The sequence below is a fragment of the Gossypium hirsutum genome, chromosome A06 (genome assembly GCF_007990345.1).
Source record: "Gossypium hirsutum isolate 1008001.06 chromosome A06, Gossypium_hirsutum_v2.1, whole genome shotgun sequence".
NCBI classification, from domain to species: Eukaryota; Viridiplantae; Streptophyta; class Magnoliopsida; order Malvales; family Malvaceae; genus Gossypium; species Gossypium hirsutum.
The window spans coordinates 4,149,053-4,210,000 of NC_053429.1; the positions used below are offsets into that span (position 1 = coordinate 4,149,053).

Below are 60,948 nucleotides of genomic sequence, written 5' to 3' on the forward strand. Positions count from 1 at the left end.
CCAAGCTCAGCCCGAATAACAATGCTAAAACCTGAGCTTGGCTCGACCTAACCGTATTAATTTTTTTAATTTTTATTATTTTATAAAAACAAATTTATAAAATATAATACATCAAATACACTAAAAACATTAAAAAAATATTTCTCACCAAATTGAAAATAAATTAAAAAAAATATTTATACTTAAAAGCACTAAAATAAGTGCAATTTAGTAAGCAAATACTTCTAGATAGTAGTAAGATTAACAATAAAATAAAAGTTATACAATAAACAATAAAATATTAGCAATATAAAAAATGAAATGACCCCAAAATAGTGACAAAACAATAGCAAAAATAGTAATGTTAAAAAAAAAAGCAAAAATAGTAGCAAAAAGCATTTTTTTTCTTCTTCTTCTTTTTTTTTAACAAATTCGAGCCAAGCCTCGAGCCAAAAAAAGCTTACTCGAGGCCTAGCCTGTTTAGAAAACATGCCTCTTTTTTTACCTAAACCTATTTTTTGGACCTATATTTTATTCAAATTCTCACTTTTTAAACAAGTCTTCAAGCCAAACTGAATAGTCCAATCTATAAACAAGTCTATTTATATATCACCGTTCAATTAAAATATTATTTATTATATAATATTTATATTTATATTTATTTTTATTTTTCACTTAAATCGTAAGTATGGTATAATCTAATAAGTAATAATCTTGATGTCATGATAACTTTGATTAACTAATGTCATGTCAAACGTTCCAAATGAGAGAAATGAATGGTGTGACTATGTACCAAATTTTTTGGCTTTGAGATAAGTATAAAACTTATGTTCAACATCATACCATCATACATGTCACATTGAAACGAATATATTCCATTTCCCATATCACGCTTTGTAGGGTCGTTGGGATGCTTTATATATATACTTTTTTTTCAATGACCTTATATTTCTTGCTATTGTAATTTTCTTCATTGGTGCAGGAACAATAAAAAAATTTACGGATTAAGTCTTAATTAGATTATTATGGATATTATTATTAATGTAAGAAGATATGGGTTTGAGTATGTTGAATAGCATTATTCTCCTATTTATGAATTAAAGAAAAATTATGGGTAATTCTAAATTTTGTGTCAAAATAATAAAAATGATCGAAATTTATAATAAAATTATTAAAAATATATTTTTTTTAAAAATAATGGTGCGGTGCATGAAACTGGATTTTCACCTAAAAGCCATTGGTCCCTTATGTATGTATATGTCATCCTCTCCTGTATTTAATGCGCTTGGTGAGGTAATTTCATCAGCTCAGATTCCAAGTTTTTTCTTTTTTATACAAAAAAAACATATACTATTTTCGATGTCACTTTCATTTTTAATATAAATAAAAAATGAGATTTTTTTTTCTTAACATGACATTTGATGTTTAAAGTTGATAATTTTTCTTAATTTTGGTATTTAAAATTTTTTAGGCGAAATTTGGTACATGAATTTAACATATTTTTTTAATTTGGTACCTAAGCTTTTTTAGGTTCAATTTGATACCTGGATTTATTAAATGTTATACAAATTATATAAAACACTAACGGTATTAAAAAAATTTGTTATGCTATAAAAATATTGTCAGTATTAGAGAAAATCCATTTTAAAAAAATAGGTTTTGAGCTATGTTTAACGAATTAATATTAAACAATTTTTTTTTAAAAACCCCAAATTAAAAGAAATTTATTATTTTCAATTGATAAAAAAAATAAAACTAAAAATAATTAAATATATAAGATACAAAAAAATCATATCATTTGTCACATGTGGGTCATACATTGATTATTTTTGCTAACTCATAAAAAAATAACATTGTTAGTATATTGGAGTAATTTGTAAAATGTTTGATAAGTACCAAATCAAAAAAAAAAAGATTAGGTACCAATTTAGAAAAAATAGTCAAGTTTAAGTACTAAATTGGATACCCAAAAAGTTTAAGTACCACTTAAGAAAAAGTGTCAAGTTTAGATACCAAATTAAAAAAAATCAAATTCAAAAACCAAATGTTATATTAAACTCTCTTTTTTGAAGTTTAGACGAAATTAAAGGTTATAAAATGTCAAAGAGAATTTGAATCTATCTTGAATTGTGATGCTAAAACATTGCATCTTTGTCACCTTCGGTGTTCTTTTTGTTTTTCGGTAGACAAAAACATCATTAAGCGAATACAATAACAATCAACTTGTTATACTTGCAATCCTATCAACATGCAAAGTTTCTTGTAAGGAATTTGGCAGATCCATGAACAACAAAAGCTTTGACACTTTGTTACTTGCGAATTTAGTCATAAGATCAACAATCGTATTTTGCATCATTTGAATATGGCAAATTATGATTCTCCAATTAAGTTTGAGGAGGCAGCTAATTAATTGCAATTCAACTAACTTACTGGAATCAATCCCACCAACTAACAAGGTCTCCACCAACATTATCACATATCAGCTCTACTTGCCTGGAATCCTTTCTCCCTTGTTATGTTTAGACCTTCATATATTTAATTTAGTATTTAATTTTAATTTTAATATTCACTTTTATATTTGCTTCTTCTTCTTTTTTTTTTTGTCTCTACAATGTTGAATTTGGCGGTTGAGTTTTATTTATTTTTATCTTAATTAAGTACCTCTGTTTTTTTTAGAGTATACATGTCAAATATTTATTGAGTTTTTTTTTTGGGTCCCAAATTAAACATTAAAGGTAAACTCATATATCAAATTGGGATATTAAAGTTAAATTCAGGCACTAAATAGTATATTAACCCTTTTTTGAATATAAGGTGTGATATGGTTAAAAACATAAATTTCCATGGGCTTCCTAGGTTTTAGATTTTCATTTTTTATGGGCTGCTTTCATTTTCGCTCCGTGCAATGTAAACAGGCTCCAAAATATGGAGCCTGCGGCCATGTTGTTTGGAGCCTAAATGTCAACTGATTCAAGGTGAAGTGGGAAAAGGCTCGTGTTTGGATTTTTAGTTTTAAAATTTCAGGTTTAATCCATAGATATTTAAGATTAGAGATGTTTATGGGTTAGTTTGTGTTTGGCCTAAATACGATATTAAGATATTTTATATTTTTCTAAACTCGACTCGAATATAAGCTTAAAATTTTGCTAAAACCTACTCATATTTGCAAAATATTAATCCAAGCCTTTTTTTTTTGAAATCTTTTATATAGTTATATTAATATTATTTTAATATTTACATTAGATTAGTGTTATATATTTAGTATATATTTATTTTTTAATATGTTCTAAATTACATAATATATATAAAAATAACATAATATAGAGTATTATAAACTTAAAAATGGGCCAAGCTAGGTCTGAATCAAGCCTTGAATGTTTAAGTTCGAGCTCAGACCATATTTTAAACATGCCTAAATATTTTTTGCCAATGCCTAATATTTTTCCCTAAACTCTCCCAAATTTTGGGCAGACTTTCGGGTCTGAACAATAACTTAGCCCATGAATAGGTAAGGGTGTTTAAATGTTTAACCGAACCGAACTAGTATTAATTGAATTAACTGAACATTTTAATTATTTAACCGTTAACCAAACCAAAATATTTCGGTTAATTCAGTCGGTTAACCGAATTATATATATATTTTTTGTGAAAGCAAATATAAAACATATCAAAAAAAATTTTAATAATATTTTATTTGACTGAATTAACCAATTTAGTAATAGCCTAATGCATATAATATATAATATATAATATATAATATTATTTATTAAGTTCGATTAATTCAGTTAATTAATCAATTTTGAACTGAATTAATCATTAACCGAAATTTCAAAAAGTTTTTAACCAACCTCCAATTAAACTAAATCGATTCGATTATCGATTCGATCAGTTAACTCGCTTTTAGCTAAAGTTTAAACCCAACAAGTATATAATTAAGACAATATTTTTCAAAAAAAAAAAAATCTATATGATGCAACCCAATTATGATTTCATTGTTGAATGAGCTTCTCCTACTATAGTTGGATTTGACTAAAACGTCACGAGACAAATTTCTTTTTATAAAAGCAACTTATTAATTTATTATTTCCATGTTGAGTTTCTTATGGATCTTTTCTATTAATTGTAAGCCCATCTTTAGAATTATAAATACCAAAATAGTTGAATTGGTGTTTAAAATTTTTAAATAAGAATTTAAGAAAATTGAAATAAAAATAGACATAAATATTTATAATGATTTTGGTCTTGATTGTCAACCTCTACTACTTAAATAAGGATTTTTTGGATTCATTTTATTTTAATTGATAGGATAAGGTATAATTTTTATTTAAAATTTTTGAAAGCAAATATATAACTTCTAAAATCAGACTTCCTACTTAAAAAAAAATCTTAAATTATTTCGTAACTAATAGAAAGAGTAAAGCAAATAATTAAAGACCTTTCAAAGGTGCGGGTTTGCAAGTTTAAGCATTATCAATTAATACACTTGGACAAAGGATGCAAACATGATCTAACAAGCGTTTATAAATGAAATATGAATACGAGAATAATGAAAGATGAAATCTTTGAATATTTGCTCTTTGACCTCTTGAACTTGTTTCTAGTATTTTCTTGAGTGTTATAAGATTCTACTTATACTTTCTCAATGATGTCTATCAGATTGGGGTGGTTAATGGGAGAAAATAGCTATTTGGAGCATTAAATCTGTGCATTAAAGTGTCAGATCGATCCCTTTAAGACAAAATAGCAGTCACTAAGGGTGCGTTTGGTTCGCTGTATTGGATTAGAGGTGTATTGGATTAAAGGTGTATTGGGATTAGAGGTGTATTGGATTAGAGGTGTAATAGCTAATCCACTGTTTGGTTGAATGTAATGGAATAGAGGCGTAATAGTAATCTTGTGTTTGGTTGAATGGAATAGAGGTGTAATAGCATAATGGAAAAAACTAAAATGACTAGAATACCCTTAGCATAAAATTGTTTTGGTAAATGATTATTGTTATTGTTATTTAAATTTTAATAAGATTATTATTATCAGTAATAAATAATTTAATCATATTTTAACATAATTATTATTAAATATATTTTAATTAAAATATATAATTTATAATAAAATTCTTAATAATCAATATTCTTATATGAATTTACTCAAATCATAATATATGATACTATAAAATATAATTTGAAATAATTAATATTAAATATATTTTAATTAAAATATATGATTTAATAAAATTCTTAATATTAAATATTCTTATATGAATTTACTCAAATCATAATATATGATACTATAAAATATAATTTGAAATAATTAATATTAAATATATTTTAATTAAAATATATGATTTAATAAAATTCTTAATATTAAATATTCTTATATGAATTTTCTAAAATCATAATATATAATACTATAAAATATAATTTAACATAATTATTATTAAATATAAGTTAATAAAAATATATAATTTATCATCATGCTATAGATAAATATTGAAATTTGTCACTGTACTTTATTTTTATTTATATTTGCCGTTATTTTTTTAAAAAATGAGTAAATTTGTAACTTAATTTTTATGTTATTGAATTTTACCACTAAAATTTAAATTTTATTAATTTTTGCCACTAACTCTTATTTTTTAGTTAAACTCTTATTTTAAATTTATATTGAATTTTTATTTTTTTAAATTACAAATATCTTCATTTAACTTAACGAATAAATATAATTCTTGACTTTCCTTTCTCATCATCTAAACAAAAGCACAATAAACAAATTGTCAAAAAGAAACCCAAATCCAATAGTTGGGAGATTCAAAAGCTTTCTCCAATAATGTGTTTCTTCTATAAGAAACAATGCTTACAAGCAGCTTGTCAAAGCTCAAAATCTATTTAGTCCTATGTCATACATCCAATGTCATTTGTATATATGCTCCCTCACATCAGCACAAAACACAAGACTCAATATGAAGCATACATGAGAAGAAAACAGTTGGATTGAGTTAATAAAGTACATGCATCTTATGTGTTTTTCTTTCTCAGGGAAAACCTTTCGAGAAAAAAGAAAGTAGAAAAGGAATTAAAAAAATGTTGGTGAAACATTTGAGGAACATGCAAACAAGGTATCCTACAGCTAGTAGTGGTGATGAAATACTCTGCAACAAAATCAGCGCATCTTATAGAATTGAACTCTCGAAACCACACAACGTCGTCCGCTCAATGAATATTTAACCATTATATCAACGTCTCGGGGATTCTTCTTGTTTGGTGCAACAGTCATGCTCCCAATTATTGTCTCCCCTTCACAGAAGGTTAACACATCCTCTAGATATAGGACTGTTTGCTTCCAATGGGTAGCTCGCGATCTTGGTCCTGCATTTTGTATTTGCCATTAGCCAAGGCAAAGTTCTTCTAGGCTGGCTTGCTGATTTCTATTCGTAGATAAAATGGAAAGGACAAAGGATAGAGAATTTGATGTAGATACAAACCTGTAGAGAAACCCATCAATTTGTGGCATTTGGTAAACGAAACATCAAAATATGCAACGAAAGCATGGATGTAATCATCACGCTCTGCAATAAGCTTGAAAGGTGCAGTGAAAGAAGCATCCCAAGAACCATCTTAGAAATATCCATTGTCTGAAACCAGAAAACCAAAATAAATAATTCAGTTGTACTCCAAACACATTATTTTGTAAAATAATTTCCAATAAGTGTTCATATATATAGATACCCAATGATATATACATACATACAGGAATATGCTTGTGTATTTTCATTGGCTATTTCATCGTAGGATATTAAACATTGTTTAAAAAGCTAGAATCATTACCTGGCATGAAACTTATAAACAAATTTGTTTTGGTATTGCAGTGTCGAGTTGCATTGGCCTGGCAACAAGCATGTGTTTCAGCTTATTATGTCGCTTATGCTGAGAACCCTCAAAGCCTCCAGTTCGATGCAACGATCCCAGTTCGCATTCAAGAGCTTCTTCAAAGATATAATGTTTAGTGGTTAATTGGAAGCCATAGAAAGAGCAGCTGAGAAATTAATCAAAGGAATTCATTGTTCAGAATACAGAAAGTACACTGCTGAAAATACCAACATATGAGAAAACTTACAATTTTGGCGAGCCTGTCTGGTTTTGAGAATTCCGCTTCTCTGCAAATTATACGCATTACTGTTGTATATTTGTAGCATCATTTAAGATGAACTAAATTTCAAATAAAATATCTTTCTCGTTTGTTTGCTTCAGCAAAAGATCATTTTCAATACAGTTCCAAAACAATCAACAAACCAGAGGGATTTTAAAATGAAGGCAAATGCCATTAGAAATTGCAGGAGTCAAATACATCAATTTAATGTAAAAGAATTACACAGCTAGAAACAAAATGAAATTACAATGTGTAAATGCTACATATAGAAGGCTGCCAACCACAAGTTACTTGGGTCCTCGATGACCACGGCCACCGCATTCTGAGCACATGACATTGCCGGTTCCTCCACAACCTGAACTGTATAAACAAAAACTTAGAACACACAAATCTTTTAAGTTAAGAAAACTTACGAGGCCCTCAATGGCAGAAAATATAGTAGCAATGACAAAACCTTAAAATTCTATGAATGTCCATAGTGATCAGACAAAATGACAAGGGCCTTAATGTTTATGGGTAGAGTAGTCAAGTCAATCCACGTGTATCAACTAAAATCAAGGTCATTTTGGCAATGAAAGCACACAATGCAGCAAAGTCGATTCCTATTTCACAATGTTTAAAGCAAAGGATGCACAAGCCTTACAGCAAAAAATACCCTATAATGACGTTTGACGCATCAATGTAAAACCTTACTTTAATCACTTCAAGACTTCTCCACAGAACAGACCCGTTTTAAGGATACTAGTTAGAATTTTATCCATCTGTTACGCAGAACCAGACTTTTGGAATCGAATATAGTTTGCCTTCTATAACAATATGAAATAGAAACATAACAAATGTAGAGCATGACTGCATAAACATCCATGACACCTATTTACAAATTAAAGAAGAGAAAATTTTCACACCTAGGCAGCGGACTTTGACAATGATACCCAACCAAATATGGTGTAAGAGAGACAATCGGTCCCTTACTCTTTTAAAAATTGCTATTAGATATTGACTCGGGGATCAATCCTACCATGAAGAGAATGAACCTAAGCCTAAAAAATACTATTAGAAATTAATATAATGATTAATTGTCATTAATTATTTACTTTCAAATTAGATAGAAATTAAATTGCTACAATTTAAAAAAAAAACCATTTTACTCAATATCAATATTGAGAAGAAAAACCATTTTTATAATTTATAAAATCTTGGCTTAATAAAAAATTTGGTCACTAATATTTACATGTTTTGTCAAAATGGCCCTAATTGTATTTTGAGCCTTTTTTGGCCATCAAAAATTTTTTCCTAATAAATTTGATGGAAGTACCGTTAAAAAAATTAATGGGGATTACGTGGAATATTTTTAACGAGGCAACCCAATAAGATAATTACATTTATTTTCTTCAAATTAAGAGCTCTTTTTTTAACTTCATGAATTGTTTATTTATTTTATTATTTTCCATATTTAATTATTTTATTGGGTTATCTAAGTAATAAATTACATCTTATTAAAAAATTCAACTTATGAAATTCCATATCATCCTGTTAACTTTTTTAACTGTACTTTCCTCAAATCTGTTAAAAAAAGTAATTTGAAAAATTAACAGAGGCTTATGGCTAAAAAAGGCTAAAAGAATACAATTAGGGCCATTTTGATAAAACATGTAAACATTAGTGGTCAAATTTGTCATTAAGCCTAAAAGTTTAATAAAATAATAAGCGGAACAATTGGGTTAGTGGTGTGGGCCTTAGTTCAGTTTGAGAGTTAAAGCCCAAGTACCTCGCCCTCAATATATGGGCATGCTACTCTACATCGCACGCAATAATCCCAACATAAGCACTAATCTCAAATCAACCGTTAAATCCTGATTCAACAGTGCTTAAATCTCACGCAACAGTGGTAATGGGCACCATTTTCCACTGAATAAAACCCCCTCTCCTCAGCTCTTTTCTAATAGTACTAATTATTCATTTTTTATTATCGTAGAGGAGTGTAGAAATTGTAAGAAACGCACACGAGGCAAATTCATTTCATCACCTGCCTTCGTGTCTCAATGAAAAGCCATATTGCGTATAAATTTTGATTGATTGGCTTAATTTCATTTGTTTATTTTTGCTTTGGTGTGGCGAACCAAAAGAAACCCCGTGCTTAAACCGTAGGCTAGCTTTTCTTAAAAACCGCTTTTTATCATCGCCGGTTGCCGGCGTCACTGCCGATCGGAGCTAGATTTCGTTAGCTTTTTTTAAGTAACACTCGATGGAGGAGTGGCCTTTCCACGACGGTAACATACACAATCTACTCGACGGGAGGCAATTCGACATTCGCCAGAACTGCCGCGTATTTGATCGCTCTTTCATTTTTATAAAGCAATTTGTTTTATTTTGTTTAAATTCTCATTTTTCTTTGATATTGCGTTACCTTTTGTTGTTGCGGTTTACAGTTCTGAGGATTGCTGATTTAATATTTTTTTATTTGGAATTTATATATATGATTGAGAATTTGAGTAAATGCTTCAGAGTTGCCAAATTTAAGATATAGATATGCTTATTTTTGAAAATTTGATCAAGAATTGAAGTGCTGAGCCTAGTTGTTGTTGTTCTTTTTACCTGAGTATTGCTGGCTCAGTGGCTCTCTTAATTTATTGTTATTAATTCTACGTACTTATTTTTGTGTGTGGAATTTAGATAATATATAATTGAGAATTTGAGTAAATGCTTTGGAGTTGCTGAATTTAATGTGCGCAAGCGCGCGCACTTATTATTGAAATTTCGATTAAGAATTGAAGTGCTGAGCCTAGTTGTTGTTGTCCTTTTCACATGAGTATTGCTGGCTCAGTGGCTCTCTTAATTTCTTGTTATTAATTCTATATATTTATTTTGTGGAAAAGGAAATTTGAGTTGAAACAATACTAAATTACCTTCCTTGTTGACTTACAATGGTGACTGTGCTTTATCTAAGAGATTTTTATGTGTTTACGTAGGATGTTGATCATAGTTTGCAGATGCATTCTTCTGTGATTCGGAGGTTTGCACTGGAAGAAGAATTGGAGGTGATTTCAATTTTCTTATAGCGATAATGTCCCTTTTTGTTTTTTTCTCTTTGTACTCTTTGATGCATACAAAGTTAAAAAGAAAAGGAACACTTTGATCTCATGATGCATCACAGGCCACAATAGTAATGACATTTTAGTATAGGTGGTTATTTGAGCTTCTGCATTTAGTGGCTTCCTAGATTACATTGCAAGTTATGTATTGGTTACTTTGCTACATTTAAAGTTCCATTTGTCTTTTGTTTTAGTCACTTCTAGTAGCCGTATATGCCTTGAAGGCTTTGACATGGTAATCTTTTGCTTTACTTATTTTTTTCTCTTTTCTTTTCCTTCTGAAATCCTCCTTTGTACATTGTATACCAGGGACATCAAGGTTGTGTAAATGCTATAGCTTGGAACTCAAGTGGTACACTTTTGATTTCTGGTTCTGATGATGCACGGGTATAAGTCATCTTTATTTTTCTACAATTGTGAACTTCAGTTCAATATAATAGGTAACATGAAAATGGATAAAATGTAATAATAAAAATTTGACCTAACCTATTCTTGATCATTATAGCATTAAGATGATCCCGTTATTGGATTTTACTATTTATATAGAGTGGACTCAAAACGTTTGTGAAGTCTAGTATGTGATGCTGTTTTCTATAAATATTATATATATTATCTGATAGGCTTTCAAGTTCAATTTTTTAGAATATAAAAACTTCAGCTTTTTGCCTAAGGAACGGTCAGCCTTGTCATTCAACTTATTTTGGTTACACAGTAATGAGGGGAGTGATTTTTATGCTTTTTCATATGAAATATGGATTTAATTACAAGAAAGAGGAAATTAAGTATTGGTTTAGGGGCCTCTAGTAGGCTATAATTGTTGGCCCATGTCATCTGTTGATAAAGGTGGTAGGTGCGTGAAGAATGGTTTTGGAGTGGTATTGTTTTTATGAAGATATGTCAAATTTTTTAATCAATTATATTTTGCAGATTAATATTTGGGGCTACTCTGGTCGGAAGCTTTTGCATTCTATAGAGACAGGACATTCTGCTAACATATTCTGTACAAAATTCATTCCTGAAACTTCTGATGAACTTGTGGTCTCTGGTGCTGGTGATGCTGAGGTAAAATTTTGGACTTTGTTAAACAAGGTTTCTATGTTGGAGTCTTATTGTATTTCTATTAGGTATTGATATCATTAATCACTTGGACAACTAATTTTTTGCAGGTTCGATTATTCAATTTATCTCGCTTGAATGGGAGAGGTCTCCATGATGGTGCTACTGCTCCATCTGCACTCTATCAGTGTCACACAAGAAGAGTTAAAAAACTAGCGGTGAGGTTTATTGCATAAATGACTGACAAATATAGTAATAATTTAACTGGACCAAGAACATGGGGAGTGGTGAACTTTTTGAAATTAATGTTGCTTTACATGGTGAATAATGTTCTTTTGATTGCTTCACCTTCTTATAGGTTTTACTTCTCCCATTTTAGGTTGAAGTTGGAAACCCCAATGTGGTCTGGAGTGCAAGTGAAGATGGAACTCTCAGACAGCATGATTTTCGGGAGGGCACTTCTTGTCCTCCAGCAGGATCTTCTCAGCAAGAGTGTCGCAATGTTCTTGTGAGACTTGCATTACATGATAATACATACCTTTTCATTCATTTCAATCTTTTATATTCATCTATGGGATCTTTGTTTGTTGACGTTATTGTACTACTTATTAAGTGTGAGTTTTGGTTGCAACTAACACGATATCCCTGAAATGCATGTTCTGAAGGTTGGCGAGTTTTTACTTGTTGTCTTCATTTGAGTAAAATTGTTGCCTTGTTTGTCATATGACTTCGGTTTCGTTCTTTGTAAGTTCTCTGTGGCATTAAAGTTTCTTTGATGTGGACTAAATAGCTCTTCCTCTCCCTGCTCTTTCCAATCAGGATATGTGGCTGAAGGAAATCTTTGTTTTTTGTGGGATTGAGAATCCCCAACCATTCAGCTGGCCTTTTGAATAGCTATAGCCCTAAAGAATACAGGATGCTTTTGGACCTAAATTAAAAGATGTCTTACCATGTAGATCTGGTCCTGATGGCATTGCTCATCATGTTATTTTACCATCACTGTAGACTGCGTGATAGGATTTTAAGCAGTGGACAAAATGACATCCCTTGATTCTGAAGTTAATGGATTATCACCTCAAAGTCATTTGGTTATTGGTGTAGCTTGAAAAATTTTCCCACCAATCTCTATCTTCATTTGAAATTCTCTAGCTTTGCATTGTAGAATTGACAAATTTAACTGGTATTTTACATTCATTTATCCTAGTTGTCCTATATTCGAGCATATCCCCTCAAACTGTATATCATTTGAAATCTTTTTTTCCTTTAATTATTTTTGCAGCTTGACTTGCGTTGTGGGGCAAAGAGGTCACTAGCTGATCCTCCTAAACAGACTCTGGCCTTAAAATCTTGTGATATCAGTTCTACTAGACCTCACTTGCTCCTTGTTGGTGGGAAGTATGTGGCTAATCTTTATTTTCTTTTATATATATACACACATACTTTATTTTTACCATTAATCTTGTCTTTGAATATTTGCAGTGATGCCTTTGCTCGGCTATATGATAGAAGGATGCTGCCACCGCTGACCTCCTGCCGCAAAAGGATGTCACCACCTACTTGTGTTAATTATTTCTGCCCAATGCATCTGTCTGACCGTGTTAGTCTTGAATTTATTTGTTAGTCCTTACTCTTGTTTATTTAAATTTGGAAATGACTTGGCAAGTTTTAGGATTTCTACTTATAAGGACCAAATTTTATTAATTTGTTTGGTTTTATGAAGAGATTGTCTGAAATGATGTAACAGGTCATTTTGCAAATGATAATTAATCTCTTCTTCTTTTCTCTTTGGTAAATGAGTGAACTTATATAGTTTTTTCCGCTTCATTAGGTCACTATTCAATAGTTTGCTCATAGAAAATAGTTTTTTGTGAATATTTTAAGTTAACAGTGTTAATCGGAGTCATTTAGCTATAACCTGCTAATTGTTATCAATTGGCATTAGCATCACTAACATTATATTTTTTGTGAATACTTGAGGTGTTGCTAAACTAAACAACTGCTGGTTCTAACTGAAATATTGTTATATTAATTCAGAATTATTTTTTGTTTTGTTTTTTTAGGGACGTTCTAGTTTGCACTTAACTCATGTTACATTTAGCCCTAATGGAGAAGAGGTTTTACTCAGCTATAGCGGGGAGCATGTCTATCTAATGGACATAAACCATGGTAAGCATAGTCAAAATTCTCTAATTCTAGTTTAGTTAGATGGTTTTGTTTATTTATGGTCCTTTTGATGTTTTATCTTCTCTAAGGAGCATCCCGTTGCCTGACTTGATATTATATAGTTTAAATTCCCTTTTGTGTTTTAAGTTCCAGTTTTGCAGAAAGTGAAACTAGTGGGGGCTCCATAGAAATGGGATTAGAATTTGAAGCAGAAGGATGAGCTTTTATTTTGTTCTTTTTAGGTGTTGTGCTGCATACAGCTGCTGTGTCTAAACTGCAAACCTATATGTTGAGAGAACTAACCTGTACAGTTTATATTCACCTTAAAAAATGCAACTTGGCTTAGTGCTCCCCTTGTTTCCTTTCCTCCCCGGTTCTTCCAGGTTGCATTTTCATGAAGAAGTGCTTTTCAGCTTGCAGTATAAAGGTTAAGCATGAATTGTGTCAGCATATATATGATAGCTTAGATTCAGTGGAATGTTCTTTGAATTGGTTATCTTTTAGATATTTCCTTTATTTGCAATTAGTGGGATGCAATATATAACTCATTCCTTTAAATGAACATTTGTTAGTTATTTCCATGATTGGCAGCTAGTGGGAGTGTAATGCAATATACCTCGGGGGACGTTTCAGAGTTGATGACCTTCACTCCTGTACCAAATAGACAAGAGCATCAACCATCTGTTTCTAGTTTCTTTCAAAATGGTCTCCGGAAAAGAAGTAACACCGCTGCAAGAGTATGCATCTTTTATGTTCTTGTTTTAGTTGTCTGGGAATTTTGGTGATGTATCATGTAACGTATTTGTTCTTCGTATGTATTTCAGCTACAACCTAACATGTCAGTTACAGGTTGAAAAATGCAGGATGTTGGTTGAAATTGCTAAAAGATCCTTAGAGGAGAGGACAAATATTTTCCATGCAATTGAGGCATGCAATGAAGTCTTGGATGGAAATAATGGTGATATTGACCCCTCGCTAAGGCATGAATGTCTTTGTACTCGTGCTGCCTTGTTGCTGCAGGTTCATTGATTACTTCTTTGGGATTAACTTGATGGATCCTTTCTATTTGATGTGCAATTAATATTGAGTTGTTGCCTTTTGCAGCGGAAGTGGAAAAATGATGCCCATATGGCTGTTCGGGATTGCCATGATGCTCGAAGAATAGACAATTCTTCCTTTAGAGCTCATTATTGTATGGCTGAGGCTTTAGAGCAGGTAATCTGCAGTATCAGTTGCCGTGGAGTTTATATAAACTTGGTGGTTTACCTGAACAATTTGATTGACTTATTGGGTTGCCAAGAACATTTTAGATCATGAAGCTTAAAGCTAAGTTGGGTTTCTGCCTCACAGTGACTTTTTTAATCTTTCCAATATTGTTAAATCTACTGGTTTGGTGTGGTTCAGGGGAGAAAACAGCCCTAAATAAACTAATTAGGCTGAACAAACGAATTGGAAAGATGGAACTCTAGAAAACTAAGGGTTATAGAAAACCTCTAGTTTTTCTATTAATTCAAAGAAAATAATCAGAATAATAATTCTGGCTATAAAGCCTACAACTTATTTATATAGGCCTTCTCTCTTGCAAGTGAATTTATTAGGTTTTCTTTCAAATAAATTTTATTCTAGACCTAGATTTAAACCCTAAAAATACTTAATAACCCTGGCTGTCTATAATATATCTAATACTTAAAGCAAATACTATAAGATAAAACTGACATAATAAAATATTATAAAAAAATAAAAGCTCTTGCATCATGGTTGAAACAAAATTTAAGTTTGTTAAACTCTTTCATGGGAAGATTAAAAATATAATCAAGAAATATTTGATTTTACATTTGTCACCGAGTTGCGAGTTTTATATTCTGGGAGGTGAATAAAGTAAAGCCAGTGGTTATGGCTTGGTTTTCTCTCACATGATAGCCAACTGTTTTTTGATTACCAATTGAAGATGAATTGTGCTGTTGTAAATAAAGAATCAGAGGTCCTTTAATGCCTTGCTTTTTTCAAAAGGAAAAAAATTGGGCTATTGGAAGCTCAATAGGTAACTGTTTAAGACAGTGTCATTGTCGTCTCTTCTTGTAAAGTTGCTGAAACCAAGTCTATTGTTGTCATTTGGTTTCTTATTGTCTGCAGTTGGGAAAACACAAAGAAGCTTTAAACTTTGCTGTTGCAGCACAATGTTTCTCTCCATTTGATACTATGGCGGCTGAGAAAGTGGAGAACCTAAAAAAACAACTTGCAGTAGGTTTGTGTCTTGTACACGTGCATCTTAAACCTTAGTGAAGTATCTCATTTCTTACCCCCAAATTTAATTGTCCTGCCTGTATTTATGTGTGTGTGCAATTCTCTCATGGTTTTTTCATGTTACTCTTATTGAAAGGCAGTGTTAGAAGTATTGACTGAAATATCTTGGCTAGTCAATGTTAAATTAGTGTGATGTACCTTTTCTTATATGTTCAGTTCATTTGATGGTAGATGCCATGTTCTTAAAACTGGAAGTCCTGACCTGAATTTTCTCTTTTCCATTAACTCTTTGACCTTTTTCCTAATCCTTTTGCTCTGTTCTTTGATTAACTTTAGTTTGCTGTTAGGCTTGGGACTCCTCAAGATTCAAGTGTATGTATATCATGCTTATTGTTCATGTTTTTTAAGTTGATAACACTGAATCACTGTGGTAAGTGGTTATGCTCATTTCTTCTGCTGTTATGCATTTGGAATGAATTAGTAGTGGTGAAAGCATCTCTCTCCCTTGCTATTCATTTCCATCCCTTACTTTTCTCTGGGTGGCACTGATCTCCTTGAATAATGTCAAAGATGATTTTCTCTAGGATTTGTCGACTTTTTGCTAATTTTTATCTTTTCTTTTGTCTTACTTTTTTCTAATTTTTATCTTTTCTTTTGTCTTACTTTTTTTTCTAATTTTTATCTTTTCTTTTGTCTTACTTTTTCTTTTTTAAATAATTAAGCTGAAGCTGAAAAAAATAATAAGGCTAGTGATGGGTCACCTAAGTCTGAACCTCGAGCTGGAAGGGTATTGTCTTTAAGTGACATACTCTATCGCACAGAAGGTAACAGTGATGCTTCACAAGATGGGCCAAGATCCGATAGGGAAGATTCTGATTATGATGAAGAGCTGGAATTAGATTTTGAAACTTCAATATCTGGCGATGAAGGCCATGATGTTGAATCCAATATGCTACATGGAAGTTTAAATCTTAGAATTCATCGAAGAGGTGATGCAATAAGGGAAACTGGTCCAAACGGTTCATGTGGGTCTCCATCCTTATCATCACAAAATAAGAAATCAGCTTATCAGGTTCACATCTGCATCTTCTGTATAATTTTTCAGATGAATCAACTTTTGATAAGCAGATGTCTCCTATTTAGTTATGTCATTATCAAAATATCATCTTGAAAAGTGATTGCAGTTGAGTATTAATTATCTGGGCATGGGTATGTGTGTCACTGGTATGTTGCTAGATTTTCTTGTCTTCTTGGCAAGTTATTGACTTGCCTATTGCTTCAACTTGTCATGTGCATTAATGCATTAATTTCTGATAAATGGCCTGAGAGGACTGGCCTATAATAACAATAGCTTGCAAGAGAATTTTGTTTACCACTGCATGTTTACTTCCAGCTGGCCACAGTTTAATCATATTTCTTGTGATGCATTCTTTATTGATCTTGCTCGAGATTTTCATGTCTTGCATTCATATCTTTTCTAGCACGAGGCAGTTATTGATATGAAGCAGAGATACATTGGCCATTGCAACGTTGGAACTGACATCAAACAGGCGAGTTTCCTTGGTCAGAGAGGTACATTTCTTGCGTTATCTCATATATAATTTTATCTGCCATTGAAATTATTTTGCTTTTTTTCCTCTCTCTTAAAACCTCCTTAGAGTTTTCTTTATGGTGTTGAATTTGTGCTTTTTCATTAGCATTCATGATACAAGAAAATTCTGGTGCTAGAGTATATTCAAGAATATAGGGTAATTGGGCTGAAGTAGGAGAGTTGATAATGGAGAATTACCCTCAAAGAAAGAAACCAAAACAAGGAAAGGGAAATAGGAATTAAAGAGATGAAGAGAGAATGGGAGTGTTGTACTTTCTTGAAAAATTCATTTGATGGCCACTGGAATGGCTTACACTTATTATTTATACACTGAATACAAGTGCTGTTAACTGATCTTGCAGCCCATTCCTAACTGCTATTAACAACTTTGCCAACGCCTTGAACTAGTAATGGCTTTTACCGCCAGTTACTGTCACTAACAGATTTCTGAACTGCCAACTGACAGTAATAACTAATTCCTAGCTGATTAGTTCTCATATTGTTTCACAGCCCCCCCCCCCTTTTTATATTTTGTTTGTTTGTCACACACCATTAAACCCTTGGTCAAGTTTGCTTATATTATCTGTGGATCATCATTTTAGTTTTATGGTTGAGCTTAACACCATTTCGAGAACGAAATTAAAGTTGTAATGACATTCTATCTATTGATGATTCAATTGAAAAGAGTTATGGCGTTCTTTGGTAACGAAATTAAAGTTGTAATGACATTCTATCTATTGATGATTCAATTGAAAAGAGTTATGGCGTTCTTTGGTTGATTTATGAATACTGAAATGAAACAAGTATTTTTTTCTGCAACAAAGTTTTTAATGGAAGCCACTTATCTCAAAGGAATCGTTGAATATGGATGAGCTCTGTAAGTCATTTATCGGAATCCACAACATTTTTTGCTTCTTGGACATTTGATTTGTAACTAATAAATTGTTATCAAGTCCATTTCAATTGCTTCTGCTGCCTACCGATAGGGGCTTCTGGGTGAAGTGTCTTATAGTTCCAGGACACCTGATTTGCTTTTATCCGCTTGATCCAATTTCATTGTGGCGTTGTTAATATCTTGTTTTTCAAACATGTGCCAATTTTCGTAGCAGAAAAACTGTTTCTCATTGCTAGTGGAATTCGGTCTGCATGCAATTTTAGCAGCAAAACAATTAGGATGACATCCTCTGATTGATTTGTAGGTGAATATGTTGCTAGTGGGAGTGATGATGGGAGATGGTTTATTTGGGAAAAGCGGACTGGTAGATTGATCAAAATGCTTCTTGGAGATGGCGCTGGTAATATTTCTCCTCTCCAGTCTGATCTTCTTTTCAGATTATCGACTGTACTATCATCCTAGTGTTTCTTATTCACTGTAAAATCTCATTTTCCTCCACAGTTGTAAATTGTGTACAGTGCCATCCATTTGATTGCTTTGTTGCGACCAGTGGGATTGATAGCACAATAAAGGTGAGCATTACCATGGAAAGAGTATTATATGCAGTGTTCAAGATCACTTTTCTAATTTAAGCTGGAACGTGGTGTAGCTTTGGTGTCCAACTGCTGCTGTTCCATCAATGGTTGCTGGTGGATCAACAGGGCCAGAAACTTCTGACGTGTTAGAGGCCATGGAAAGTAATCAACGCAAATTATGTCGTAATCGTGAAGCTATCCTGTAAGCACTATGAATAGTATCTCTTGTGTTTTTCAAATGGAACATGCATCAGATGAGAAAAAAAATAATCGTGGATGCCTGCCCTTCCTTTCCCTCTTTCTCTTTCGTGTTTTGTTCTGGTTGATCATTCCGGTAGTTGATGCTTATTATTCTAGTAGATGAACTTCTCTAATCGTTTTTTATAGGCTTAAGAGTATAAAAAGCCCTTGAACTTTTTCAAAAACAGCAATTAAGCTCTTGCTTTTTTTTCTTTTTTTGCGCTCACTTGGGCACTTGAACTTTCAAAATGCATAAAAAAAGCTTTCAAACTTTTAAAAAAAAAGCAATTAAGTCCTTGCTTTTCTTTTTACACTTAATTGGGTACTTAAATTTTCAAAATGCACCAAAATAGTCCTCAAACTTTTTCAAAAAAAGCAATTAAGCCCTTACTTTTTTTTTTGCACTCAATTGGGTACTTGAACCTCCCTAATTTTTTCCAGTTAAAGTCACCACGTGTCACAACTACAGCGTGACATGTTGCAAAAAAATGAAAAAATAAAAAGCTATAAAGATATTTAATATTTATTAAAAACTAGGAAAAAAATTATAAAAATGGTAAAAAAAATGTAAAATTTTATAAAAATCATAAAAAAATTACAAAATATATAGAAATATAGAAAAAAATTATAAAACTTTATAAATTCAGTAAGAAAATTATAAAAAATGTAAAGAAATATAAAATTATCATACTAAAAAAAGAATTTTATAATTTTTCTATAACTTTTATTTATTTTATTATTTTTCGCCACATGTCGTGTTGTGAGACATGATGACTTTAACTGTAAAAAAATTAGGGGTCATTAACTTTAACGGTTAGTGGTAAAAAATAAATTGTTAAAGGGCTTTTTTTGATGCATTTTATAATTTTTATGATTTTTATTAAATTTTACAGTTTTTATAATTTTTGTTGATTTTTATTTTTTTCCCATGTCACTTTGCAGTTGTGGTACTGGAAAAATTTAGTGACAGTTAACTTTGTCAACTATTAAAGTTAACCGCCAACTATTAAAGTTAACGGCCAAAGGGTCTTTTTGATGCATTGACAGTTTAAGTATCCAATTCAGTGAAGAAAAAAGTAGGGGCTTATTTGTTTATTTATTTTTGAAAAAGTTTGAGGGTTATTTTTATGCATTTTGAAAGTTCAAGTACCCAATTGAGTGAAAAAAGAAAATAGTGGTTTAATTGTTTTTTTTTAAAAGATTTGAGGGCCGTTTTGATGCATTTTGAAAGTTCAATTACTCAACCGATTGCAAAAATAGCAAGGGCTTAATTGCTTTTTCTGAAAAAGTTGAGGGCTTGTTACACCCTTAAAGCTTTTTTTGTATGATGAAATTTGTATGGCAAAAAATTTACCATCTGATTATGTACAATAATGTGGTCGTTTTATTTGGCATGTTAGGTTTTAAACCTCTTATTTCAGGGCATTTCTGCCAAAATGTAAATTTTGTGATCTTTATCTTGTCTTTACAAATTTCCCATCCTATCAAAATATTATTTCATGAGAATGTCATTCCAATAATGTACCTGCTTACCATCAGAAGTTGTTTCCAAAAGAGATGGTCAAGCAAGATGAAACTAAGTTATTTGACTTCAAATAAGATATAGTTTGGGACTTCTAAGTTAGTTATTCCTTACACTGATTGCTGTCTGAGAACATTGTGCTTTTTAGTGCTTGGTTCAGATTTCGTTATTGGAATTACATGCAAGGTTGGTAAATGTTATTTGCAGGCCCTTTGAACTTTTGGAGCGGTTACGGATGCATGAATTTTCTGAAGGATCCTTGCATCCATTTGAGTGTGCCCAGAGCTAGTTTGCTTCACATCTTTATAAAAGGCATGCAGGTAGCTAAGCTAAGCTCTCTTTTGTGGAATAGGTTTTATTTTCAAGTATTTTACCTCTGGATATTTTGCAAAAATTAGTAAATTACAGTTGCATTTACTGGAAATACCGGTGCACAGCTTTGTAATTTCATGATGGTTGATAATCAGAAACCATATATTGGGTCTTTTCTTTAAACAGTAGTTGCTAGTTTAACGTCTGGCATTAGTAGTATTCATTCATTATGGAGGTTTACAGCTCATCTCTGTGTAGCTAACTTTGACTTTGTAAATCATATAACTATTTTTCATATTTGATTTCTTAAAGTGAATGACATCTTGAAACTACCTAGCATAAAAATGAAATCTCATCCAGGGCCTGCGTATGTTCGTATGATGTTAGTCATTTATTGCTGCCAGATTATTACTGGGAATTTCGGGCCTTATTCTATATTTTGCTTAAGACCCTCTGTTGATGGTTTTTGGTCTTAGAGTTTTATCTGTAGCACTTATTATTATTTGTTTGTTTTCAGATTTTTGGTATGATGGTGTCACTAAGCAAAACGGAAAGGAAAGGAGTGGCCTTGGGCACAGAAAATATCCAGGATGAGGAGGAGGAGGAGGAGGAGGAGGAGGTTAGTTGACCTTTGTAAAGCGTTTTAGTATTGTCAGAATAAAGCTTAAATATCAAATAAGGTATCCGATTAATTGTTAAAGCATGTCAATCAGTTTTCATGTAGATATCCTTTAGTTTTCCAAATATCTTTGGCCTCTCTATGTACGTTGTTTGACATGTTTTTGCATATAGTTGAGGAATGAGGATGCTTGTCGTTTTGGTATATATGTTAATTTTATATCTCTATATAATAATTGATTTTGTCGTTGTTTCCTGTCTCGACCTTAAAACAGTTTCGAAGGAAACTGTGCCCCATGGCCATCTTGATAATTAAATTTATGTACACTCCGGCACTTGCTTAGTCAACGGATTATCGGTTCTCCTAATTAAATAACCTGCTTATGATACCCAGAAGTACTTGGGAATCGGCACTACATTAAATACTGTAGAAAGTAGTCCATAAAAAAACAAATTAAAACAAATAATAGCAGTCATATGTACATTTAGGTTAAACCAAGGGACACAAGTCTCACCTCTTAACCCTTATATTATTTTGGCAAAAGGGTCTATTCAAAATTTGACTTTATAATGCTCACCATTATGTTACAGTGACTGTTTTTAGATTATATTTTCCATCATTGATCGGTAATCATTTTCATGAGTAATAATTACGGGAAGCTTTGGCTAATCATTGTCATGTCATACTAGGTAAAGCATGTTTTGTAGTTTCAAATGGATTTGGTATTTACATTTCATCTAAATATATAGAATCTTAAAGTTAGGGAAATACTTGAATTGGTTTTTCATGAGATATAGTAAAATTAGGGTGTTTATGATTTTAGAAAATTATTGTCGTTTTTATTTTCTTTTCCTAGAAAATGAAATATTTTCTTTTTAACAATAAATGGGCATTATTTTACTTTTTCGGCATGACTATTTTAGCCTTCAGTTTTAACTTTTGGTCTTAATTTTTCTTAACCACTTTGGACCTCAACTTTAAAATTATTGTTGATTTTGATAATCTGTTTTTAATTTTTTATGAATTATTTTGAAACTTGTTGATTTTTTTAAAAAATATGTTTTATTATTACTTTAGCATATGGGAATTGCAACCTAATGTTAAATGTTGTTAAAATATTAACAGATAAATTAATTTTTTGGGAGAAAATTTAATTTGATATTTTGGGTACAGTTTTGTTAAATTTTAAAGGTTATCAAAGTGATGAAAAATTAAGATAAAATTCTTTTAACTTTTTAAATAATAAAAATGCAATATTTTTATTCATTTATGTTGCTTATATTTCTAGAATTACTACTCATTTAATTTAATTACAAGTAGTAAGAGTTTCCGTTCGGTTATTTTTATATAAATTAAATTTGTTTGATTATATTGGTGAAATTGTTATTGATCATACTTTTTTATGGAAAGTAATTCTAAACTTAAGCTGTAGTTTAAGTTTTGTGTAATCTAATTAGTGTTCTTAATTATTTCTCAAAGATCCTTATTTCTCTTTTTGGAAATGAATTTGGCTTGAATCACGAAATGGTAGTTAAATTATGCATTTTTATTCAAGTTTATACTTAAATATTTTCGGGTTAGAAGTGATATGAAAAGTGTACTTGCTTAAATTATATTTCGATATTTTTTAAAATTAGCTAATAATTTATGAAACGTGGCAATTTTAATTTAATTTAATTTAATTTAATTTAATTTAACTAATAAAAATTAAATTTAATAAAATTAAGTTATCATTATTTTACATTTCCTCTCTTCGTATGATGATCCCTTCTTTTGCATCTTTTTAACTGTTAGATAATTTTTATTTGTAATTCTTTTACCTGTTTTTACTTAATTTTTTTCAAGTATTTTAATTTAATTTGTGTTATCTAATTTTTTTTGTTATAGATGTTTATTTATTATTAATTATTTTATACAAAGTATATAGAAAAGAATAAAAAAATTATTTTAAAAAAATTAATAAATGAATTTTGAATTTGGATGAGAAATGAGTCGAAATTGAGATTTACAAACAAAAAAGAAGCTTGCCGAAGTTGAGGTTTTGTTATCAAAAAGTAGGTTTGGATGAACTTGAATTTTCTATGACTAAACTGTTGGGTGGAGAAAAAAAGAGAGATATATTTATAAGTTTTTTTTTTGGAAAGAAGTTTAAGAAAATAAAATTTATTTTTTTAGTTAAATATCATCATGTATCACAAAATTATTAGAGAAGTAATGTATCACAAAATGATTAGAGAAGTAATTTTTTTAACAGATTGGGTAATTTGAGTAATGAAGTTTAGCTTAGGTATCAATTATGACAAAAAAAAAAGTTCAGTTATTTTTTTTAGTTTAAGCCAATGGATTTCAATTTTCATTTTAATAAAAAATTTTCAATTTTCAAATTACAAAATAAAAGTAAAATTTTGTTATTATGAAAACAAGAAAGAAAATACTCTCCTAGACCATTAACTGATTTTTTTTATAAGAATGACAAGTTAATTAAAATTAATTATCAAATTTAATAATATAGTTTTTTCTTTCAAATTGGGGTGGGGATGGATCACAAGGTTTGAAATTGACAAATAATTGTTTGATAAGTATTTTAGTTATTATTTCATACAAGTTAAGATGATTTGATACCAATAAAAAATATTTTTATTTTTATAAATAAATATATATTTAATTTATTCAAAATGATGGATGATCCATATTTTAGTAAGATTTGTTGGGTTTGGGGTGTAAAATATTTTGATAGAAATTTGGATTAAACAAATGTGAGTTCTGTTTTTACTTTCTTTCAAAAGGAACATTTGAACAATATATTTGAAGAGAGGCGAAGCTAAAGTCAAAAAAAGAAACATAGAAAACCTAATAATTCAAGTTGATTTTTTGACAAAAACAGCGAAAGGAGGGTGAATAAATTGGGTAACCCCATTTTCCACTTCCGTTTGAATTTTCCGTAAAAATAAGTAGGTGTTGGTTGGAAGAAGCGACCCCACTCTTATAACTACTACTATTATAATATTTTCTTTTCAATTGACCTAACTCTTTTAAATAAGGTTATAGTATTACCTATAAAAAAAATTGGTTTACCACTAGAGTTATACGAGATTATAAGCGTGTTTTTTACTTTAATTAGTGATTTAGGGTTCGATTCTCGTATTAGGTATGAAGCAGTTTTAAAACTTGTGGCTAACATTTACTTCTATCCCTTAATGGACCTGCAGAATGTGAAAAATTAATTATTAAGCTCGTTTCAGTAGATATATCGAGAAAAAAAATGATTTATCATGTAAAATAACACATGATATATTTTATTTTAATTTTCTAAATCATTTTGATTTTGGTTTTTACACATGGAAATAGTTAATATTTACTCGATGTGAAATAATAAAATTTATATTTTTAAAATATATAAAATTGATTTAAAATCATTCTTTTGTATAATTGTATAAGAAATGCATAAAATTAGAGTTCATGGGTGATTCTTAATTTTATTTTTAAACAATAAAAAAAATTATCTTCAAGTTTTACTATTACTTTGTAAGTTTAAAATTTATATATACTATATATATATTTAAAGGAGTTTACTAGTACAATTATATGTGCATGTATAAATTAAAAATAATAAATGTATAATCAACTAGAATTAAAATTATTTAATATTAATTACGATTACTAAAAGCTAAAATATATTCAATCAAAATTTCCACACAATCAAGCTTGAATTCAGAATATTTGGAAGAAATTTGGGATAGATTGATGTTGATTCTACATCAAAGCAAAATACATTTAAAATAAACTTTCGTTTTAATATACTATTATAATTAACATTCTTTGTTTTTTTTTTTTGAAAATTTAGTTATTATTTTAAAAAAAATTACATAGTTTAAGTTTGTATTTATATATTTAATTAATAGTCTGCTGTCCAGAATTACTAGATCATGTTCCATCATTTATTTAAGGACATAGCATAGCCGATTAAATTTTAGCTTGATTGGTATGGGTATTGTTGCTAATGCAGGAGGACATGGGTTCAAGAGCGTTGAAGCGCATTATCCTCCTATTTATCCGTTGGGGATGGGCTATTTATAGTTTTAAGCATTGTGTCAAAAAGAACAGATATGATCAGAATTTATAATAAAATTGTTAAAAAAAATCACATAATATGTGATATGCGTCAACAACTAATGACAAACAATAGAAATTGAATCTTTTAATTATTATTAAATGGTGTATATATTTAAAAACCCTTTTTTAATATAGAAAGTTGTTATAACACTAAAGTTATACAAGATTTAAATAGTACAATGGTTTAGTTCTCATCATATTCGATATTTGGTATGGAGACACTACATAAAAATAGGGCTATAGCGGCATTTTTTGTGGAGTTTTATAAAAAAACGTTTCAAAAATTATAAAACACAGAGCAATAGCGGTGTTTTTTACTAAAACGCCGCTAAAAATAGAACATTAACGGCGCTTTTGGTAAAACGCCGCTAAAGACAGAGCATTAGTGACGCTTTCGGTAAAACGCCGCTAAAGACCAGAGCATTAGCGGCGCTTTCGGTAAAACGCCGCTAAAGACCATAGCATTCGGTAAAACGCCGTTAAAGACCAAAGCATTAGCGGCGCTTTCGGTAAAACGCCGCTAAAGACCAGAGCATTAGCGGCGCTTTTGGTAAAATGCTGCTAAAAGTCATATAACCCCTAAACCCCAAAAAATCATAAACTAATTTATAACCCCTAAAACAATAATTATTAAATTTTATGGTTATACAATATATTAAATATTTTCTTATATAATCGTACAAGTGATAGTATTGAATTTAAAATATTAAATTAATTATCATTATAGTTTAAAGTTTATGAGTTAACTATGGTTTAAGATATGTGGTTTAGGGTTTAAGGTTTAAGAGTTAACTAGTATTTGAAGGTTTATGATGAATTATAGGTTTAGGGATTATGTTTTAAGGTTTAGGGGTTAGGGTTGGAGTTTAAGGTGTAAGGGTTTGGGGTTAAAGGTTTAGTGTTTATGGGATAGGGGTTAACAAGTTTAGAGTTTAGATAAGCAATAAAATTCCTTTTTAATTATCTTTGTCCCTTGTAATATATATATATATATATTTAGGGTTTAAGGTAATGTTGTCTAAGATCTAGGGTTTATGATTTGGGGTTTGTGGTTTGGGGTGTGGGGTTTATGATTTAATTTTTAGGGTTTGGGGATAAATATGGTGAACTACATAACTTGTGTATCTTGGATTTTTTTATAATATAAATCTAAATAAGATAAATATAAATTATTATTTTAAAAATAAATATATCAAGATAGGTTAAATCCCAAAAGCATACATGAACAACGGTTTAGTGTACAATTGTATACATGAACTTTAATTTGATCCAGTTATTGTAAATTATTAACACAATTATTGATATAACATCATTTTATATTTAGGGTTAAGGATTTAGGCTTTAGGCTTTATAATTTAGAGTGCCTTAAAGTTTAGTGTTTATGGGATAGGGGTTAAAGGTTTAAGGTTATGATTAAGAAGTATGAATTAATTTATATATTAAACGATTTCTTATATAATTGTAAAAGAGATAATATTAATTTGAATATTATATTAAAATTATAATTACAGTTTAAATTATTTAAGAGATAATAGATAAACTTTATATAAATAAAATGGTTTAAGATTTAATCTAAAAATATTTTGATATATTAAAATAATTCAATTCAAATTAATTCCTCTACACTTAATTTATTTAAGTGAAATTTAAACTTAAAATTGTCATAGAATATAACAAATAAAAATGAAATATAAAAACTAAGAAATTAGTGGCGTTTATTTAAAAAACGCCGCAAAAAACATAGCAGTTTAACGAAAACGGCGTCGTTTTAATTGGATATTTAGGAGAGTAGCGGCGCTTTTTGAAAAAACGCCGCAAAGAAAAAACAGTTTAACGAAAACGGCATCATTTTTAAGGGAGTACCGGCATTTTTTTCAAAAACGCCACAAAAAGCAAAAAAAAAGTATAACGTAAACGGCGTCGTTTTATATGAAGATTTAGGGGATTAGCAGCGTTTTAAAAAAAACGTCACAAAAAACATAGTACTTTAAAGTAAACGTCGTCGTTTTCATATGTACTCTAGAGTAATATGGGTTTGAATCATTGTTGTATTAATTAAAAAAAAAGAGGCAAATTATGCTATTATCCCATGTACTATATGTAAAATGTGTCTTTAGTCCTTATATTTTAATTTGATTAATTTTAGTCCCTGTATTTTTCAAATCGATCAATTTTATCGTTTGTACTTTTCAAAATTTAAAATTTTAATCATGGTGACTCAAATGATAGCAATTATATATGTTTGGTTAAATTATGCTATTAGTCTTGGTATTGTGCGTAAAGTTGTAGGTTGAGTTAATGTTATCCAATTAGATTATTATTGGTCCCTATATATACTTTTCGAATTTTAAAATATTAATTTTGACACAAATGACAACCGTTAAATTCGTAACTGGCTTTTTGTGAGTAATATGTTTGTTACATTAAATTTTAGAAATAGCAAAACTTAATGAATTTAATAGCTACCATTTAATTAAAACTACAATTTTAAATTTTGAAAATTAAAATGACTAAAAATAACAAAATGAAAGTAAAAGGACTAAATCCACAACTTACATATAATTAAACAACTAATAGAAAAAAAATATAATTAAAAATATTCAACTTGTTTATATTTAAAAAATTAATAAATATCAAACGAAAATAACATGTATATATTTATTAAAAAAAATTAAAACAATATCATTAGGTTTAAATAAATTTACTTTTAAGTATTAACAAAGATTTAAGGGATTTAAGTAAAATTAAATTGGAGATTTAAGGGATTAGCGGTGTTTTTAAAAAAAACACTGCAAAAAATTAAAATAGTAAACGGCATCGTTTTTAATGGATATTTAGGAGATTAGCGCAAAAAATTAAAATAATAAACGACATCGCTTTTAATGGATATTTAGGGGATTAGCGGCGTTTTTTTTTAAAACGCCGCAAAAAAAATCATAATTGTTTACCTTGAACAGTGTTGTTTTCCTGCTATGTTTGCTTCTTTCTCATGCCCGACGCCTCCCCCCAACCCAAAATAGATTTCCCAATTCTCTAATTTCTTCTAATCCCTAAATTTCCCCCAAAAGAATCAGCACCCAAGAAACCTAAGACCAGACCCCTTTCATGCAAACGGAAACTGTCTCTACAATTCCAATTCATGCGTTTTTAAGCAAGGGTATGCATATAAATCTCCTTTTTTGCAAACTCCATTAAAGTTTCTTATCCTCTTTATAACTTTTGAAAACTGCAGATATATAAGTTGATAAGCTTTGGAAGCCATTTGAGCAACGCCTGCCATGAACAAGCATGTAATGGAATCTTCATGTTCATAGGGTAAGCTTTTCTTATTTTGCTTTTAAAAACAGCTGTGGGTCATTTTCGTATTATTTTGCTTTGGAAGCACATATTTCCAGATTCGCTGATAAAAATAGGCTTCTTATTGGATTAATTAATGTTTTGTTAGCTTTATGATTATTGCGTGTTAGCTTCGTGATTATTGCTTGATCTAGGACATACATACATACAAATATATCTCTCACATGCTCCACTGCATTTAACCCATACAGACTTCATACATTTCTCATTGCAAACTCTAAGACCCATCACAAGTATATTTCCTTCATGTTTTTGACTGACCTGAAACTTGAACAAGAAATGATCAGTCTTAAGTTTTCCTAATTTGCAATTTTCTCGTTCCAGTTCCTTCTCCAGACTCTTTAACTTTTCCTCTATTTCTTAAGTTGTTCTTTCAGACCCCCCCTTTTTTTTTGTTTAGTAAGCCCAAAGTGTAGTATGTTGAATTAGTGGAGCCGAGTGTGGAACCTTTAAATCGGAAAAATGAGTAAAAACGAAGAGGTTTATAAACTTGACAAATAAAAAAAATAGAAGTAAGCTGGTGTTGTGCATAGGAGTCTGAAAGTTGCTAAGTCTGGTGTCAAGAACAGGAACAAACCTTGAAGATCTATGTCAATAAGTAAGCTAGACAATTTAAGTTGTCTGTGCTGCGATTTTCGTTGTACTAGACCCCTTTCGTTTTATCCATTTTGTGTCTAGATTTTTAAAGCAAAGATTCATGGTCCTTTCCAGTTTGATTTCCAAATTATAGTATGGTAATTTTGAGGAGAAAAAAAAGGTCTCACTCTCTTTCAATTTATTTTTAAAGTTCTGATGCAACATTACTCATTTAGAACTTGGGTTTCTTCTCTCTTCTAAAACAAATATTATTTTTCCTGGAAAATTTCGTTGTTCCAAATTTTTTTTTTACTTTGATTATGTATAGTGTCAATTATGAACTTAGGTTAAAACCAAAGCACAAATGCTCTATATTAAGTTTGTAGATTGTCTTGTGATGATAATTTATTTCTAAGAGTGCTTAAACTTGTGAATGGTTTGTATTTTAACCATTATTGTATTTGATAGAATGGTTTCTAAATTTCTTTTCAACGTCAATTGAATTTTTTTTCAAAAACATTTTTTTGACAGCTATAATGAATATTACCAAACTCTTCAAAAACAATTTTCCATAAACTAACTCTTAGAGACTACAGTGGCCAACTGCTTTGTTTCCTTCATCGGAAGTGAATGATGTTGCGAATGTATCATCTGATACATTTGAACAGGGTACCTTCTAATAAAACCCTTTGAATCTTAGGAACAATCAACTACCTAAGGAAGTCTCTTTAAAAGGTAACTCATGTCTCTTTAAAAGGTAACTCATTTACTCAATCCACAATCAAACAAAGGCCTATTCAATTCCAGGAACAATCTATCACATATCAAGTCTGTCATTTACTATTTAGCATACTAACTCCACTTTAGAAATAACCATACATTCTAACAAAAACAGAGGTATCACACTAAAGTAATCCACTTTTTATGTTAAAATATGACTAATGATTACATATCTTGATGAGAGAAATATTTTTTAATTTAAAATATAAATTCTAATGAAGAGTATTTTTATCACAAAAATACGAGAAAATCGGGTTCTGTACATTTTATACAATAATTTTTGGTACGAAAAAAATTTCCCAATAGGAAATTATAAGAGTAAAATATTGATAATGTTGAGTGATACAAAATAATCAAATTTAAATTTATGAGACAAACATGCCAGATAGCATGTTGCCCATCAACTACGAATCATGGCATAACATGCCTGATAGCAATAAAAATCAAGCTCTCTCTAATATTAAGGTAACAAAACGTTATGTAATTTATAATACTTTGGTTTAAGTTTCATTTATATTTACTTCATAAACTTGTATTTTTTAGGAGAGGTTTGCTTTAGAGGTCTTTGATGCCTATATCAAGAAGGCATTGGGTAAAAAATAGAGAGACCACAAAAGCATTTTGAAAAAAGAATATTTTAAAAAACCCATAAGCCTCGAAGAAAAATTGCAAAATGTCCCACCGGGAATGCTGAGGTACCAATGGGAAGATGCGGTTCGATTTTGGAATTCGAAGAAAGGAGAGGTATTATGTACTTGCAAACTCTTATAAATTTTTCGGTTTATAGTATTTACTATATACATAATAATAATTTCATTATGTAGGACCGTGAGCGAGTTGGAACAAGCAACAGGCAAAAACAAAATTTACGCACACGGCAGGATCGAGAAGTTTTGCTTGTGTAGCTCAGGCCGCGGCACTATGGATTTATTAATTCTATCAAGTCTTAATGACTTTTTACTATTAAATAATATTTACTACTATATTGTAGGAAGTCTCGTCTGGTCAAAAAGTTGGACGCCTTCAGCTTTTTGACATTACGCACAGGAAAAAAGATGGAACTCCGATGACATCTGAGGCTGCAGAAATTATGGTATATTTACTTAATAAAATTTGATTCATTATAAATCTTTATAATATTTAATTATAATGTTTTAATTCGTCGTTTTTATTAGTTTAATTTAAATAATGGTATGTTGTATTCCTTTTTATTGTATAACTCTTTAACTGATTTATTAGGAGAAACTAAAAGGTAAGAAGGCAGAGTATGAAGCGACTGCTTCGACTGATAGTTTTGTTAATTTTGAGGATATTGATAACAGAATTATTAATGAAGTTTTGGGTCCTGAAAGGTATGGTCGGGTTAGATTTCAAGGATCTGGTGTTAACCCGACCCAATATTTTGGATCTACCTCACACCAATACATGCCTTCCGGGAGTCAAAGTCAAGCTGAAGTTCAGAGGCTAAAAGATCAGATAGTTCAGATACAAGCTAGCACAGATGAGCAAATTTCTCAACTTAGAGCAGAGGCAGCAGCGCGGGAGGCGGGGGCAGCAGTGAGGGAGGCAGAGCAGAACAGAAAATACAATGAACTTCAGCTACAGCTTCAGTCTATGATGACTATGTTCCAGCAATTTCAAAATCCGCCATCTTAGACATTTATTTTCTTGTAACTTTTAACACTATTGTAAGAATATTTTGAATATTCATTTACAATTTATATAATATATTTTTCGTATAATTTTGTATTATTTAAATTTGCGGGTTTTGGTTGGATTTCATGGTATATTTGCTGTTTTTGGTTGGATTTCTTGCAGGAGGGTTGGATATAGGTGCAAAAATATATATTGCAAAACTGGGCAAATTAGCGGCGTTTTTTTAAAAAAAGCGCCGCTAAAAGTCCTGGTCTTTAACGGCGTTGTTTTTAAAAGCGGCGCTAAAAATCCTAGTCTTCTACGACGTTTTTCTAAAAAGCGCCGCTAAATACCAAGACTTTTAGCGGCGCTTTTCTCAAAAAAACGCCGCGAATTTTACCGGCGTTACATATAGAGACGTTTTTTGCCCCAAGCGCCGCTAAAAGTCTGTTTTCCTGTAGTGAGAGTCACTAAAGAAGAGAGTTCGGAGTGAGTTTTGGCGGGATGTAGACAATGAGGTTTGCCACCTCCCCTTGTTGTGATTTTGAGCGGATATTTATAGAGGAAGGGTGGTTACTTATGAGTCTCGACCATTGAGTTCTCCATTCTATAGTCGGTGATAGGACGGTAAAGGGATAGCCTTGTTCAAGATGTGATGGATTGGTGAATATCATCAAAGACTCTTCCTCGTATCTCTTTTGAGAATTGTGTAGGCCCACTATATATGACTTGATGTTTAAGCGAGGCATATTGTTTTGCCTTGCATAAAGTTGAGCTTCGCCAAGTTTTTGTAGATGTTGAATGACCCCTTAAGGGGGTCTAGGTGTGAGTATAAAAATTGGGCCTCTAGACAAAATACAAGTTTTAAAGTAGTCAGTCGATTCATTGGCAAGGCTTGTTGCTCCTCCTTTTAATAGATCCTTCACCTTAGGATTACGAGAGTTACATTTGTTGAGATTTGAACTCTAAATAATTTCTAAAGATTCTACTTTAACGAGCATAGTCCCAATGACACAACCCCAAATTATCACAAAAATTTATAATTACATTTAAAAAGTAAAATTTATTCACTAAATTGAATTCTCAAATGTAATTAATAATTTTAAAATATATATTTACATACAAATATATTTATATGTTTTATAAAAATAAACTATAAATATATGAGGAAAAAAAATCAAAATATCGAAAAACACATTGATTCTAGTAGGTATTAGTATCAAAATAATACAAAACGTTCATCAATACGACACCGATTATTATAAGGAACATAAACATTTAAAAATAATTATAATATTTAATTTAAATTATTAGTTAAAAATTAAAATAAAATAGAAGTTGGGATAATTATACATTTAAAAATAATTATAATTTTTAAAAAAATATAATTTAATAAAAGTATTGATAACAACACATTTAAAATTAATAAGAATTTAAATTACAATCATTAGTTAAAAAAATTGTGCTAATTTTAAAATAAAAGTATTAACTAAAAGATTTTAAAAAATTTTATGTAAAGAAGTTGTGCTAAATTTATTCTTGTAAAATAGAATTACGACTTGAATAAAATTTTAAGTTAATTACCACTTAATTAATATTAGAGTTAATTATGTTAATAATTTATTATTTTAAATAATATTATTTTACATTAATTAAATTAAGTAAAACTATATTGTATGTTAAAAATGTTTTAATAATTATTTTAAAAAAATAATTATAATATGTGAATTAATAAATTAATAAAATTTATATTAATTACTTTAATTAAAAATATAATATTTAAAAAACTAATTAAATATTAGAATATATTTCGTTTTTTAGAATGTTAGCTGTCAAAGGCCCCATTAAACCATTACAGAACAAAAATAGAAAGAAAAGCCTCAAAAGAGCTAATTGGCAAATGTTTATGTTGCCTTTATCATTATCTTTACTTTTAAAATTTATATTCCTATTTTTTTAATTTTAAAGTTTTAATTTTTTATCCTTTTAATTTATAAATTAAAAATCTCAATTTTTATAACATTTAAATGTGTTATGAATTTAATTTTTAAATTAGAAGTTAATTAAATTTTTTGATAAATTTTTTAATAAAATGTTTAAAATTATTTATATTCTCTTCTCAATTTCTAAATCGAAGGATAAAATGTGTTTGAGTACGCTTAAATCCATATTTTTTTTGCAATTAATAGAATACTTTTATAAAAAAATTATACGATTCATGGTTAATAAAATTTTTAGATTTTAATAAATAAATAAAATATATATATACGTAAAATTAAATCAATATAATGCATAATAGACGAAAAACGAATAAAAGCAGAATTAATATAAAAAATAGACAAAATTCATATAAAACATATACAGTATAAAACAATATTGCAATTATAAATGATGAGGGACGTTCAAGATCCAAAACCTCAACATTTCCTTATAAGATATTAAAATATAAAAATTATAAAAATAAGAATAAAATTCAAAATGAAAAAAGTGTAAAGAAAAAAAAAGTATGGTAAAATTATTGATGGAGCCCACTTTGCCCCACTTCTTTAAACCTTCCCCGAGAAATTCCCCTTCAAAGTCTCCAACTTTTGCATGGCGAAAATCAATACTCAATAAAAAATATATTATAAAAATTTTCAAAAACTTGAAGCTTTGATTGTTTTCACATCTCCAAAGCTGTAAAATCAGTACTCACTTTAAAATACTTTGGATAGCCAGCCAAAGCCGACCCCTTTCGTCTTCCCCAATACCCATTTCTTTTTTCATATTTAAAAGGGTTAGTTTAAAACCTTTATTTTCAAGTTTAATGGTGGTGTTTAATAGTGGTTGCTATGATCAGCTCAAAACCATCCATTTTTTTTGATTAATCTCTAGCTTTACTCATTTCATGGGTTACCTCTCTTGCAATGAGGAGTCCACCATTAAAGTTTGTGATCCTTGCAACTGGGATTATTATAGAAAAAAACCCAAGAGAAACAAGCCCAGAAGAACCAGAAACGACGCCGGGATCCGGCAGTTTCTTTACACCGATCTTCTTACCGCCACCAATGGCTTCTCTTCCGATAGCTTCCTCGGTAAAGGTAGTCACGGTTCCGTCTACAAAGCCGTACTTGAAGACGGCAAGTTAATCACCGCCGTTAAGAAAACGTCAAAGAACTGTAACAGTCCCGCCGACAACGAGATCGAGATTCTTTCCCGAGTTTATCATCCTCGGCTCGTTAATCTCATCGGTTACTGCTCCGATTCACTTTGTAAGAATAAATTAATCGTCGTGGAATATATGCCCAACGGTTCATTGTACGATCTTTTACATTCTTCTTCTTGTAAACCGCCGGGTTGGTCCAGCCGGGTTCGATTCGCTTTACAGGTAGCAAAAGCGGTTCAAACTTTACATTCGGGTAACCCGCCGGTGATCCACAGGGATATAAAATCGTCCAATGTTTTGATTGATCAAAGGTGGAACGCTCGATTGGGTGATTTCGGGCTTGCATTGATAGGACACGTGGAGGATGTACGGATTAAGTGCACCCCACCGGCGGGGACGTTAGGATATCTCGACCCGAGTTATTTAGCCCCGAGTGACGTCAGCACGAAAAGTGACGTGTTCAGTTACGGCATTTTGTTATTGGAGATTATTAGCGGGAGGCATGCTATTGATTTGAAGTATAGTCCGCCGTCAGTTGTTGACTGGGCGGTTCCGTTGATTAAAGGAGGAGATTTCGCCGCCATTTGCGACGGTCGTGTTGGGCCACCAGTGGGTGAGGAAGTGATCCGGAGTTTGGCGGTGTTGGCGGCTAGGTGCGTTAGGTCCGCGGCGGAGAAACGTCCCGGGATGGAAGAAGTGGTGGAATGTCTGACAGTGGTGAGCAAAAGAGTTCACGCTGGACCCGTTTGGAGCAATCTAAGGCGGTGCGTGAGATGCGTGCATAAACCGATGGCTATAAACCACCCGGTTTTTGAAGGGAGCGAGGAGGCGGCAAGGAGCTCGAGATGTGGAAGCAGGAGAAACAGCCGAAAAGTGACGAGCGTGGCTGATCGCGGCTGCGAAGCGAATGTGATCGGAGAAGGTGTGGTGAGATCGAAATCGATCGGTTCGTTAACGGAGGCGGTGGCTGCATCGATGATGAAGGTAGGCCCCACAGAGATTGATATGGACGGCGAGCACGTGGCGTTGGTAAGAAAAAGACCAGCAAAAACGCCGACGGTGAAGCTGAGCAAGTCGAGGTCAATGGGAGTGCTGCAAAGTCCAAGACTAATGAATCTAAACGGCAAACAATACGTATTCGAAATCGGGAAAAGAAGGAATTCAAGTGAATTCGATATATCGAAGCTGGTTATCAATTTCGATGATGACAAATCCCAAAGAAAAATATTGGAAAAGCCCTTGGTTTTTGTTTAAAAAGATTTGATTTTTTAAAAATGTTTTTAATGTGTTTATTTGTATCTCAAATTATTTGTGAATTTAAAGTTTAAAACTTTTATTATTATTATTATTTTTACATTTTGTTACTTCCATTAAATCCTCAAAATTTAAGAAAATCACATATAATTAATTAAAAACTTTTCAACTTTTCTATTCAGGCCTGATTATGGGTCGGGCTGGTCTATCTAAAAATCGGGAGAGTTTGGATAAATATATAAACTAAAATAATAGATTTAGAAAAAAATAAGACCTTTGGGCCGAACCTCGAATAAGAATTTTTTAACCCAAATTTGACATGAATAAATTAATTATTTTTAATAAAATATTATATTGCTGTTTTTTTGTTGTTCTTGGTGTTTTGGTGTTATTCTTGCTGTTATTTTTGTTGTTGTTTGGGTGTTGTTTTTGTGCGTTTTTAATATTATTTGAATATTGTAGAATTTATATTTTATTGTTAATTTTGCTGCTATTTTAGTTGTAACTATATTAGTATAAAAAATTTTTAATGTATTTTCAATTTTTTTGTTTAATATTTGTTTTAATGTTTTTAATTGTATTTCATATATTTTATTTTTTTAAATTTTGTTGTATATAATAAAATAATCTAAAAAAATTAATACGAATCAGGCTGGACCTGGACCTAGAAAATAAGCCTAAAATTTTGTTAAGGTCTAGCCCGACCCAACCCGACCCATTATCAGCTTTAATTCTGATCAATTTGAATGAAAATTTCATTATAATTTAACATAAATTATTTCTTTTTAAATTATTTAAAACTCTAAATAATTTTACTCTTAAACTTGATAAACTTTAACCTAAAATATCCAATATTCTTAAAATTTGGATTATGATAGGATCCAAAAACAGTACCATCTAAGGGTAAATGGGTGTTTATTTGTATCCACAACAGTATGGAAGAAGAGAATGTGAATGGTGAGTTGTGGGAACTAATAACTTGGGATCACACTTGTGATATCAGTTAAAAAAGAAAATGTAAAAAATAAAAGTAAATTAATCTCTTTAAAAAAAACTGAAGTAATTTAATTTTTGTTAATTTTGAAATTGAGTAATTAAAGACAATTAATTATGGTAATAATGTCTTTGTCAACTATACATAATTTTAATTAGTATCATAACAAAATTTAACATATTTTGTCAATTTGGTCTTCATTCTAAAAACTTTAACATTTACATAAATACACAAAATGTTGTGGGTTAAATTTATTAAACAGGACCAAATTAATAAAATGCATAAAAATTTGGAAATAAAATTATTATTATATCAATTACAATTACAATTACATGCATTTAATAGAAAAATATTAATATCGTGATTAATTATTTATTATAAAAATTAATAATAATTTTAAAAAATAGGAAAAAAATATTTTTATTAAAAGAAAACAAAGAAATTGGTAAGAGGCAGTGATGAGTGGTAGAGGCAAACAACTTTTACAATAAATTCCATTGAGAATGGAAGGAGACTGTCATTTAATGTATTCTGGATTTAGTGTCTGCTTCTTTGGTTGCATTTGTTTCATTGTCTAACTAAGCTTAGCCACCTGCTCAATTTCAATCACATATCCTGTCTCTCACCTTACAAGTCAAAGAATGAAGTTCATCCATGGATTCTTTTTCTTTTCTTTTCTTCCTGGATCTTTCTTTCTCTTGATAGATATCCTTCACTTTGATTATACTATGTTGATTTATGAAGCGTTATGATAAGCTACTTATTTTTTAGAAGAAGATATGAATTTTGAAAAAAATTATTGTTGGAAGAGATAATAATAAATTATTGAAAAGATTTAATTTTTATATATCATATTATATAAAAGATACTTTGATTATTCAAAATAAAAACTCACACTGTGAAAGGCTCGAATTTTTGCTTAAATTTTGTAATCGAATCCAAGTTTGATTAACCATAAGCTTTTCACTACTCAAAATTCACAATGTGGAAGTGAACCTTTCCCTCGAGTCTTGAATTAAATTTGAATTTCAAAGTCGATATTATTGGAAGAGTTTTACTTGAATACTACCCCTGGCACGAACAAGACTTAGCTCAAATAGCAAAATTGATGAGGCATGTGGTTATACCAAACAAAAGTTCAAGCTTACCTTATTTTCTAGATTCGAGTTAGAGTTACTCTTGTCATATACAAAATTTTAAAATTAAACTCTAGTATTTGGTCATTGGTCATGGGTAGATTTGTTCATAGGCTAGGTTGCTTATCCAGGCCCGAAGACTTCCGCAAATTTTAGGAGGGTTTGGACAAAAATATTAGGCCCGAAAAATAGACTTGGGTAAAAACTTAAGACCATTTAAAATACGGGTTGGGCTCGAGCTTGAATATTTAAGGCCCGAGCTCGACCCCTTTTTAACTTTGCAGTGCTTTATATTAAGTTATTTTTATATATTATGTAATTTATAACATATAAAAATAAATCTATACTAAATATATAATATTATTATAATGTAAATGTTAAAAAAATGTTAAGACGAAATTATAAAAAAATTTAATAAATAAAAAATATTAAATATTAAAATAATATAAATATATTTAAAAATAATAATATCGGTAGACCTAAAATGGGTTTTGATTAGCCATTTACAAATATGGGCATTGAGAAAAATTTTAGGCTCATGTTTCAGGCCGAGTTGGGCTTGAGCAAGTATAAAGTGTATTAATATCATGCTTAGGTTTGGCTCGAACTCGACCGAGCCCATGACCACCTCTAGTCATGCGCGTTCACCCACAACCTACGTCATAAGTTTGAGTCATGTTGTGTGTTGGATCTGGTGCCAAAAGTGTAGTACATTCATTTTGTATATTTGTATTTTTTTGAATAAAATTAGTTTAATAATATTCATTAATTACATTAATATACTTTGTATATTATCCTTAATATTTTTGCACGTAAAGCAAAATGGAAGCAAATATTTGCTCACTGATTATCTAATGTTTAACTAATATTAAGTTATATTACGTGGTCGAATCGTAATATAGAAAGACAACTTGTATTAGTAGATTAACCTAAGTGTCCTTAGTCTAATTGGAAATAAGCGAATTGATTGAAAGATTAATATGTCATCTATTAAGTCCAATTGGGGAAATGTTTTTTCTTGAGTATCGGAGTGGAGGATTCTCATAAAATAGAGATGTAGATGTGACTAACCAAACTGATAGTGCATTGGACAATTAGGTCCACTTTGGTACATGTACTTTTTTTTGTTCAATTTGGTATCTAAACTTGAAAACTAAATCTATTTTGGTACCTAAGCTTGAATCTCATCAAGATTTGATGACGTGACTAGTGTTCTTGGAACATGACTAGATTGGTTGGTTGAAAATGATTTGAATATACAACCTATACATAATAGTAGAAGTTACTTTTTTAAAAGAAACTAGAAATCTTATCACACGCAGCAGTGGAAATCACAAATTTATAAAATATATAGTTTGAAACTAATTAGTAATAATATCACATGAAATATGTACAATGTTAAAAAAATAGATTAAGATTATTTATCCTAGTGTTGTTATCAATTTTGAGTCAATATTAACTCAGTCAATTACATTAATATATGTACACACATAATTGATAGAGATAATAAAGTATGTATAATAAAAATTGAAATGTACAGAAACATTAAAATAAAACTTTAATTAAATGGTAAATAAAAAATCTTTCTAATCTAATTAGTTTAAGTTCAAATCTCAATATATACAATTTTTATCAATTTTTTAAATAAAAAATTATTTTAATATAAAAAATATTTTTATAATTTTTCGAACTAAATTAATAATCCAATTAAAGGTGATATTTTAATAAATAATCTCTGGAGTACCTCTACTTTTCCCATGTGGTGTTGGAAGGTAGATGTAGTTTAATGGCCCACACTATTAAATGATATGTTCCATTCACCTATGGTTAGAAGGTTCTTTTCAGTGTCATATGCTGAACCAGAAGGTTCTTTCTTTATATTTCCATCAACCTTGTAGGTTAGGACAATTGAGTGAAAAAAAAGTACTGCCATTGTCCAACCATGTCAATTACTTTGTTAAATGTGTTTGATTTAACTTGAAAGGACAGTGGCTAGCTATGTCTTTATAGCCTTCTTTCACCCACTTTTTTTCTTTCTAATCCCTCATTAAAGTATGTAGGTATATAGGTAAATTGATGAATTGACATAGTATTGTCGTAGAGAATATGGGTTAGATAGTGACATAACATGTTATCCACGTTGAGTTTAGGTTGAAAAATACTTACCAAGGCAATATTCGATGTCACTGCCACCTTCACCCTCCTCATATCTTTGATTAAAGCTTCACTCTCATTCAATGCTGGTTTGATAGGATCTTAACTCAACTTCCAGTCCCATTACAAACACAGCAAAATGAATACAAAAGTAGGGGCTAAAGCAAACTTTTTTTTACTTGCTGAATCATCTCCCAAGTTTTTTGTTCCATCATTGGCATGAATAAGAACAGTACCAAAAACACGAGAAGGGAATTACCAACTTATCCGATTTTACATACACTGGCAAATTGCTTTGTGGGAAAAGGCTACCCCCCATGCAAAACTTACATAAACACAACAACTCATTACAGCTTTGCTATATTTTTTCCCCTTATTATTAATTATCATTATAGGCCTGAACTTCTATTGGGAACTGCCTTCCAAATGGGTTAGATAAAACATCTACTGTTGCCTGGAACCAAAAACAAAGGTTGGTGGAATAGAATCTCCAAAATCAGCTGCTTTCAGGTTATTCAAACGACACCCATTGTTACTGTTTTCCTTTCTGCATCGCTACAATGGAGATTTCAGCAACTTCTTTAGTGTTAATGTCTATGAAGCATGGACACGGACACGCAATACGGGTACAACACAATACGGAAACGGTGACATTTTTCATTAATATATAATCAATTTATTTCCATTAGGCTCTCTTATCATTACATAAAATATGACAAAATATAGTAATACATTTTTTAAGTTCATTGCACAAAATATGTCATATTAAATCTAAATTTGAAGTTCTAACCTATATCCTTAAATAGGCTTGCACAAAAAAAAAGTAAAAAAAGAACAAATTTCTAGTTCAATTCATAGCATTAGCATTTTCCATATCTTCTTCTTCATTGATAAAAATTACCATCTCCATATCCGGTTCATCAAGAGATAATGAGTCAAATACATCACTTCCAATATCCCACATCTTGTTCTCTCCTTCTTTATAATGAAGAGTTTTTCTTGAAAGTAATCTACACAAATACTATATAGCAACTATCAATAGGAATTTTTAGTATTCTCAAATATAACTCCATCAAATCCAAGAAATACTTGGCACCTATGTTAGTCGGGATAGGTGTGACCGTGAAGTTCAAGTATGTTTAGTTAGTGAAACTTGGGGTGGTTTTTATTTCATTTCTCTTTTACTTAGAGAGTAAGCTACTGCTAATCTCTCTCCTTATTGGCCGTGACTACAATAATAAACTGTCAAGGAAACATCTACAACAAGCTGCTCCTTGGTCCTAGCCGGACCGATGCATTCAGAGAAAAGATAGCTATAGAGACTTCCCAGTCTAACTCATCATCATATAAAATTAAGTGCAGTGAATATATCTAGGACAAAGTATAGACTTACTCGGCCCAACAAGATTCCATGAGGGAAACCAACTTTGGGGAGGTGTTAGGAGGAATGGCAAGCTTCCTATTCTGGAAAGCTACAGCACCAACCACCTACAATTTGCAGCACCACAAGAAAGGGGGTGACGGAATTAAAAAATAGAGCATTGAAATTCATCAACGGTTGGTCAATTACATTGATATTTATGAATGCACTTGTTAAGAATAAGAAAAGAACCATAATGAAAAATAAGAAAACCAAATTTATCAACCTGGGCAGGACTGAGTCCATTCCATGGTTGTTGCATGGTAATAAGTTCCCATAGGATTACTCCGAAACTGTAAACATCAGATTTTGCTCTCCGCGAAGGAATTCTGGAGCCATCCACTCAGGCTGAAAATGAAAACAAGAGATTTAGATGCTGATTGATGCAATAGGAAGAAAAGTGTTCAAGGTACATGAGATTGAAAGAAACATCCAACTTCATATAGAATGCAAGTCTGCAATGATTGTATCTGTTCATCATTGTACAAAACTGAACTAGGATTGGTTTTATGATAATGATTGTGATTGTTGTCTTTAATACAGGTTTAATGTCATGATAGATCATCAATACGTCAATGGAGTTCAACATTGTTCCTATGGCTTATTATCACTCTACACCATTAATTTCCTATATAACTAGTCTGCCATGCCAAATGCAAGTCATCATAGGTTTGTAGGTTCCCGACCTTTATAATAAATTTATAGGCCTTGGCAACCGTGGCCTTACCGTTGCTCGACCACCAAAGCCAATCAAGTCTGGACCATCTCCATTTGGCGGGCAGGTACCTGCGATACGTAGGTTGGTAGTCCAGCTAAAATAGCTGTCGAAAATCTTCCATTTCCAGTTGTTGCATTCATCCACCATCTCACTAAAATTGAAGTTTTTACCAATCTCATCCACATGCAGTTTGTGATACTTAGGGATGTTAAAATTTAAATCGCTCCATAAATTTTAAATCGATTTGCTTTGATTGGAGTAGATTTTATTTTTCTTTTTGAAAAGTAGATGCTAGGCAAAGGTAGGGTAGATTTTTTCTTCTTCTTTTGAACAGTTAGTATAGAGAGGTAAGGATAATTGTTTGCCCTACTGCATTATATATTATTACAAATGTAAACTTGTAATAATGTATTGTAGAAAAAATGTGTTTTATGTTTAAATATATAAATTTAAATATTTATTTGACTTTAAAAAGATTAAAAATATTAGAAATAACTAACAAAAATAAAATTAAAATGAAGTGGGATGAGGTGAGAATAGATGCATCCAAAATTCATAGAGATGGTAGTGACTTTTAAGATCAAATATTCGTAAGGGAAGGAGACGGGTGGTGGAGCAAAACATACCAACTATGAAGCGGTAGTAAATTTGGCAACATCCATCATCGTCTCGCTCCATTGTCATCCCTAATAGTACCACAAAGGACCCAACAAACATCTATCCAAAATTTCACCTCTTATCCTCTCTTACCATCCAATACACATTATTGTAAACACAAATATCTCATTTATACTCCTAATTAACATCTTTTGATATGACCAATATATTTTTTTATACCCATTTTATAATCTATAAATTTTTTTGACAAAATACAATATACCTTTAATTTGAAAATATTTGATCAAGAGCCTATACTTGGTTTATTAGGACAAGTAAAGGTGACTAGAACTATCCATGAGTCGAGTCGAGTTTTTGATAAAATTTTGGGTGCGTCTGATAGGTTCGGGTCGAAAATGGGCTTAAAATTTTGTCCAAGTAAATATTAAAACCTCGGTCCGATCTCGCCTATATTAAATTTAAAAAATATAATACATCAAAAACACTAAAAATATTAAAATAAATGTTTCCCAACAAATTTATACTTAAATAACACTAACATAAGTGCAACTTAAGCAACAAAATGAACAATAAAATAATAACTATACAATGTTCAAATAATAATAATAATAATAATATAACAATAATATAATACTAAAATGACAAAAAAAATGAGAAAACAACAACAAATCAACATGTTTTTTCTTTTTACAAATTCGGGCCAAGTCAGACAAAAATAAAATTATTTGAGGCTCAGGGCTCCTTTGGTTTGGCTTTTAACATCAGTGAGGTGCAGTTGAGGTAGCAACCTCACTGATATGTTGTTTGGTTCAGCAACACAGTGCAGTGAAAGTTGATTTCAACCACACTACTATGATGAAAAGGAGCGGGAGGTTTCAGTAGCAATTGAAGGCAGTGGGATAGTAGGTATTTTTAACAGACAAAAATACCCTTACTTTTATTTATTATTTTACCATTTTATCCTTGAAAATTAAACTAATTTCTTTCCCAACCTTATTTGTATCACATTACAAAAACAAAAATTTAAATACTTATACCTAATAAAACGTGTATCTCATTACAATAATAGTTATTTTCCAAATAACATTTTTTTATAATTTTATTTCTTATTTAACATTTTAATTTAATTTTAATAATGCATATTTTACCCGGATGAAGTATGCATTTTTAATAACACATGAAAAATAACGTTACTATTTGTGAAAATAATATTTATCATTGTTATAAAAGAATATTTAACTATAAAAAATTAAAACTAATTATCATTTTATCTAAAAAATAAATTAAATTGATTATATAATTAATTAAAATATTTATAATAAAATATTAGAAAATACATTTTAATATTTATTAAACGAATTTATAAATTAACATATTTTAATAATTTTAAAAAAGTAAAATAAATTAAAAAACTTTTATTATATATCAATTCTAATATGATGTCCTTAATAGTCATTTTTTATTCTCACATCATCTCTACAGCTGCGTTTGAATCTAAACACACACTCTACCATTGTTTCTAATCTCACCGCTATAGTAACTAATCTCACCACCACCGCTATTTTTGACCTCACCAGAAGTAAACACACCGCCCATCTAAACTAAGCCTCAACCCATTTCTTATTTTCTGTCTAAACTTATTTTTTAAATTTATAATTTTTTTTAATTCTCTCACTTTTTAAACGGACTCACGGCGAGTAAAAGTGACAAAACAAAGCATGGGAATGGAAACTAATCAAACAATTGTCAGCAATGCAATGTCTGCTTCTTCTTTTTTTCTTTTCAATTATTTTCTCTCACTAACTACAACATTGATAGATTGATTGACAGCTTTATATATTTTATTTAAAATGATTCCTCCGAAATGGACAAGCTTTTCAATTTCATTCTTTAAAACGGAACGGAAAAAGAAATAAAGCATCACAACGTACGGGGTTCCTCTCCTGACTGTACGTTCGGAACTGAAATATAAACCTACAATTAAATTAGGTATAATGATAAATATGTCTCATAGTATTTATATTTTATGTCAATTTAATTCTAATTATTTTAGTTAATTTATCATCATTAAATCTTTAAAAATATTTGAATTACTATCTTTTAATGAAACCCGCATAACAATTTACATTTAATTTATGCTAATTTTCTAAAATTTATATTTTTTAATGTTTTATAATTTTTTAATTATTTGTTAACGTGACATATAAGATAAAAAATATCGTGTCAACATCAATTACACTTAAATTTTCATGCAAACATCATTAAAAATTTAACATTTTAATTAATATTTTTATATAAAAATAATTTGACTCTTTTTAAGAGGTCAAATTTTTTTTAAAAAAAAGTAAGTATTAAATGTTAAATTCTTCATTATACCATAAATTTAAAATAAAACTTTGTTTTTTTATTAAATCTGAAATTATGGAAAAATTAAAATAATACTTACTAAAAGGGTTTTAACTTTTAAGCTAAAGTTACATAGGAGATTAAGTTATTTAGTTACTACAAATTTGTAGTTAAAATTAGAGAGGCTAAAATTCGCTTATAGTTCCTATACTTTTCAAAAATTAGGAATTTAGTCTCTTTGTATTTTTAGGAAATTTAGCTCTCTATTTTTCATATTTCAAAATTCAAGTCATATAGTTAACACTATTAATTTTTTGTTAAATTTACTGTTGTGATATTTTGATAGCCATATAAATAAAAAAATATTGTAATTAACTTAAATTTAACAAAAATACTTAAAAATATAAGTACTAAATTCCTAATTTTTAAAAAACACAGTGACTATAGGCAGATTTTAACCTATTAGAAAATAAGTGGGTTGGTTTCCCGCCAGCTGACACGACAGTGACACGCGTACAGAGCGCCAGAGTCACGTCTGATGTATAATTACCCAAACACATAAGATAGTTTTATATTGAACACTAAATAATTACATAAATACAAAACTAATTATTGTACGTAAAAACACCACATCCACCCCCTTCAAAGGATTTAATTTTTATTAAATTTGAAAGTGAGTGAATCAAGATAATCAATTAAATTTTTTTATTAATTATATGTATTTTTTATCAGTATAATATTAAATTTAATTTTCAAAATCTGTATATTTTATTAATTTAATTTTAATTTAATAAATTTCGTCTGTAATATTTATATATTTTATTAATTTGGTCTTAATTAAATAAATTTATCTCATATTATTTATACAAAATATATAAAAATTGATGGCTAAATTTATTATTATGTCAATCATATTTATGTACAATTGACGAAAAATATAGGAGTAAAGTTAGAAATTTTTTTTAAGAGAGACCGAAATTAAATTGTAATTTTTACGATAGTAAAAATATAATTTCATCATTTTTAATAGCAAACATCTTTATAATTTTTAAAAAATTAAATTATTTTTTATTATTTTAAGGGAATCAAAGTATAATTTTACCAATATATTTCAAAATCTAGATATTGATTTTTATATATAATATATTAGTGTAACAAAATAAAACATATTAAGTTGGTACAATAATTGTGAGATATATAGATATAGATAATGATGGTTGATGATGGACATTGGATATTGGATGGTATCACAGGACACTCACCATACCACCTGCTGACATTTGTGTGGAATATTTTTATTCAATTTTTGGACTGTTTTGTTACGTCCCTATCTTTTCCCACCTACATTATCTCTTTAATTTTAATTCATAAGTAAAAAGGATCTCTTTTGTCATTCAAAAATCATATAATATTCTCATGTCAATCCACCCCATAAAATCATTTTCTAAAATAAAATTGATCAGAAAAATGAAAAGTTAGTCCTTGTATTTTGACGAAAATTTGAGATTTTTTTTCATTTTAAAAGTTAGAAATTATGTCTTTTAATTGTTTCAATAGAATTCAAATTCAATTATTTAAATCGTAAATTATTTTTATTAAAATTTGTTAATTTTACATGTTGAGTAAATTACCCTCATGTTGGGTATAATCAAGCCGAGTCAAGTTCAAATATTGTCAAGTTCAAGCTTGACTCAAAATTTAGAGCTCAATACTCGGCTTGAGCTTGATCGAACGTTTATTTTTAAACTCGAGTTCGACTTGATAATTAAGCTTAAGATTAATAATATATATTAAGGATAATAATGTAATTTAATAATATAAAAAATTGAAAAGCTGAATAAGATTTGTTAACCATTCAAGTAAATTATTATGAAGCTCAAATTAGATTTGATGAATAGCTTTAGCTTGAGTTTAGCTCGATAATCACTGAATCCAATTTAAATTTTTTCGAGTTAAACTTGAGCACCCATGTCTCAATTACATCCCTACGTATCATATGATTAATGGAAAATAAATATTTTAAGTCAACAAATTTTAATAGAAACTACTAACAAAAACAATGATCAAAATAAAAAATTTAAATTAAAAAAATAAGAAGATTGAATTTTAAAATTTTAAAATATATAAAATTATTTTTTGAATAATCTCCATAGGTTTTGATTTTTAGACAATGTCTGGAACTATTCATAGTCCCTCCCCAACTCATAAATAGGAGGATAATTTAGGGGTGAGCAAAATCTAATTCGATTCAAAAAACTCGATAAAAAAATTAAATTTTGAATTAAATAGTTCGAGTTATTTGAGTTAATCAAGTTATTCAGATCAACTCGAATAAAAAATTAAGTTTTTTGGTTTAACTCGAACATGAATTACACAATTCAAGTTATCTAAAAATCTAAATAAGAAAAGGCAAAACTACGTCGTTTTGATAAATGTTTACTTTTTCTAAAGTTAAAAGTCAAAACTATTAAGTTAAAAGGCAAAATTACGTTATTTTGATAAATATTTACTTATTAAGTTGAAATGTAAAATAATTATATTGTTTATGTAGTTAAATAATCTTTTACTTCGTCTACTAGTTAAATAATCGGTCCATGTAAACGCAACATTGAGTATAAATAATATGATTTGTTAACTCGACTAGACTTAACTCGAAATTTTTTCACTTGATTCAATTCGATTTGAAAAAAAAAATCAAATTGAGTTCAGTTGCTAAAATATGATTCGTCAACTTAACTAACTCAAATTTTTTTGACTCGACTCGACTCTATCGAATACTCATCCCTAGGATAACGCTCTTCCGCGAACTCGAACCCACATCTTTCTGCATTGACAACAATACCAATATCGATCGAGCTAAGACTCAATCAACTATATAAAAGTATTTTTAACTTAAAAAAAAAAAAAGAAAGCTTACCCAACATTTCTTGAATTCTTCAAGTCCCAAGGTTCCAAAGTCTACTCTTAAATAATAATATAATAAATCAAAAAAAATTAGCCTTATAATATTATTTTGGTTTCATGCATGCACTTAGGACATGAGCAAACAAACCAAGAATAAAAAATTATATCTCCATAACTATTGCCTGTTTTCAAATGCTAATTTGCTTGACAACAACGTGGTGTGATTTTTCATTGATATTCTTCACGTTTTTTATCATTGCTTCTCAAAATTAATTTGAAATGTATTCAAGATTAGTTCATGCACATATATATAGTCCATAAAAAAGAACAAAGTTCATGCATATATATCTCTTATAGTAGACCTAATAAATGATAATAATAATAATAAAACTTTAACTAGTCAATTAAGTTTATTATTGTCAATATAGGAGGACGTGGGTTTAAGTGCGCTGAAGTGCATTATCCTCCTATTTATGGGTTGGGGAGAGGCTATGGATAATTTTAAGCATTGTGTCAAAAAAGAACAGATATGATCAGAACTTGTTATTAGATTATTTAAAAATAATAATTTAGAAGACAAATTTTATTGAAACTTTGAAAGTGTTATAATCTCTGGACATTTTCAACAATGAAAAATTCTTTTGATTTTTTTTAGTTAGGCTTCGATCCAAAGGTTGTTTAGATTTGATTTTAGATGGATGCGAGTTGTTTCAAGTGTCATGTTGACTTTACTTTTGAAATGGGTTTGGACCTCCTTTCTTCAGTTGAACTAGCTTTTCTTCAGAAGGGTATGGTGTTCATCATAGTTTCTTCAAGTTCTTTAGTTTCTTTAGAGATTTCTACAAAGGTCCTCTAAACTTCTTGAACTTGTGAATATGTAAAAAGGCTTGGAGGTAGCCCTTTTTTATAGAGCGGTTACTTGGATAAAAGATAGTTCTTGTAGAATTTAATTTATTTCATTGAGTGTTCTACAATAATTTAAACTCTTTTATTTAGTATTTATTTTATATTAATTTAATTAATTAGTGAAAAATAATCATTTATAATTTCTTATTAATTATCTCTTAATTAATTTAAATTAATTAGAGAAAAATAATTATGACATAAATACGATGTCATCATTTTTACTATGGTAATCTTAACTTGACCTACGATAAGTTCAGAATGACACCTGACTAAAAATTTCCTCAACTAAAAATAAAAAAGAAGAAGAAGAGAAAGATTTAATGCATTGGAAATGGTCAATGGTGGTTTTAACTTCGCTTGAAACTCTTTTTTTTGAAGTATAATTACAATAGTCTTTATTCGTTTTGTGGTCTAAGACCAATCCTGTTCAGGTTGAGGGTATTATTTAAGGAAAACCCTCCCAACAATGATGACTTCAATATTCAAACTTGATCCAAATACATAAGAATAAATTCACATTCACTTCTTCCAACCACTTGTTGATGTCGTGTAAAACTCTTTGAATAGAAAAAGAAAAAGTATTATATATCAATGTTACATATAACTGAACTAATAAACATTGAATGTAAAAATAAAATATATTTCACTTTTAAAGAGGGAATGCATCTTCAAATAAAGAAACCATAAATTTTGAATATAGACAATGAAATAAAAATAAAATATTAAAAAAATAACCTTACATGTAGCTGAGGGAGATGGGTTGCACTTGGGCACCTGTGGACATTTTATGTCCATAGCCATAGCCATCAATTAATTAATTATACAGTGTAAAATCCAAGTACTAAGTTTTAAGCTGATCTGCTACCCAATGTTGAAGCAGCTGTCTCCCTTTTGGGTACCCATCTCTCTCTCGTCAATCTTAAATAATAATATTATATATTAAACTCCCACTCCTTATTCCTTTAATATTAATTATGGTTTTAATTATGTATATTTAACATAATTAGAGATGATGGTGGGTGAGGTTGGGCCGTAATAAAGTTACAGGGTTGTTTGCTAAGTTCGGGTTAGGCTCAGTCTAAAAAATGAGTTTAAAATTTTGTTGAAGTCTGATTCAGATAAAAAGTTAAAACCTGAGCCCGAGTAAACTCACTTGTATTAAATTTTTTTATATAAAATAAATTTAACAAATATAATACATCAATAAATTGAAAATAAATTAAAAAATTTATATTTAAATAACGCTAAAACAGGTATAACTTAACAAGCAAATACCTCTACAATAGTAGTAAAATTAACAATAAAATAATAGGTATACAATATTCAAACGATAATAACAAAATAATAGTAATATAATATTAAAATGACAGCAAAACAATGGCAAAACAACAATATTTTTTTTTTGTAAATTTGAGCCGAGCTCGGGTGAAAAATGCTTACTCGAGACAAGGCCTGTTTTCTAAATAGGTCTTTCCTTTTGTTATCCAAACTTATTTTTTAAATTTTTATTTTTATTTAAACTCTTTTACTTTTCGAACCGAACTTTAGAATTAACTCAATCGATATAAATATAATTTAACTCGAATAGAAATCATATCTCTTCATCTATAAATAGGTGTCACGTGTATATGTATACATATCATACAATAAAATAGAAAAATAAAGAAGTCACACCAATTTTCAAGTCATTAAATAATTAACTATTATTGAAATCCATAAACATTGAACAAGGAATATTTGTGATTAGATGTGTTTATTCATTGAATAGCTTAATTAAAAAACACTTAAACAATGTCTAATCCTCAACCAGCTAACATTGGATGATTGCATTTTATCTTAATATTTTAAAAATAAATAAATTATTTTTTATAATAAAAATTTCATTCATTTTTATTGTTAAAAATTAATATACTTACGTTAGTATGAGATATATGTGACATACCACATGTCACCGTCTAGTTATTCTGTTACCCACACTAATTTTTAATAAAAATAATTGATTTGCTCTTTAATCTAACATACAGATGTTAGTTTACTCATTTTTTAAAAGAGTTTGAAAAATATAATCTGACTCTTAATACAATAGCCTCCATAATATTTTAAGAAGAGTTCTTTTACCTGCATACATCCTCCAAAAAAAAATACAAGAAATTATCATGTAATTTAGTTGGAGAGAAAGCAATTTTCATATTTAATTAGTATGTTAAAAGGATATAAATTTTAATACCAACTTAATTTTCTTTCGATAATAACATTCTATTTTCCTTCGAATATAAGAAAGTGTAATAAATAAATATCGAGTATAATGATAAAGATATATTCTCAAGGGTTTGAATATCGCTTCAAACTTTGAAAAAAAACACTATGCTCAAACTTTGAGAAAGATATTAATGGGAAAAGCAAACACAAATCTGCGTTAGCACATAATCCCTCTTCAACTCATTAATAGGAAAATAATTCACTTTAACACACCCAAACTCACGTCCTCTTGTATTGATAATAATACTTATGCCAATTGAACTGAGATCCAATCAACAAAAATAAACTAACTTTTGTTAATAATTATTATTTTTCCTATTTTAATTTTTGTCTTTTTTGTAACATTAGTTATTGATATTCCTCACATATGAATATATATTTTTAAGTTTTTAGATTTTATAAAATCTTAACTAATTAATTAATTATTATTGGTTTAACAGTCGATCCGATCAGACTAGTTGAATTAGGAATCAGTGGTCTAACATGTTCAACGATTGGTCTAGTTATTGAAATACTGAATATGACACTCTGAAATTATGTCACATCATTACTTGAAATTTTATATAATTTTTTTATTTTTTATTTATTTATTGTTGGTTTAACGTCGAACCAATCAAATTTATTGAATAAAAATCAATAGTTTAACATGGTCAACTACTTATCTTATTACTAAAACATTGAATATGACACTATAATATTGTACCATAATATTATTTAGAAATTAATAACTTAAATATGTTATCATCAAATTTTTATATTTTTAAATTTAGATATTAAAATGGACAAAATTAATAAATTTAAATGATAAAAGTGGACTAAAACATTAGAAATGGTAACGTGAATCAGGTGGAAATTGGAATTAGGTAAATAAATTGCTTATTTGGTTTCGGAAAATGGAAAGCACATGAAAACCTTTCTAGTAAGACACTTTTGCAGGTTAGGGAATTCATGGCCACACTCTCTTCCCTTCTCTTATCTTCTCTTCTCAGCTAAAACCCATAATTTTTATTCTCCAAAGCCCTTTGTTTTATATTATCTAAACTCGCTTCTTTTTTCAATTACTGTTCATGGTGGATCTGCTGAGTTAACTCGGTCTGCCATGTAAAATCTCCCCCCCCAATCAACAAAACAAGAAAGTCAAAAGAGAGGGCAGTGAAAACAAATGGATTTTGATGAACATGATGACCAAGAAGAAGAAATGGGTATGGCTGTTCCACCAGGCTACGACTCACTGGGTACCTTATCGGAAACTTGGTCGAAACCGGGACCTACCACCACCGGCGGTGGTGATGGCTTCGCGAGAAAAGTGGGGTCCACCACGGTAAGGTATCGAGAGTGTCTGAAGAACCACGCCGTGAGTATCGGCGGCCACGCGGTGGATGGTTGCTACGAGTTCATAGCGGCGGGTGATGAAGGGACCGTCGAGGCCTTGAAATGCGCCGCCTGTAACTGCCATAGGAATTTTCATCGTAAGGAAACCGAGGGGGAAAGTAATGTTTATAACTATAACCCTCACTACCACCACCACCACCACCAGCAGTACCCCCAATTCTCGCCTTACTATCGGGCACCGCCACCAGCCGGATATCTCCACCTCACGCCACCTTCACAGCACAGGCCATTAGCGTTGCCGGCAGCGTCAGGTGGCGGCGGGGACAGTAGAGAAGAAGAAGACGTCTCGAATCCCAGTAGCAGTGGCGGTGGCGGAGGATCAAAGAAGAGATTCAGAACAAAATTCACAGCCGAACAAAAGAAAAAATGCTTGATTTCGCTGAAAAACTGGGGTGGAGGATTCAAAAACATGATGAAGCTGCCATACAACAATTTTGTGAAGAAACTGGTGTTAAAAGGCATGTTCTTAAAGTCTGGATGCACAATAACAAGAACACCCTTGGTAAGAAACCCTAACAACCATTATGATTATTATAATGGGACAAAAAAATCATGATTAGGGTTTTTAATTTTTATATTTGTTGTGAATGAGCCATTGCTCAAAACTATAAAACATCTTCTCTAACACCTAGTTTTTGTTAATAATTAATCTTTCCGTTTCAGCTCAAAAACTGCAACATCTTAGCTAGGAATTTTATCAAGTCATTTTCCCTTCTTCCACCATTGAAATACTTACTTTGTTTTATCATCATGTGATCATCAATGAGTAAATTTCAAAAATGGAAATCAAAACGTGTTTGTCATGCAAAGCTGCAAAATATTTATTCGTTAACATCTGTCACCTTCTCCATTTTTTTCTCTCTTATCTTCTGCATTAAATTTGTTTCCACTTACAAATCTCTAGGCTATTCCTTGTATACCTCAAAATCACCGCGAAAAACTTTTTTTTTTGGCCAAATATTCAGCTTTAGATCATGAGATTAATTACTCATTTTCCATTTATAAACTCTTCTTCTTCTTGCCCTTTTTGTCTCTCTCAAGTCTCATCTTTCTTTTATCTTTACAGTGGGTTGCTCACCCTTTTCTCCTTTCTCTTTAATTTTTATTTTTCGGTATTAAAAATGATTATAAGCATTTGATTCTTGTAAGATTACTTAACATTCTTTTATATTTGATTGGATTAAATACATTTTATTTAATTATCCTTAAAATGAGGTGAATGTGAAATAACTATAAAAATATAAAAATTTAAGACATTAATATACAAAGTTTATTGCAGTTACTGGTTTAATTAACTGATTTGACCAACTAATTTTATTAACTGTTTAATTAAAAGCGTTTGATAAAACTTAGTTGAAAGTTGATATATGTAAAATGACAAATAAGGGCATGACATATTTTATTATTAAATATTTATTTGTTTATAATATTTTAGTCTTTATTGAGTGAAATTATAAAACATTACTACTAAGAAATTAAAACATCTATTATGAAAATTAATTAGTGTATATTTTAAAAATTTTAAATAAATAAATTTCTTAAGTTCTTTATTTGCAAATATTAACATTGTGAAAATTGTTAAATATAATTGTAAACTATATTTTTAGTGATAATTATGTTACATTCTAAATAAATTTGTCAAGTAGCATATTTCAATTAATAAAAAGTTGCATAGGAAAACATCTTACACAAGTAAATTGAAAATAAATTAAGAGTACATAAATATTCAAGGATGAATGGGCTGGATTGAAAATTTCTTGTGACAATGTTGATTTTTGTAGATTCATGGTGGATTTTTTTTTTGAGATTTATTTTGAGCTTTGGAGATGAAAGTGAAAATTAGCGAATGAAGGCTACTGATATCTTGAGACCCCTATTAGGTTTGAGAGCATGTTGCATAGAGAGTAATTTTTTTAACAAACATAGTCAAATATGTCATTCCACATATCTCATATACAATTAGTTGTTGAAGAAAGTTGTCCCTCTCAACGTTTTTTTATTTTAGAGGTTTTAACTCGACAAGCTCTTACAAATCTCCATTTATCAAATACTACAATTAGAAGGTTTGACTATCCAATCCTCAATTTGTGCCCAAATAAGTTAAAAAAGGCCCAAAACTCTATTTAGCTAACATCTTTGATATCTAGAATTAAGCATGGTTCCTTCTCACCCTTAAATAAGAACTAAATTTTATTTCTTAACTAATAAATAATTAATAAAAAATCACTTATAATAATTAATTGATTAAAATTTTATTCATTAATGTTTTTAGTTAATTAAAATGAATTAATATCATTAATAATACATAAAATTGTTATGAATCTTGTACCTACTATAAAAATGGTCACAAATTCCATACAGTTAAGAAATAGTGATATTGAGGTTACTCAATATTACAACATTTTTGATTATTGATAATGTTATATATTCATATTTTCTTTATTTAAACATGAAAATAGGATTCCAAAATGGAAAATTACCACCCATAATCTTATTTTTATTAGCCAAATTTTGTTAGAAAATATACAAGAGAAACTAGTGATTAGATGTAATGGTAAGACATTAGCATTTCTAATGGGAGGATTCAGTTTGAATATCGGAGGCGACATTGTTGGAAGGACAGTCACAAACGGTTAATGGTTACATATAAAAATATATGTTGCATGTATCGGGTGACATATCCTTTGGCACCAAATTATTTATAAAAGTTACATCTCTATGATTTTAAGCCTTTTTAAAAATTATGTTATTTGAATATATTTATTTAGATGTAATAGTTTTTAATAGAAATTGACTGATTTGATCTTTAATTTAACGTATAGTGATTAATTTATTTATTTTTTAAGTAAAAAAGATAAAATACAACCTAATTTTTAATTAATACAAAAACCTTTATAATATTTTTACCGTTTTATTGCAATGAGTGTTGCAAACATAATTTTTAATTGTTCTGACCTAAAGAAATGTGGATGGAAGGTTAAAAAAACTTATAAATATACCTACTTTAATTCATTAACGCCTCGTTTGGTTACTAGTGTAATAACATAAGGAAAAATGCTTATTTAATACATATGTTTTAACATGAGAAAAAAAACTAGTGTACTAACATGATGAATAAATAGCCCATCATTTGGTAGATAGATTACTAATCATGTAATAAACATATATTACTTTGTTTAGTTAAAGTGCTAAGTAAAATATACGTGTTATTCTATAAAATATCAATTTTGCCATTGACAAAAGATTAGGCTGTTAAAATATTAACTTGATTATTTTTTACCATTCAAAATTATTTTTTAGAAAAAATCATTTTTACTATTTACCAAAAAAAGGTAAATAAATTTTTAACAGAAAAAGTAAATAATTTGATTAAGAATGCTTTGTTTTTTTTTTATTCTTGTCACTTTTTCTTTTGGTTTTATCAGATTTTCATAATCTTATTTTTTTCAAAAAAAAAAAAAGAAATCACACAAGAATATGACAATAACTTTTTATGAATTGTACAATTTATTTTATTTTGATTTTTCTTTAAAAAAACCAAACCATAAATAAACATATAATCTAGAAAAATAAATATACTAAGTTTAGAAAAAAAACCACATCTACTAAATATATCCTAAAATCATCCATATCAATACTTGGATTCTAATATTTTAAGATTAAACATATTATAACCAATAACAAAATCAAGTATTTATGCCACTAAGATGGCTTTTAGTATAATAATAAACTATACATATTAAACTTGTCTTGCAAATACGTTAGTGAAATAAACAATAATATAAAATATTGATTTAAATCACAAGATTGAACCAGAACAATATATATAATATGAAAAAATAGAAATTAGAAATAAAACTAGATCAAAATTGCATGATCTGCATTATGATAGGAAAGACATATGAAAATTTTGATAAGAGAAATTTACCGATTTATATTTAATTAGGAGGAAAGGACCAAATTGCATAAAATACAAAAGTTGAATTCTAGTAGCTATAGGTAGTAAATAGCTATAGAATTCAAAATTTTAGGTCATTATATGACAATTAGACCATTAAATGTAGTTAGTAGATATTTATAATGATTCATCCATGGAAATTTAAGAAAAGAAAAGGACTAAATTAGAAAGAGGAAATAATAAAAGATGATATTTTAATTCAATAGAAAATATCATCATTTTATATCATCTTCCCTAAAATTTTCTATGGAAACCCTAGCTAAGAGAGAGAAATTCAAGCAAGCTTAATTGGATCCAGAAAGACCAAATACAGAATTGGATCAAGGAAAAGAAAAAGTCTCGGATTAGTAGATTTTCATACATGAACAAGTGTCAAGGTAAGTTCGTGTAACTAAATTGTGTACATTTATATGTTCGAATTAAATGTTATAAATGTGAATGTTAAAATTGTGTAATTGTTATGTTTATGAGCATCCTTTGTAAGGCTCTTTGTGAGCTTCCCGTTAATTGGCTCTTTGTGAGCTTCCCGAAATGGCTTGCTTGAACTTTCTGATATATGGCTATCCGGAGCTCCCTAATTAATGGCTCTTCGGAGCTACCCGTTATACGCACGAGCTTCCTGAACGTGACCCTTATGAGTTTCCTATTTTAGCCCGGATAAGCTTCCCGTTTATGTGCTTTATAAGCACTCCCGAGTATGAGTTGACAGATTTACCGTATAGTACACTTTGTGTGTACTGCCCATATATCTATTGAGATTTCAAATGATTCAACGGGTATCTTTTCGATAAGGGATAATATGAATTCAAGATGAAATACCATGAGAATATTTGATATGCAAAATATGGTATGTACATGCTCCTTGGAAACTTGAAATGATAAACACATGTATGTAAAAATGGTATATTGATGAGCTCATCTATATTCCTTGGTAATTATATGAATTTACATACTAATATGCTTGATGATGATCTATGTATGGTTAGGCTATTGATTTTATTGATTTGGACGTACTGTGAGTGTTTATTTAAATGAACATGATTGGTAAGTTAATTTTCTATTATATGAACTTACTAAGCATTATATGCTTACTCTGTTTATTTTCCTCTGTTTTATAGTGCTCGGAAGCTCATAAAGGTTGGGAATTGGTCGGAGCATCATCACACTATCCTTCAGCTCGTTTTGGTATAAACAGTAAACTTATTTTGGTAAAATGGCATGTATAGGTTAAATTGGCCAATGATGGCATGTATATGGTTGGTTGTAACTAGCCATTAGAATGGCTAGTAATGGTATATTTGATAGTTGAGTATGAGGTTATATCATGTTTAATATATATATGCTTGGTATGATAGATTGAATTTTGATAAATATATATGATTATACATATAGATAAGTTTGAATATTTAAATGCATGTTATGATATATCATGTATAAGATTGATATCGGTTTGGTTTTAAATATCTTGAATTGGTTGGTGAATATATTTAAATGTTAATGTAGGTGCAAGGAAAATTTAAGTGAGAAATAATACTTGGAAATGGCCTTATTTTGTTCACACGGGCAAAGACACGGGCGTGTATCTCAGCCGTGTGTGTCACACGACCTAACACATGGGCATGTGACTTGGCCGTGTGACCTCTGCACCTAAAATTGGAAAATTAAATTTTTCACACGGTCTGGCACACGGGCGTGTGACTAGCCGTGTGACCCAAGTCAGAGAGTTACACAAGTATGGACAAGGGTTGGAACCCGGCCGTGTGCCTCACATCGAATACCCACACAACCTGGGACATGGGCGTGTCACTTGGCCGTATGGTTGGTCACACAGGCGTGTGACCCTTACACCTAAGAAAATTTCAGTGTGACCCTTACACCTAAGAAAATTTTTGAAATTTTACGAAAAATTCTCTCAATTCCCGATATATTCTTGACTTATTTCAAATGCATAAATTGGGCCTCGAGGGTTCATTTAAAGGACAATATGATTGAATATGATTGTTTTCTTATATGAATAGTAATTGACATGAATAAATTGTATTTGTTCTGTAAAATTTAGTAATAATCCTTAACCTTGTTCCAGCGATGGATATGGGTTAGAGGTGTTACAAAAATACCCTGCAGGCCTAAACCAATATAGACATTTTATGTCGTGCAGGTCGCCCCCAACCTCAACGGGTTTGGATTTGCACCCCCTTGTGCGCGAGGAAGAGCACTAGCTTAGTTATTCAATAACCAATAAGTTGACTCATATATATAAACATATTCCGTACTTGATATATAACTAATGTGGAACTAAGTTTTCTATTTTCCTCAACATAATTCACAAGTGATCACTTACTTTAAGCATCAATTTCTCATTCAGCACTCAACCATTTTAAGCATATGATATACCATTGTAAAGGTTTCATGGGGTAGGATATAAAACCATAATTTTATGATTCAGATCTCCACATTTACCAATTGAGAATATGCCTCAAAGCTTCCAAAAATCCATTTTTTTTCAACAACTTGAATACTAATAACAAAAACTAGTAGAATAGTTTTTTTTTCCCATGTCTTTAATAATGTAGACACCATAATAATAGAATTACTCACCACTGAGGTATCCCTTAATCCACTCCAGCTTTTGATGAGCTGGAACATTTAAAAACATAAGTATATCCCCAACATCTTTGACAATCTTTCTTGAAGCAACCATTACTTCATTTTCAGTTAACCCTTCATTTTTGGACAACTCTTCATATAAAATTTCATATTTTTGGGCAACCACTACCTTAGTTATGAAGTTCCTACCTAAATTTTTCAATGAAGACTTGAACCTATCACCAAGCTCTTTTGCCATTTGAACAAGATCACAAGTTTCATTGATCTTCCTCTTCTTATTAGACTTGGTAAAACCGATAGCTTTGTCCCATTATGCATATGTTGATGTAGCAAATTTCTTGTCAATCATTTTTGGAGAATCCAAGTCTTCGTACATTCTTTCATCATTATTTTCAACTTCATTAATATCGTCTAAGATATCATTAACAACTTAAGCATATTTTCCAGTAGCTCTTTATTTCCCATAAATCATGGTGAGCTCATCAAAGTAAGGGAAACTTCTCACCCTCCAAATGCTAGCATTTTTGTGGCTCTACCAAAATTCAAAATACAAAGACATTAGTAAAAAAAGACTTTAGATATCAAATTCAGACCAAACATGATGAAACATTTACACATGCTCATTATTAATTGATAATTATTGTATTCAAGAAAAAATAACATAATCACCTTTAGATATGCATTCCAAATAGGTTTTTCGGTGTTTGAAATTTGCAGAAAGTAGGGTTTTCGATATGCACTTGAAGTAGTTTCGAAGTAGGATCAACGAAGAGAACTCCTGAGACCTCAAACGAACATTCAATGACCATTTAAGCAATAATTTGTAACAAGCGCCTAGATTAAAGCGCCAAATTTGTCAAAGCATTTCGACACAAACCCAACTCCACACCACAATTACCTTTGTACAACACCGCAATTCACAAATCAAGAATGTTAGGGAAACTGTTATACTCAAGACCTTCTCCTAAAAACAAAAGTGACAACACTAACGATTTCAGTTATGGAACAACCGAAGGCATGAAATTAATGCAAACGAAAAGTAGATACAAAGTACGAATCTAAGCGGCAACCAAGCAGAAAAAAGAAAGAGAGCAAACGAAAAGAGCGAAAAAGTAAAAAAAGTAAAAAAAAATGATAGAAAGAAGAAAAAAAATGGGAAGGAAGGGAAAGGAGAATGTTACATTATAATCTAAATACTGATCAGAATCCTAACATGTAGCAAAAATATTCCTTAACACAAGCACC

The 60,948-nt window shown here is 29.8% G+C and overlaps 2 protein-coding genes, 2 long non-coding RNA genes and 1 pseudogene across 8 annotated transcripts; 4 read left to right on the top strand and 1 right to left on the bottom strand.

Moving 5' to 3' along the window:
• Positions 1-8,929: 8,929 nt before the first annotated feature.
• LOC121230324 (protein ALTERED SEED GERMINATION 2) lies at positions 8,930-21,635 on the top strand. The gene is made up of 20 exons (XM_041114908.1): positions 8,930-9,448; positions 10,092-10,160; positions 10,524-10,601; positions 11,142-11,276; positions 11,381-11,488; positions 11,650-11,778; positions 12,550-12,665; positions 12,750-12,867; positions 13,331-13,436; positions 14,025-14,170; positions 14,283-14,453; positions 14,538-14,648; positions 15,567-15,678; positions 16,400-16,749; positions 17,159-17,249; positions 18,468-18,563; positions 18,665-18,735; positions 18,813-18,940; positions 20,708-20,820; positions 21,330-21,635. Exons 1-19 carry the CDS (start codon positions 9,368-9,370, stop codon positions 20,787-20,789), a joined length of 2,298 nt encoding a protein of 765 aa, XP_040970842.1. The 5' UTR covers positions 8,930-9,367; the 3' UTR covers positions 20,790-20,820; positions 21,330-21,635.
• Positions 21,636-28,465: 6,830 nt separating this feature from the next.
• LOC107939118 (uncharacterized) lies at positions 28,466-31,999 on the top strand. Of its 5 annotated transcripts, XR_005928269.1 has the most exons (6): positions 28,496-28,701; positions 28,777-28,859; positions 30,801-31,001; positions 31,082-31,350; positions 31,497-31,509; positions 31,610-31,999. It is a non-coding gene; the product is annotated as an uncharacterized lncRNA (long non-coding RNA). The 5 variants fall into 5 exon arrangements; XR_005928272.1 differs by lacking the exon at positions 31,497-31,509 and having other exon boundaries at positions 31,580-31,999; XR_005928268.1 differs by lacking the exon at positions 31,497-31,509.
• A 2,523-nt stretch (positions 32,000-34,522) lies between these two features.
• On the top strand, positions 34,523-36,385 carry LOC121230325 (serine/threonine-protein kinase-like protein At1g28390). Its single transcript, XM_041114909.1, has one exon. The coding sequence runs from the start codon at positions 34,780-34,782 to the stop codon at positions 36,289-36,291; it is 1,512 nt and encodes a 503-aa protein (XP_040970843.1). The 5' UTR covers positions 34,523-34,779; the 3' UTR covers positions 36,292-36,385.
• Positions 36,386-40,727: 4,342 nt separating this feature from the next.
• Positions 40,728-42,435, bottom strand: LOC121230326 (uncharacterized). Its single transcript, XR_005928273.1, has 3 exons — positions 42,222-42,435; positions 41,969-42,063; positions 40,728-41,130 (listed from the first exon to the last, which is right to left on the bottom strand). It is a non-coding gene; the product is annotated as an uncharacterized lncRNA (long non-coding RNA).
• A 10,164-nt stretch (positions 42,436-52,599) lies between these two features.
• LOC121230327 (zinc-finger homeodomain protein 2-like) lies at positions 52,600-53,809 on the top strand (annotated as a pseudogene).
• The last annotated feature ends 7,139 nt before the right edge of the window (positions 53,810-60,948 follow it).

What these genes read in the sequence shown, in the direction of transcription:
- LOC121230324 (XM_041114908.1), top strand. Translation starts at nt 9,368, where the DNA reads ATGGAGGAGTGGCCTTTCCACGACGGTAACATACACAATCTACTCGAC. An exon ending in CACTGGAAGAAGAATTGGAG is followed by an intron (nt 10,161 to 10,523) that starts GTGATTTCAATT and finishes ATTGTATACCAG; the next exon opens with GGACATCAAGGTTGTGTAAA. An exon ending in TGGCTGAGGCTTTAGAGCAG is followed by an intron (nt 14,649 to 15,566) that starts GTAATCTGCAGT and finishes TATTGTCTGCAG; the next exon opens with TTGGGAAAACACAAAGAAGC.
- LOC121230325 (XM_041114909.1), top strand. Translation starts at nt 34,780, where the DNA reads ATGGGTTACCTCTCTTGCAATGAGGAGTCCACCATTAAAGTTTGTGAT.